Genomic DNA, 72,089 nt, shown 5'->3' on the forward strand with positions numbered 1-72,089 from the left:
TGGGCAATTTGAATGCACAAACTTCACCTTTTCTAGAGAATTTTGTTACCTCGCTGATTGAAAATTATTCGCAAAGAGATTCTTTCAAATGTATCAATTTGTAGATAAACAAGTAGTTAATTCTTTGTTTTGGAAATTATTTTTTGATGGGTCTAAATCTAATGATGGGGTAGGGGCAAGTTGCATATTAGTTAGCCATGAAGGAGAGAAAAATATGTTGGCATGCAGACTTGAATTTGAATGCACACCGCTGAGTATGAGGCATTAATTCAAGAATTGTACAAAGCCATAGGCCTTGATATCAAATACCTCCAAGTCTTTGGAGGCTTTCAAATTGTGATCAAACAGGGAATGAACACTATTCACTGCCTTTATGGACATTTAAATCATTATCAATCATTAGTCCACGACCTTACCTTGCATTTTTGGCATTTAATATCTCTCCAATACCAAGACTTCAGAATGCAAGTGTTGATCTCTTGGCTAACATTGCTTCCAAACTCATACCATCAAAGGATTATAGTCCTGATCGATTTTCTATAGAGTTAATTTTTAGACCTTCTATTCCCGATAATATCACCAATTGGCGGGTTTTTAATGACGATCAGGATATCATAAACTTCTTAACATCCAAGGGCTCATATGATGACCAAATAATAGATGAAGACTAACATGATAGTGAGCTTAAACAAAAGACAAATGAAAATCCCATACCCAAATTTGTAGTTAAGCTGGAGGATCTGTATGATCTTTAAGATACATTCAAGAAACCAACTAATTCAAAACTTTAAAGTTCAACATGGAGGTTTGAATTAGTAAATCTTGGAATTGATCTAAAGCCACAAAATATTAATCTAGGTCTTGGTCTTGCACCTGACGAAAGGTTAGCTTTCATTCATTTGTTGAGAAGATATAAAAACGTTTTTGCTTGGAATTATGATGATCTTAAAACGTATGATACATCTATCATACATCACACTATTCATATGATATCCGACGAAAAACCTATACAATAGAAGTTGAGAAAGATTCATCCAAATTTAGAGAATCAAATCAACTCTGAATTAAACAAACTTCTTAAAGCCAAAATCATTTTTCCTGTTAGACATTCAAGATGGGTTTCTAACCTAGTACGAGTCAGGAAAAATAATGGTGATATTCGTATTTGCATAGACTTCCGCAATCTCAACAAGGATTGTCAGAAGGACAACTTTCCACTGCCTCCTATGGGATAGGTACTGCAGTGAGTCGCAGGTTCATAATTAATGTCTTTTCTGGATGGATTGTCAGATTATAATCAAATTCTTGTACATCCAGATGATTGACTGAAAACCACATTCATAACCAAATTGGGAACACACGCCTATCAAAAGATGTTATTTGGATTAATCAATGGTGGTGCGACTTTCCAGAGAGCCATGGATATAGCTTTCAAAGGTACGGTAAATAAAATTGTGGTCATTTATTTAGATGATATAACAATATATTCAAAGAAATGCGGTAATCATTTAAAAGACTTAAAACAGATCTTTGAACATTGTAAAACGTATGGAATTTCTCTATACCCAAAGGAGTCTTACTTTGCTTTAAGCGAAGGTGAACTTCTCGGATTTATTATATCCAAAGATGGAATTCACATAGATCCTAATAGGATAAAAGAAATTTCTGAAATCTTTTTGCCTCGCAACAAAAAATCCATGCAATCCTTCCTAGGTCAGATGAATCTTGTTAAAAGATTTGTTCCTCACTTTTCACAAATTGTTTTACCCTTGCAATCCATGATAAAGAAAAAATCGGTTTTTAAATGGGGGCATAGTGAGCGAGAAGCTTTCAATCTTCTCAAACAGGAAATTATAAATGCTCCCTCTTTAGCAACCCCAAACTTTTTTAATCATTTTTGTTTATATACTTTTTCCTCAGAAACATCATATGCAGCCATTTTGACACAAATCAGTGATGAGAAAATTGAAGCACCAATCTCTTTCTTTAGCTCCAATTTGCAAGGCACTGAATTTAATACTCAGATGTTGAAAAACAAGCTCTTGTTGTTTTCAAATCTATAAATCATTTCAGACCTTTTCTTCTTAAAACACACACTAAAGTAATAGTCCCATTTTCATCTGTGAGAAATTTACTAGGGAAAAAAGAATTAGGAGAGAAAAGGGAAAATTGGGTAACAACATTGCAGGAATATGACATTGAAATTAAACCAACTAAAATTGTCCAAGGACAAGGGTTTTGCAAGATGTTAGCAGGAGCTTCCAACATATCAGTAGACAAAGATTCAAGTAATATTGTGCAAATATCTTAGCTAAATCTAAAGGAGTCTAAATCCCAATATGTTGATTTAGCTTTCTATTTGAGAAATGGATTTGCTCCTCCTGAACTTAGTTATAAAGGGAAAAGAGATTTAAGGCTAAAATCTAATCAATATCAAATCATTGATAATGTCTTATTTTGAAAAAATTATGATTCCATTTTATTAAGATGCCTCCAAAAATTTGAAGCATAAAAAGTTTTGCAGGAACTCCATGATGGCCCTGCTGGTAGACATTTTCGAGGAGATACAACAACAAATAAAATTCTTCATGCTCGTTATTATTGGCCAACACTCTTCAAGGACACTCATGAATAAGTCCGAAAATGCAAAGTATGTCAAACAACTGCTGCAAGACAAAGGAAACCAACATTTCTTTTACAGCCAGTCAACATTGAACATCCTTTTGAACAATGGGGATTGGATGTTATAGGTGAGATCGTTCCTAACTCTTCAAAACAACACAAATATATTCTTACTATTAGAAATTATTTTACCAAGTGGGTGGAAGCAATTCCACTAAGTGTAGTCAATTCTAATGCAATCATTGAATTTATAGATCAATTTATAATAACCAGATTTGGCTTACCCAATGCACTCATGTTCGACAACACATGTTATTTTTCTGGAAACAGTATGACTGGATTTGCACTAAAAAGAGGTTTTAAAGTGAAGTATTCTTCCGATTAGTATCCTCAACTGAATAGGTTAGCATAATCAACTAACAAAAATCTCATTAGAATCATTAAACGACCGTCGATCAAAGCCAAAAGAATTGGCACAAATCTTTGACATTTGCTCTGTGGGTAGACAAAATCAGTGAGAAGGCCTCAATAGGCACTTCTCCATTTAATTTGGTTTATCGGAACGAAGTTGTCATTCCATCAAATCTAGCTATTCCCTCTATGGCCCTAGTGCAATTCATTGAAGAAACTCCTTCTTCTTCATTACAATTAAGGCAAGATCAAATTCTCAAATTAGAAGAGGAAAGAGAGAAAGCAAAGATCACACATGTCCATCATCAACAGTTAATTAAAACTTCTTTTGATGCAAGTTTAATTTCCACCAAGTCATTTCAAATCGGAGATCTTGTCTTGAAATGGGACAAAGCGCATGAGGAAAAGGGCAAACACACCAAATTCCGAAGATTATGGCTCAGACCATTTCAAATTTTTGAACAAGTAGTCCCATCGAACTTCATACTAAAAGATTATCAGGAAGAAGAGATTCTCTTCCTGTTAACAGGCTTATCTTGAAGAAATTATTTTCTTAGGAGATAACCTCTCCTAATTGTAACATTATTGCATTTATCTTCTTTCATTGTTTTATGTTTTCTAGGAAAATAAATGTTGAATAATATTTACTTTTGGCTTCACAATAAATCTTTTGGAACTATTTTTGATTTTTCACATTTAAAAGTAGAGATTGTTAAGGAAACAATTATAATATTTGAAAATTAGCTAAGTTCCATGAAGCTCTGAAATTTTCTTTTCCACCAAAATTATTTATTCTTTGAGAAACCCCCAACTTTATAAAAAAAAACTTTTGTTCTACTACGAGTCAAGAAAAGTATCTTTAACAAAGTAAAGACCATTTGCAGATAAGCATCTTCAACTCTATAATTGTCATCCAAAACTCTTAAGGAGTCAATGGTTCTCCCATCCAGTAAAATTTTCTCTTTTTAGAGTGTAATTCTAAAATATACTAAAACTTAAAAGATAAGAGGTCTCATCAAGAGCCTGCTTACCATGTTCATAGGGAAGTAATAGATTGACATTGTCAATGATGCATATCAAAATAGGGTAATGGCTTGAGATTATTTGAATCTTAAGACAAGGGGTCTCATCACAAGTGAGCTTGTTCACTTGAATTACAACCATTGAATGGCATTGTCATTATTTGGCCACCATACAAAGACGATGACTTTTGAGTAATAAAAACAATTTTTTTGCAAAAAATAAACTCTTTAGAAAAGAAAAAAAGAGAATAAGTATATGATTTTGGATTTATCTCTAAAAACTACACTCTTATCTCGATGGGACATTGAATCATTGCTCGTTAAAAGGTAACCCTGTCGTGGCTATGGACGCTTGCTAGCAACAGAGGCTCTACCTTTGACAAATGAGTATATTAAAAATCTGATCTGCCAAAGCCCCCTACTTTATTTTTAAACTGGGTAAAGACTAATATAGACAAAGGAATTTTCATCTTTAAGAGGATATTACATGAATTATAATTAGGTGAGTTTGTTTTTATTCAAAGAAATGTTACTTATCTAAAATTTCATTCAATTCCTATTTCCTGATCTATCTTTACTTTGGAAGTTTTAGAAACTTCAAAATTATGAGAGATAACTCATTCTCCCAGTGAATCGCCAATTGTTGTGTTGCACAACAACACCCCCCCCGAATTTGGTAAATTCATTTAGATAATAAATGGGGACCCTTTAGAAAATATTTTGATTTAAAATCATTAAAAATCCAAATAAAAAGTCACAACCTCAATCCCAAGTTAAATTGCATTTTGCATTTCTTAAAGTCTTGTGTGCGACACTTAACGTTACTATTTGAAACATCACCGATTTGCGATATGCAGAGAATACAGAAATATTCCTTTCCGGTCAAATCATGTGACACTTTTCGCATTGCAAAAAAGCAACAAAACATGTTAAACCTTCGTTTACGTATTGTGATATGACAATGGACACAACAAACGAATCAACTATAATATTAAAACACATTCGCATCCATGAGATCGCAATCTCGCAAATCACAAAATCACAAAACTAGCAATCAAACTATTATGTGGCATTGTAAAGAGCCGATTTGTGAGAGAATTCAAACCCACTCACACATCATTAAATTACATTTCACGTATTAAGGATGGTACGTTAACAAGTTTTAATGATATGCTTCGAAAAGATTGTTTGCAATAGACTTCATTAATGTGAGTTAATATAAATCTTACGCAGATACTGTTGAATATTGTGGATGTTTATGACTCCACAGTTCGAAAAAATCGATGTCTTCTCACCATTACGGGTGCATTTAAGTTTTTCAGTTTCATTAATTTGAATAAGGTTTTCATATTTGCATGTCGTCATATTTCTATTTTTCATCCTCCGCACTATCATTCTTGTCTTCTTTGTGGTGACGGGACTATAACAGAGATTCGATTACTCGGCTTGATGGTCAAGATGAATAAGGGAAAGGTTACACAGTCCACGGCTAAAGATGTACTGGAATCATTACATTTATTTTCTCATACAACTTGTCTACCAGAGCGTGGTGTCGGCTCCTCGGAGAATGTTTATGATATATTCAAAAAGGAAATACATAAGTGATGATAGATGAAATTCAATCCTCAGACGCTTCTTATCTTAAGGTCACATGCTTTGTTTTGCATAAGGTAGCATCTAGGCCAAAATTATTACCCTGCACTGATATGGTGAAATGGGTTATTGAAAATGTGAACATTGAAGACAGAGAATTTGTAACCTCAAGTCAAGTGGTCATTGACTCTTTTAAACCAGAGGATATCAGAAGAATGTATCATTTACCTCAATCGCACAGGGTTTATGATAAAGCATTTGTTGAGAAATTTGCTGCTGAAAATGAAGAACCATCCGAAGTTATAAAGAAACGGAAGTCGAATCCTAGCAAACACGAGATGGATAGAACTGGTATGTATTCGATAACCTCTCTTTCGGCTCCTTATTTATACATTTCCACATTGCTATGTAGATTATTTGGATATATAGACGGTACCAAATTTTCAGTTGAATGGGTACCTCTAATTGATGTTACTTATATTCTCTAATAATGGATTGGGCCACAATTTTGTCAAATAACTTAGCCCACTGTATCACAGAATATAGGAAGAACCATTTTGTCACTACAATTTTATGTGTACCTACATCATTGATGTTGTGTTTCATTTTTCCTTTTCCAATTATGGGATGGAAGTGGACTCCTTAGGATCCCACACCAATTCATGTATATCATAAAGCTCTTTGGAAATATTGTTTCAATGAACATTTCTATCAGATTTGTCACGGGGTTATGCTCCCTATTCATCAGGCTATCTTTGACAAGAAATCCCCAAGGTTATCCAAGAAGCCAAGGTTGATATTCAACCTGTGGCGAGATGGTTTGGAGAGGAATTATTTACATATATTATATCTTTTCGAAGTACTCCTCCACCACATGTACTTCCGTTGTATGTCCCTAATAAATTATTAGCTAGAGAAATTGGGTACCCGACAGTTAGCAAGGGTGTGGTGTTTATTGTTTAAACGACTCCACACATGCACGGGTTGAATTCAAACACATTCACAATTTAAATCTTGTTGAGTTTCGGGAAAGGCATTATGACCCTATTAAGGCCGTGTATGATTTTACCTCCACTGTTAAAGTTAAGGTGTTTATTCATGAGAATGATAGGTTGGACGATCTTTTTGAGGCAACTAGACAATTTTCACATGCACTGAGTTTAACTGCCCTAATACTTTTTTTTTGCTTGAGCAAGAGTTGAACTTTCATAATCATTAAATCAGAAAATTATTTGCATAGCTTACAACTACCCATGAGGAAACAAGGGTCTCTCACCAACACTACAATCAAGAGAAAAAGGGTCAAGTGTTAAGTGAAAGACTTCCCATAACCCTTCACACCCCAAAAAGGCACCTAATATGTGGACCCCAAAAACCATATATATTATGCTTTACTAATTCATACAAATAGATAAAAATAAAATAAACACAATTATCATATATATTATTCATTTATTTTTATTTTTTTAAAACAATCATCATTTTAACATATACAAATTATTTAAATTAAAAAAATAATAAAAATACATATATATATTGGTAGGTACACCCACGGGGATTTGAATATGTGACCTATAACAAAGAGTGCCTTAAGAGTGCACCCATTCACCATCAATCCAAAACACCATGGGCATAAAAACATATTATATGTTATATAATCATACTTTATAACATAAATACTAATATATATAAAGCAAGATAATATGAACTTGTTAAAAATCAAATTTTAAAATGAGAAATTTTTAACTATATACATTTATATAAATAAAAAACACAAATACTAATATATATATAAAGCAAGATAATATGAACTTGTTAAAAATCAAATTTTAAAATCAGAAATTTTTAACTATATACATTTATATAAATAAAAAACACAAATTTCATTATTTTAAATACAAGTTAAAAAATAATAAAAAAATAAGCATATTATTCATTTATAATTTTAAAAAACATAAAATTCATCTTTTCAACATATACAAATTTGTAAAATAATAAAAATAACATATTTATCAAATATATTATTTGTTTATATTTTAAAAAAACATAAAACTCATTATTTTAACATATACAAATTAATTAAATTAAAAATAATAAAAATAAACATATTTATCAAATATATTAATCATTTATAATTTTAAAAAACATAAAATTCATCATTTTAACATATACAAATTAATTTAAATAAGAAAATAATAAAAATAAAAATTTGTAATATTACAATATACAAATTCTTAAAAAGAAATATTTTATTAAACATCATTTTTTAATAACCTCCAATTTACTTAAAATAAAACACATTACTCCAATACATCACAACATCACATTACAAATTAATTAAATTAAAAATAATAAACAAACATAAATACAATCATATATACACACAAACATATATCACATCAATTTTTATTAAATAATATAATTAATTTTAAATGTGAGAGTTATAATTTTTAAATATATCTTTATCAATTCATTTTTAATAACACATCAATTTTTTATTAAATAATACAATTTTAAATGTCAAAGTCATAATTTTTAAAAATATCTTTACAACCTCATTTTTAATAAATTACTCAACTATATATCACTTAAATCAAAAACCATTTCTACTATAAATTTATTATTTGGAAAACTCTAAAGTTAAAAATTAAAAATAAAATTATTAATTTAATTAAAAATAAAAATTTCTAATAAAAAATTTAGTTTAACTAAAAAATAGTAAACTCTAACTAACAAGATAGTTTTAATCTTTTATATATCATGGGAAGAAACAACACAATTGCATTTATATCAAATCACTTATGTTTGGTACTAAAGGTATCATATGAAAATACAATAGACTAAGAATCATACTTTAATAGCATAAAGAGTGATTGATATAGAGATAAAATAATGAGAATGGGTTAAAAATAAAAATTTTGTAATGATAAGTTAAAAATCATATATATTCATATACTTTACTAACTTATACAAATAAATAAAATTAAAATAAACATATTTTGTTATATATATTATTGATTTATATATTTTTAATAAATAAAACTAATCAATTTAATTTATACAAATTTGTAAAATGGAGTTCCACACATTTTTAAAAAATAATATTTTATTAAACATTAAATTTTAATAACCTTCAATTTCCTTGAAACACATCATATTATTCACAATGTTACACAGGTACAATGATTTTTTTAAATAATATAACTTTAAATGAGAAAATTATAATTTTTAAATATAACTTTATAAGTTCAATTTTAATGAATCACTCAACTATATATCACTTAATCAAAAATAGTTTTTATTGTAAATTTATTATTTGCAAAACACCAAAATTAGAATTAATATTAAAATTATTAATTTAAATAAAAAATAATAATACTTGGAAAATCATTTTTAAATATCATTTTTCCTATAAAATTATTATTTGCAAAACCAAAAAATTAATACTAATATTGAAATCATCAATTTAATTAAAACTTAATAATTGATAATAAAATTATTAATTTAATTGAAAAATAGAAGAGTTTTAGCCATGTTTACATGTTATAAGAAATAATCACTCAAGTATCAACTCACTTTAGGTAAGAAAGGAATCATATGAAAGAAATACCATAGGTTAATAATCATACTTTATAACATAAAGAGTGATTGATATAATTAAAGATAATGTGAACTTGTTAAAAGTCAAATTTTAAAATGAAAAGTTAAAGAATATATATATTATTATTTCAAGTAATTCACACAAATAAAATAAAATAAACATATTTATCAAATATATTATTCATTTATATTTTTAAAAGAGGTAAAATTCATCAATTTAACATATACCAATTAATCAAATTCAAAAATAATAAAAATAAACATATTTATCAAATATATTATTAATTTATATTTTTAGAAGACATAAAATTCTTCATTTAAACATATACAATTTAATTAAATTAAAAACTAATAGAAATACAAATACAAATTTCTAATATTACAATGTACAAATTTAAAATGAAAAGTTAAAGAATATATATATTATTATTTCAAGTAATTCACACAAATAAAATAAAATAAACATATTTATCAAATATATTATTCATTTATATTTTTAAAAGAGGTAAAATTCATCAATTTAACATATACCAATTAATCAAATTCAAAAATAATAAAAATAAACATATTTATCAAATATATTATTAATTTATATTTTTAGAAGACATAAAATTCTTCATTTAAACATATACAATTTAATTAAATTAAAAACTAATAGAAATACAAATACAAATTTCTAATATTACAATGTACAAATTTGTAAAAAATAGTATTTTATTTAAGATCAAATTTTAATAACCTAATCACATCATCCCATACATCACAATAAGTTCATTTTAATGAATCACTCAACTATATATCACTAAATTTATTATTTGCCAAACTACAAAATTAAAATTAATATTACAATTATTAATTTAAATAATAATAAAAAAAATACTTGCCACAAATTCATATCCCTTTTACCATAACTTTATTATTTGCAAAACCAGAAAATTAATATTAATATTGAAATTGTCAATTTAATTAAAACTTAATAGTTAGTAATAAAATTATTAATTTAATTAAAAAATAGACTTTACCATGATAGTTTTAGCAATGTGTTTACATGTTCTAAGAAATAACCACTCTAGTATCTAAAAGTATCATAGGAAAGAAATACCATAGGTTAATAGTCATAATACCATAGGTTAATAGTTATACTCTTTATTATAAAATTAATATTACAATTATTAATTTAAATAATAATATAAAAAATACTTGCCACAAATTCATATTGCTTTTACCCTAACTTTATTATTTGCAAAACCAGTGCAAAATTAATATTAATATTGAAATTGTCAATTTAATTAAAAGTTAATAGTTAGTAATAAAATTATTAATTTAATTAAAAAATAAACTTTACCATGATAGTTTTAGCAATGTGTTTACATGTTGTAAGAAATAACCACTCTAGTATCTAAAAGTATCTTACCATAGGTTAATAGTCATAATACCATAGGTTAATAGTCATACTTTATAACATAAAGAGTGATTGATATAAATAAAGAAAATGTCAACTTGTTAAAAGTCAAATTTTAAAATGAGTAGTTAGAGACAATATGCATTTATATACATTATTATTTCAAGTAATTCATACAAATAAAATAAAATAAAATAAACATATTTATCAAATATATTATTCATTTAAGAATATTTATATTCTTAAAAGACATAAAATTCATCAATTTAACACCAACAAATTAATTAAATTAACAAAAAAAAAATTATTAAACATCAATTTTTAATAATCTGATCACATTACTCACATAAATCACAATATCACATTAGAAATTAATTAAATTAAAAAAAAAAAAAAAACATATTCATCAAACATATCTCTAATAAAATTAAAAAATAATAAAAATAATCATATTTATCAAATATATTATTAATTTATATTTTTTTAAGACATAAAATTCTTCATTTAAACATATACAAATTTCTAATATTACAATGTTCAATTTACCTAAAACAAATTACATGGGTCAGAAAAAAAAATAAAAAAAAAAAATATTATTCATTTATATTTTTTAAAGACATAAAATTCATCATTTTAACATATACAAATTAAATAAATTAAAAAATAACATAAAATTTGACTACTCCCACACATAACTATTTTTGTTAAGAGTTTTTTAAGAGTAACAAAATTTTATAAATGATGTGTATGTGGTGATATAAATTATGACCTTTGAATATATATTTATTTTTAATGATTTAATTGTTGTTATTGTTGCAATAAATATGATATTATATGAGAACTATGTATAATGAAATGTAAAATTAAATTTAACCACTATTTTTATTCATAAAAATTTAACAAACATATTCATAACCAATGCATGTTAACCATGTCATAATGTATAAATGTTTTTAAAACCAATATTTTTACTTTTAACCATTAAATCTTTCACCTTTCACAACTTTAAATTAATTTAAAATACATCATATGGATCACAACTTTAAATTAATTTAAAATACATCATATAGATCACAACTTTAAATTAATTTAAAATACATCATATGGAACACAACGTCATGTGTATAATATATACACAAACAACACTTAACACATTACACAACACAACAACACAGCACATTACAACTCAACATTAATAACTATAAAAGAAATTAATAACTATAAAAGAAATTAGTGTGATATCTTAAAAATTTGGTGTCTTTATTTGTATAAACTTTAAATAATAATTTTTATTAAATAACAAAATTTTTAAAATAATATTTTTATTAAATAACAAAATTTTTAAAATTATTTTAAATGTGAAAGTTAATATTGAATCAAAATTTTTAGATATAATTTATGAGTTCATTTTTTCAAAATCATTAGTGGTTTTTATACAAGGGTATCATATGAGTTAGTTTTGCTAAATTATTTGTGCTTGTTATATAGTATCATGTGAAAAGAAAAAGTGAATGTAAAAAAATTGTGAATAATGTAATATTATAATTTTATTATGATCATTTGTAGTTGTAAAATTTGTAAATGTGAAAAATTTGTGAATAATGTAAGTTTATGAGCTTATTTTCACTAAATCATGGGTGGCCATTTGTAGGTGTTATATAAGAATATCATGTGAAAACAATGGTTTGCCTGGAAAAAATGTGAATATGATCAATCAAATTTTGAAATGTGAAGTTATCATTAAAAGTCATCTGAATAAATATAATTAAAATTTTACAAATAAACACTACCTTTGCAAAAAATGAAAATACACCAAAACATAAAAATAAAAATAAAAAAACAAACAAACAAAAATGACACTCCTCCAAGATAGCTTTGGCCATGCTATCTTTGAAGGTTGTGAGAAGAGTCAACCCCTTCTCAAAAAAAAATCTGATTATGTATTAAAGGTATAGTTTGTGAGTGAGTACATCAAAAAATATACTACAATTTACAATTACAAAATGTAATACCATCTTCAATAACACTTGATATGTGATTCTTCCACAAAGAGTTTGAGCCTCTATGCAATTTTACCTTCTTGATCTCTGTTTCATACCAGAAGGAAATTAGAGTTTTAATAATATTTCTATTTTAAAATAATAAATAAATAACAAAAACAATTATTATTTGTTTAAGATGACATTCAAAATATTATGCAATACAAAATAATTTTTCACTCCCACATAAAATTGTGAGAAGAATTTAATTTACCTTTTCACATATGACTTTCTGTCACAGCACTCTGCATCAAAGCTCTGCTTTGAGTCTAAACACTTCCAATTTCTTCTAATCTACTTTCTTGATACCTGTTTCAAGAGCCCCCCTCTCCCCTTTCCGTCAATTTACACCTGTTTCGTAAGATAGAAAATAAATAAATTTTCAATCACAAATTTACTATTAAATATTAAAAACAAAACACAATAATTAACTTTCACCATTACAAAAACAATATCAGCAACTGAATCAAGGTAAGCAACTGATTCAAGGTAAGCAACTGTTAAAGATTAACTGAACTGAATCAACTGAATCCACGCGAACAGCAACTAGGCATCTATATCGAAAAGAAAATAGGACGCTACTTGCAGAGAACGACTGAAGGATTTCCTTCTGGTTTCCCTATTGGACTGGAAACCTTATTGGAGAGATAACGACATACCATAAGAAATATGCTTTAAGCCTGCCTAGATTGGGTGTTCAGCCTGGGTGGGGAAAGAGCCGAGACAGGCTGAGCGCTACGGAACTATCTCTTGATTTTCACATGCATGGGTGTGTTACCTCTTGATTTAATTTTTGATTGCGAGCGGGTCGCTGCTTGCTGGATTTTTTATTTCATAATGAATTGGTTATAAAAACATAAACTATCAAAAGGTGTGCCAGACTCTCCGATGGGAGGTCATTGCGCTCACAGAAGTCACTCAGGGAAGTAACTCTTGGAATCATTAGGTAAGTAATTTAGTAACTTGATGGGACAGTGATCGAAGCCCAAATCGCAAGACATACTGAATTCAGTCCTTTTTGAATTAATAGCGATGTACACCCATTATAAATTACAAAACCCATTGTAACATTCAGTATGTTTTACATATGGTACAACAACTGACCTGTTTTTATTTTATCAGGGTCAAATACTGTTTCTCAACTAACTGATACTGGCCATGACAGAATATTCCCCTTACAGGATGACAAAAATTTTCGACCTGTAACATATAGTGCCGAGTAAAAGCCCCTTTGTCTATCCAGTAGTGTGACAACTCAGTTTGGAGAGCATTAGACTGAAGATGTGAAGGTTGCATGTTCAATTCACACTCACCACATTGCATTTTTGTAATTCATTATTCAAAAAGTTTGTCCAACTGAATAGGTAAAGGAAATACAAGGAATTAATATTACAAAAGAAAAGCTCATTCTACATGGCAAACTGTAACGCTCAAGATCTGTCAAATACTTTTAACAGAAGGTGAAACTAAATGATTTCATTAGTAACTTAAACTTGTCTACGAGTGATTCTCTACGTGTATTTCTATTTATCCCAACATCATTCTGGCCAAGAACACAAGAAACCTGAAGCCTGACAAATTGCTTCTAATCAAATTGTGATCAAGGAACTTGAAGCCTGCCAATTTTCTGTCATCTGCCTCTGTGTTTCACTCTTTATTTCCTGAATTTTACTCCTTACTGGACTGGCCAACTCCCAAGAATATGACTCAGTCGAGAGAACTTCAATATGCAACTTATATAGCAAGTTTGTCAAGGGTTTCGGACACATCATGGCACACCTCACTGATCTTACCAATAAGGATCAATCATGGCAGCCTCACTGATCTTACCAATAAGGATCAGTTAATGGAGATGGAGGCTGCAAAGGGACTACCTTCTTATGTATGCAAACAGTAACACTCAAGCAGGCAAGCAGGCATCTGTCAAAAACTTGTAACAGAAAGTTAAACTTAATGACTTCATTAGTAACTTAAGTTTGTCTAAAATTGATTCTCTCGGTACCTTTTCATTTATCCCAACATCATTGTGGCAGAAGACACGTGATACTTAAAATGAAAAATACTTTCCGCTCCCTATATCAAATTGTGATCAAGGAATGGGAAGCCTGACGATTTTCTCAATCATCCAGGGCTTGCTCTATTTCACTCTTTCTTTCACGTTATGCTTCCTATCAAATTGTGATCAAGGAATCTGAAGCCTGGCAATTTTCTCAATCATTCAGAGCTTGCTCTTTTTCACTCTCTATTTCTTTAATTTTTACTCCTTGTTCCTTTACTGGCCAACTCCCAAGAATGTGACTAAGTTGAGAGAACTTAATAGAATATGCATTTTATATAGAAAGTTTGTCAAGAGTTTTGGAAGCATCATAGCAAACCTCACTGATTTTACCAACGAGGATCAATTTAAATCAGTGGACACTGCAAAGCAGGCACCTTTCAACTACTTGTATCAGAATGAAACTGAGTGACTTCATTAGTAACTTCAGTTAGTCTACAACTGATTATCTCACTATATTTCAATTTATCCCAACATTATTGTGGCAGAAACACACATGATACTTCAAATGAAAAATAGTTAGTTATGCTTCCTTCCTATCAAATTGTGATCAAGGAATTTGAAGCCTGACGATTTTTCTCAATCATTACAATTTTTCTCAATCATCCAGGGCTTGTTCTGTTTCACTCTTTCTTTTTGAATTTTTACTCCTTATTCCTCGACTGCCCAACTCCCAACAATGTGACTTAGTTGAGAGAAATTAATGGAATATGCAATTTATATAGGAAGTTTATCAAGGGGGGTTTTGGATGCATCATGGCACACCTCACTGATCTTATCAATAAGGATGGATTTAAATGGATGCAGGCTGCAAAGGGGCTACAGTCTTGTCTATGCAAACTATAACACTCAAGCAGAAATCTGTCAAAAACTTGCAACAGCAAATGAAACCGAATGACTTCATTAGTAATTTAAGTTTGTCTACAATTGATTTTCTCACTATATTTCCATTTAATCCACTGGCATTATTGTGGGAAAGGAGACAAAATACTTAAAATGAAAAACCATTAGTTTTGCTTCCTATCAGCAGCTTGTGATCAGTAAATCTGAGGCTTAACAATTTTCTCAATCATCTAGAGAGCTAGCTTTGTTTCACGCTTTATTTCTTGAATTTCACTTCTTCATCCTGGATTAGCCAACTCCCACGAATGTGACTAGCATAGCCAATTTACATAGCCTGTCAACGGTTTTGGAAGCATCATAGCACACATCACCAATCTTACCAATAAGGATCGATTCAAACGGATGAGGATTGATTCAAATGGATGGAGGCTGCAAAAGGGCTCCCTTATGCAAAAGGGCTCCCTTATTACCTATGAAAACTGTAACACTCAAGCAAGCATCTGTCATATACTTGTACATAAGGTGAAACTAAATAACTTCATTAGTTCCATTTATCCCAACATTATTGTGGCAAATAACACACCATATTTAGAATGAAAAACGGTTTAGTTTTGCTTCCTATCCAATTGTGATGATCAAGGAACCTGAAGCCTGACAATTTTCTCAGTCATCTAGGGCTTACTCCACTTCATTCTTTATTATTTGAATTTCACACCTACTTCCTTGATTGGCCAACTCCCAAACATGTGACTCAATTGAGAGAACTTAATAGAATATGCAATTTACATAGGAATTTTTTCTAGGTTTTGGAAGCGAGGGCACATCTCAATTGTCTTACTAATAAGGATCGAGTTAACTGGTTGGAGGCTACAGAGGGGCTACCTTCTTATCTATGAAAACTCTAACACTCAAGCATCTGTCAAATACTTATAACAGAAGATGAACCTGAATGACTTTATTAGTAACTAAAGTTTTTCTACAATTGATTCCCTCACTATTTTTCCGTATAAAGGACAATATATTTAGAATGAAAAACTGCTAGTTTTGCTTCCCATCAAATCGTGATCAAGGAGCCTAAAGCCTGATAATTTTCTCAATCATCCAAGGTGAGCTCTATTTCAGTCTTTTTTTTCTTGAATTTCACTCCTTATTTCTTGACGGACCAACTCCCAGGAGTGTGGATAATTTATATAGGAAGTTATGTTTTTGGAAGCAACATGGTGCAGCTCACAGATCTTACCAATAAGGATTAATAGAAGGTAGGGGGGCTACCTTCTGACAAATGAAAAAGACCCAGCCATATTTCTCATAGACGTTTGAAGTGAAATATGATGCTTTAGGAACTGGCATGAACACAGTGGCCAATGGATGGAGGTTGCAGGGGGGCTACCTTCTGACAAATGAAAAAGGCCCAGCCATATTTCTCATAGACTTTTGAAGTGAAATATGATGTATTAGGAACTGGCATAAACATTTATGTTACAGAAAAATTCAAGCCATATTTATTCGGACAGCACCTCCAAATCCAAATGGAGCATGAAGCTTTGAAGTATTTATTTTCCCACTGGAATTTTAGTGAAGTAGCAAAGTAAACTACAAGTTTTTTACTTTGAAATTCAATACAAGAAGGGCATAAATAATGTTTCAGTCGATTCCTTATCTATGTTATCTGAGCTGCTTACCATATCTTTGGTAGAAATAGAAATAGGATGGAAAACACATTGTCAACTGAAAAGCAAAAGATGAGGGGTTTTTTTGATATGCTACAAAACTCAAAAAGGATCCAAAGACTAGGGCAATGGGTATACATTTTCAGGCAATCTGATTTTTTAATAAGAATTGCACATATATCTATGGTAGAAATGGGATGGAAAAAACATTATCAACTGAATATGCAAAAGATGAGAGGTCTGTTGATATGCTACAAAAACTCAAAAAGGCAATCTGATTTTTTAATAAGATTTGCACATATATCTATGGTAGAAATGGGATGAAAAAATCATTATCAACTGAACATGCAAAAGATGAGAGGTCTGTTGATATGTAAAAAAACTCAAAAAGGATCCAAAGACTAAGGCAATGGGTATACATTTTCAGGCAATCTGATTTTTTAATAAGAATTGCACATATATCTATGGTAGAAATGGGATGGAGAAAACATTATCAACTGAATATGCAAAAGATGAGAGGTCTGTTGATATGCTACAAAAACTCAAAAAGGCAATCTGATTTTTTAATAAGAATTGCACATATATCTATGGTAGAAATGGGATGGAAAAAACATTATCAACTGAATATGCAAAAGATGAGAGGTCTGTTGATATGCTACAAAAACTCAAAAAGGACCTAAGAGACTAGGGTATACATTTTCAGGCCATCTGATTTTTATTAAGAATTGCACATATATAATACCAAATTCTATATTTTAAGAAAACAGCGATAGAAGAATGCCATTCTCCACCTGTTGTTGGTCAATTATTGTAAGCTGTGAATTGGTCTGTTCTTGGTTAAGAGTGATGTATCAGCCCACCATTCCCAATTATTGGGTGCACAGTAGGTGATCATCTCAATAAAAAGCTTTTCAGCATTGGCATCCAACTAACAAGAATGCCTAGGTTCATCTGAATGTTTACTAGCCTGATGTTCTTGCACCCCATCCAGAATACCCCTCTTGCTCATAGCTTCATGGGCATATTCTTTTCATCGACATCATTATGAATCAACAATTACAATCATTGCTTCTAATGAGTGAATTCTAGAGGGATATTCCATTCTTACTCTCCAATACTAGCAGTCATTGGCATAAATAAACACACTAGAAACACAAGGAGGGTGTTGGGTTCTCTCCATTTAAGATCAATATGCAAGGGAATGCAATGCTTAAAGACTAGTGTAGTACTCTTTTAAATTGAAAAATATAAAAGGCATTTTTATGGGCCTGGGCTACAGAAATGTTTGCAGTAGACTGAATAGGAAGGAAGATGTCCGAACTACACTCCTTATTAACCTTTTCCAAACCATTAAAATGTAGGTATTGATTTTTTACAAAGATAGGTGAATCTGTTTAAAGTTTATATTATGTAGAATAAAAAGGAAGCTACTCATTAGAAAAAATCACATACCTACGATTTTCCTGGCCTTAGACTAAACAAATGTGCTAACCACTGCCAAGTACCTAGGTCACCCCTAGCACACCTATTGTTGGTTCATCCCAAGAAACTTGGTTACACTTAGATAGTACTAGGTACATAAATAAACACACTAAAACATAAGCAAGGAGTTGGGCTCTATCCCTCTAAGATCCATATGCAAGGGAATGCAATGCTTATAGACAAGTGTAGTAATCTCTTAAAATTGAAAAATATAAAAGGCATTTTTATGGGCATGGTCTACAAAAATGTTTGCAATAGACTGAATAGGAAATAAAATGTAGGAACTACACTCCTTTTCAACCTTTTCCAAAACATTAATGTAGGTATTGATTTTGGAAAAAGATAGGTCAAAGATAAGTATTTGAACCCTCTTTCCTTAACTATGCTAGGTCACCCCTAGCACACTTATTGTGAGTTGATCCCAAGCAACTTGCTTACACTTAGATATAGGTAAGAACAAATCCATGAAACCATAATTTTCTAAATAGGACTTAATTCAAAGTGTCTGCTTGCATAATGAGATGTTGTCAAATCTAAATGTCTTCATACAAGTCTTGCTTTAAGTGTGCTTTTGCCTACCTGATGTGTTTCCATCTAATGCAGGTGCCTGGGAGGTCTCATTCCATCCATCTTAGATCGCATACCAGGAGGTCTCATTCCATCCATCTTAGATGGCATACCAGCACTGTTTCTCTAGGACTAGTAAGTCTATCGATGCTCCCTAAAAGTACTTTGCTCAAGCTGGTTGAGAAAACCAATAAATGGAGATTGATGAATATGATTGGTTAATAATCTCACCCCAAATGTGTGCTATACTTTATAAGCTCAGCATGGCCTCAATTGTGGTTCACTCAGCTAAATAGGGACAATGACCAAATTCAGTTTGCAAAATGCAGAAGCTAAGAGAATTATAATAGAATGGGAATAAAATTCAACTTACTTATTGAACTCCTACAAATAGTGTCTAAAAAACTTCTGGAAACTCAAACAGTCTAAAAAGAAAATTCTGGAAACCCAAAATTTTCTTTGGGCTTAGGATGGTTTTATGTTCACACCAATTAACTGCTACAGGTCACTGAATGTTTAATAATCTCACCAGGAAATAAGTATTAGTTTATAAGCTCAGCTCATTAGTTTATAAGCTCAACATGGCTTTGACTGGGTCACTAGCCTAAATAAAATACTGCCAATGACCAAAATATGGAGAAAAAGAATTATAATAAAATTGAAATAAAAATTTACTCACATATTGAACATCTACAAAACAGTTTCTAAAAGAAAATTTCTAGAAACCCCAAATTCTTCTTCAGATTTAAGCATTAAATGGTTTTATGTTGTGAGTGACCGACATAAATAACCCTATTGAAGATAACCAGTACCTAAAAATAAAACCCAAAGACATTGAATAACCACCAAAAACATCAAAGATTATGAAATTTTCCCAACATTTGGCCTGTATAGTACAAGTGTATCTAAACCCTAAATAAAGAAAGGCCAATGACTGAAATATGTTTGCAAAAAGCAGGGAGAAAAAGAATTATAATAAAATTCAAATAAAATTTTACTCACAAACAGTTTCTAGTTCTTTCTAATTCTTTTTATAGATAGACCAAATTCCTTCATAAGATATAAGGATTAGAAGTTTAGAAGGTTTTATGCTAGCACTAATCAGCATCAATAACCCTTTTGAAAATAACCAGTACCAAAAAATAAAACCCAAAGACATTGAATAACCAAGAAAAACACCAAATATTATGAAATTTTTCCCCACCTTTCTGTATCGTACAGGTATATTTAAACCCTTATCTTATTAAACACACCTACCATATACCCAATAAAAAATAATTAGATATAAGAGAAACCACAAGTTAATGCTAACAAAAATTAATTAGATAAGAGAGAAACCAAAAATTAATACTCACCTGCAACCAAAAAAATGCAGAGCATATGTGGTGTAATTCTTCCTTCCTGATTGTATCATTCTTCCTTCCTCTGCACTTGATCTGCAATTGAAGAGTAATCAGGACAGATAAAATCAACCCAAAAAAATCAAGATAAAATATTCTACAAAATAATAATATATCCATAAGACAGTAAAATTACCATCAAAATATTAAATAACAAATAAAATAATATATACCTTCTCAATCTTCACCATTAAATCAGCGATCCCATCTTCACCATTTAATTAATTGCAGCATCACTCTCCCTCTTAACCCTCTTGACCCCGACCTCGTCACTCTCCCTCTTAACCAGAACCAAACAAACACCAGACAAACCAAATCTAAACCAACACACCATTTCAAAACAGAAACAAATTAAATAAAAAAACCAAAAAAAATGCACAGGCGGAATTCAAGGTATAAACAAGTAAGCATGGCCATGCTCCAAAAAGAAAACACAGTATAAAAATACACAGAGTTCTAAAGCACAAAGTTCTACTCCAATTTCTAATTTCTTTGCTCTTCTCCAACAAACCCGAAATCTGTTCTCCTCTACTCCATGGAAGGCCGATACTCTCCACTCTTCCCCTTGCCCACCATCTCCCAGCCATGGAAGGCCGATACTTTTTACTCTTCCGCTTGCCCACCATCTCCCAGCCATGAAAGGCCGATACTCTCTGCTCTTCCTCTGTTTGTCGGCCAAGCTTGCAAGTGCGGTTTCCCTGTTCATTTTTCGTTTATTGTGTAAATGTGATAATGATATATCGGAGCTTAGGGATTTCAAATGCATTCGAATTTTACCTCTTTCAAATCCGCCACGCACAGAGCCCAATGTAGCCGTAGAGATTATTAAATTTTGAAATACACCCGCTGCCCAATGTAACCGTCGATTGTGGATTTGGAAGGACGTCGTTTTCTTTGGATTTGAAAGACATTGTTTTATTTTGACTTAAGGTTTGCTCTTTATATGTTTCAAGTTGGGCATTTAAAAAAAATTTAATGATAATAAAAAATGTTTATAACATAATCTTATTATCATAAAATCTAACAATAAATTAATAATTAAAACATGCACACATTTCTAGGCAGATGCATGCTCTTAATTCAGGCAGTGAACATGAGTAAGATTCTTCTAGACTTGATAATAATTTGTGAAGTGCTTTTACAATTTATTTTAGCTTGATTTTCTTCTTATTAGTGTGTGTGTGTTTACTTCATCAAACTTCTACAAAAAACAAAGAGACAAGAACACAAGATGTTGGCATTTTGCGAAGGCCAAGAACCTCTCTTTCTTTGAAAGGAAAACCCGCATGGAATTCTTCTTATGGAGATTCAATTGATGAACACTAAGATCATAACCTTTGACCTACTAGGTCACTCCAAGACCGAGTCACCAATCCTCTTCTTGTTGTTGAGGTCATCATCAACACTGCTACTTCAGTGAATTCTTCATTACTGCTGCACTATCAAGGTCATCGTTGAGGTCACTAATGTTGCAACACTACTGCATCTTCATAGAGATCATAACAATGAGATCTTATACTGAGACATGTACATATAAGAGTGTTGCATCTAGATGGTCTTCCATCAAGATCATGATTATATTTAGTAGTATGTCGAGATAGTAGATATCCTTGTCACAAATATATTAAGACTTATCACAACATCTAGAAGTATGCTGAAAGAGTATCACTTAGATCTTCATCATAATAATTAAGTCAAGAACGTGACTGTGTTTTTCTTCCCTACACTGAGATCCTTATTGTTACAACTATGTCGAGATTGTCGCCACCAAGAAGGTTACACTGTAATTACATATTGTAATCACCACCGAGATTTCAGAAGTATTTGAGATTTTTTTCTTACTCACTCTACCCATCGAAAATCACAATGGAACTGAGTTCCTGCACACTGTTGTACCCATCCGAATTTTTGTACCTTTGTACCCATCCAAAATTTTGTACCTCTGTACTCATCTGAAGTTGTAGAGATGTCTGAATTTTCCTGTGTTTCGCAGATACCCCAGCTGGGTATATATAATGGTTTGTCTTCCATATTAGCCGACGTGTCATTGTGAACCTATTTACTAAGCCGACATGTCATCTCTATATATTATTTAATATATATTTGCAAGCCAACATGATGTATTTTGTTTGTAGGCTTCTTCTTTGAAGGATGGTGCTTGTCTTTGAGGGTTGCTTGACACTAGGTTGACTTATGTTCATTACATAAATGCTCAAGAAGAGCTCTTCAATATAATTTTGACTCTTTGACTTTCCTATACCTATAGAATGAGCAAGAAACTCATCCATATAATTTATAAAAATAATAATTTTTTTTCTTGGCAAGTACAAAGATCGAAAAATATCGAACCTAGTTACCCTTTTTCTTCAACAATCCCTCTTAACTAGGCAGGTATTTACAATGGTACTTGGTTATTCTCAATCTAAAGAATGTCTCATAAGAAGAATCAAATTGGTAATCCCATATGTATAGCATCATATCAATCAACATTCTCATAGTGCAAGGGCTTGACTAACAGCTCCATCTCTCCATGAGATCATGAGCTACAATCTCGCGAGACCAATGATTTATAGACACCTTCATCATTGTCTCTCAAGGTACATACCCACCCGGGTGTTCACTGAGTATGACATTCTAGGACTATTCTTATCTTGGGTTCCCAACCCTCAAAGAATATCGATCCTCTTGCCTACTATTATCTTGGATGCCCTACACATCCTCAAAGAGTATCGGATGCTAGATGATTACCCAATCCTCCCATTCTTTCTTCCCAAGTGAAGACAAGAATATTGTGTCTATAATGTGTCTACATTTCCATTCATGGCCTTCATCTAGACTTAAGGTTGTTAGTCCTAGTCTAGTGCATGACACATGAAATGGAAAAACACAATTGTCACTCCTTTGTAATCAGGGGTGATCTAATTCAAACTCCCTCTTGATCAGGGACCTGTCAAAGCTCCCTCTTATCTAGGGACTCTTTTATACATCAGCAACTTCTTCTTTGTGGGTTCGTCAGCAGCGTGATCAACTTCTCTCCTCGATGTCTTGAAATTTAGTTGAGCTTCTTTTGTGTAGGGCAACAACCATTGATCACTTTCCTTCTTATTTTGTCATGTCATTCATTTCTTCGTGGAAAGTAGCCTTCTTGATACATATTTGTAACCTTCATCATGTAGCTACTTCTTTCCCTTCATGCTTCTTTCAGGAATTTCCATCCACCACATGAATGCCAGTTGTACTTGTATTTACAATTCTTGTTCCAGTAGCCCTGCATGCACTCATCCACATATTATTCAAGAAATCAAATCATAACATTAATTTAAATCATACGTTACTAGGTGGCTCTTCATCATGACATCTTCCTGTAGGTATCAAAATCCTTCGTTCATGTTAACACATCTCCCAAAGATGTCCATTATCAAGGGTCTTCATCTTTTCCATCAGAGTCTTCATATCTTTCCGGGAGATTTCCTAGTCAAGTCTTCTTGGTCTTTGGATGTTGATTGCCTTCATTGGGGTAGCATATCTCACTATCTCTTCCTTCCTTACATGTTTCCTTCCCAGGTGCTTACAATCTGAGTTTCTTAATTGTAGTCAACCACCTCATACTTCATATGAGGACATATTATGTTGATTTAATCTAGTGTGACTTGTGCCTTCCTGCATCTTTTTAGAGGAGGAGATCCTTTGTCTCTTGATCATGCTTCTCAAGATAGAAGTAATGATCCATTTTACCTGAAACCATGTGACATGTCATTATAATATTAAACACAAGCATACATACCTTATTTTACCTTCAGGTCATCGAAGCTTCTTCCAGCTACTTCCTTGATTGAAGAGACCTCCAATCCCTTGATCTACTTCATGTCATCACATCATTATCTCATGGATTCCATAAGTTGGAGTTCTTGTTGAAAGACTTGCTTCCTCTCTAGATTAGTGAACCTTACGATGAGGATTCCATTAGATAATTTTGAGAATCTTGTTTATCCCCAACTGGCAGATGTTTCCTTTTGACTTGATGTATGATAAACCTTAGATGACTCCTTTCTTTCCTTCAATGTCCACTAAGGTTCTCAAGAGCTGTATATCCTACATGTTGTCTGCCATGGATTTTTGTCCTTCACGATCCTTATGGAGATGTTACGAGCTCTTGTTTCTCATGCTTCCACAATGCCATGATGCATCTTATTATTGTCATATCTTATAACACAATATTTAGGAGCTTATGATAGGACTCTTTTGCGAGGAATATTATCTTACTCATAGGAGAGATTTGTTACTCCCTCTTTCTTTGGCCCTTTTCTTCAGCTGCCTCCATCTTTCAATGATATGAGCTTCCAAAATCTTTCTATATCATTGAATCTTAACTATAGTTATTTTTGTCTTTGCTTGAGGACCAACCTTGCCTTTCCTTTCTGCACATGGTTGAATTATTTTATCCTTTAATACTATAGACTACAACTTGTCTTTCTCTATCTAGCATAGAGACCACAAATTGTTGGGTGAGGCAACCTTCTTTGTTCATTGATATTTTTTACCTTGCTCATCAATGGTGACTACCTTATTATCATCTTTGCTAGATCTTCATGAAGTTATTCCTTCATTCTTTGATACATTTACTATTGTGTTGGTCTAAGTGACTTTTTTTTTAATTTAATTTTCGAGCGTATATCTTGCATTTCATATATCTCTCTTTATGTCCCTTCTTCTGCTATTTAGGTATGAGAGGACTTTTGAGTGATATCATATGAATCCTATGAATCTCTTGATGGATTCAAACAATGCTTAACCTTCATAGACCTTTTCATAGATATCAATGATTACTCTTTGCTACGAGGATTATGACAATCCTCCTTATTCTATGCAAGGACTTTCTATTATCTAACAGATTTATAAATCCCCTTGCAATCATGAAATCATTTAACCAAATCTGATTATAAAACTGAAAAATACTTACTTGTTGTGTGAAGAGGAGATCTTCACCTTGATGCTTCTTATACTTGAGTTGCCCATCATTAGTATCCTTTCATCACGACTTCCTTAGAGGCCTTCTAGCACCATTACATTAGTGGTCTTGACATCACCGAGACTGCTTCGCGACCTTCCCAAATCATTTAAGGTACTTTTGACTTCAACATATTGTTGACATGTTAGTGATACTATGTTCTGATCCGAGCAGCATGCTATTGAGATCATATTCATAGACATAATTTGAGACTGTGACAAGTATATTGATATGGTACTATACTGAGACACTGATGTCTATGTGCATTGTGTAGAAAGGAAATGTATTGAGAGCCCAAACTTGTCAATGAATAACATAACTAAATTGTGGGTGGCACTATATAGATAGACTGTCTCATCACCAAAATTGCGTTGATGTAATAACTATACTGATACGGTGATGTAATCATGGATTGTGAGAGGTATTCTTTAGATTACTTCTGGCGTGGAGTAAGTTCAGTGATCAAGAAGTGAGGATCACTCATATACTCCATCAAATTGAACATGAGCTGAGTGCATGACTGTAATTACTGAATTTGATACTCCATCACTGTTGTAGACCTGCTTGTTGTATACTTTCTCCTTTAATCCTTTCAACCTGCTTTGATGTCCTTGAAGACAGATCATTGTATGTCTCTTTTGTTGCCCTTCATTTAACTTCAGCACCTTACCTCTGATGCCATGTTGAAGAATCTAGGGTAGTTAGGATTAGTAAGATTCTTCTATACTTGATAATAATTTGTGAAGTTCTTTTACACTTTATCTTAGCTTGATCTTCTTCTTATTATTAGTGTGTGCGTTTACTTCATCAAACTATTACCAAAAACAAAGAGACAAGAACACAAGATGTTGGCATTTGCCAGGGCCAAAACCTCTCCCTCTTGGAGAGGAAAACCTGCACAAAATTCTTCTTATGGAGATTCAATTGATGAACACAAAGACCACAACCCTTAACCTACTAGGCCACTCCAAGACCAAGTCACCAATCCTCTTCTTGTTGTTGAGGTCATCATCAAGACTGTTGCCTCACTAAATTCTTCATTACTGCTGCACTATCAAGGTCATCGTTGAGATCACTAATGTTGCAACACTGTTGCATCTTCATAGAGATCATAACAATAATATCTTATACTGAGACATGTACATATAAGAGTGTTGCATCTAGATGGTCTTCCATCAAGATCATGATTATATTTAGAAGTATATCGAGATATTAGATATCCTTATCACAAATATACCAAGACTTATGACAACATCTAGAAGTTTACCAAGAGAGTATAGTTGAGATCCTCATCATAATAATTAAGCCAAGAACATGACTGTGGTTTTCTTTCCTACACTGAGATCCTTATTGTTACAGCTATGTCGAGACTGTCACCACCGAGAAGGTTACACTGTAATTACATACTGTAATCACCATCGAGACTTCAGAAGTATCCGAGATCCTGTATGCATTGTGCCCATCGAAAATTACAATGAATCTGAGTTCCTGCACCCTAATGTACCCATCCGAAATTTTGTCCATTTGTACTCATCCGAAGTTGCAGAGATGTTTGAACTTTACTATGTTTTGCAGATACCCCAATGGGTATATATAGTGGTTCATCTTCCATATTAGCCGACGTGTCATTGTTAACAATGATGTCTATTTATTGAGCCAACATGTCATCTCTATATATTATTTAATATATATTTTGAGGCCGACATGATGTCTTTTGTTTGCAGGCTTCTTCTTTGAAGGACGGTGCTTGTCTTGGAGGGTTACTTAACATTAGCTTGACTTATGTTCATTACATAAATGCTCAAGAAGAGCTCTTCAATATAATTTTGACTCTTTGAATTTCTTAGACCTATAGAATGAGCAAGAAACTCATTCATATAATTTATAAAAATAATAATTCTTTTTCTTCACAAGCACAAAGATCAAAATTACATTTGACAAATACTGAACCTAGTTAACCTTTTTCTTCAACGCTAAACACATGTTCTTTTCTAAGCATTTGCATGCTTGTAAGTTCATGTGTGTTCATTTGTATTTTATTTGGAAAATAGCTCATGGTCAGTTCCATTATTACCTAATCACGTGACTAATCCGAATGGGATCCATAAAAGGTTGTCAAAGAACCACGACTATATTAGGTCGGGACAAATCTCTGAAGAGTTTAGAACCGCGATAAAAAAACACCCTTGAACCAGTGGCAATGGCAGCCAGCGTGGAACAACGAGGACCTCGGTCAAAGTGCGCTGACCGAGGCCCATGGAGACTGCGTGGGAGGTCAAAGTAGCGCCTCAGAGCCTCGGAACGGGAAAAGGAGGTGGATTTTGATGCGCGATTAGCGCTTAGCTGGGCAAACAGAGCCAAAATGGAGGAGCCTTGAGCACTCGGTCATGTCGGGAGCCAGAGAACAACGGGCAAAAATGCGAAAAGCACTAAAAGTAAAAAGGTGGGACCCGTGCTTTGGAAAAACTAGCGGTATTGATCGGGGTGCCCTCAAATGATAATTGGTTTTGGACGAGAGCGGAGCGAATCCATTCATCGATCTACGCGTTACAAGAGGGGGTGAGAGAAAACTGTTGTTGATTGCGTGCTAACGGTCGAGCAAGTCAACCGCGTGAAACATGCATATGGCATCGGATTTGGAGGCCCTAGATCGGACGACCGAGATTGCGCCTGATGGAGGAAGTGGAATCGACGAGGGAATACTCCGCGATTTGTAAATATTTGGAATCCATTTGATCGCCACGGTGGAGGAAAGACTTCATCCACAACGTAACTGAAGAAACAAACCAACGAAGCAGGCTGGCACCGTTTAGAGGAGGACATGTGGCCACTCCCTGAACGTTGATGATGACCCGAATAGGGAACACCAAGCATAGCTGCAGAAGACGAATTGATAAAGGCGGAAAGGGAACCGAACAAGCATGGGTTCGAATGGCTTCAAAGCCATGAACAACGAAAAAATACGCAGTCAAGTCGGAGAACAGTTCGAGAGACGAATAAAGAAGACAGAAAGACCAGAATCCCGAGAGGAGGATGGAATACATAGATAAAGAAGACTAGAGTAGAAAGAGGATAGAGGGCCGAGCTTACCAGAGGCAGCGTCGAGCACCAGAGGCTTGAGAGATCGGAGCCATACCATAGAGGATCTGTCCGGTATGAGCACGACATTGGGCTCTCCACTGTAGACCAGAAGGTCACAGAGCTGGTAGGAAGAAGAAGTATGTGTACTCAATGTTATAGACATTTTTGTGCCTATCAGCATGGAGCATGAAATGTCAATAATCTGAGGGATCCAAAGTCCCTAAACATGTTGTTCTTACCCTTAGAGGAACAAGGTCTGCAAACCACAGCACTGAAAATCAGTTCTCCACTCAAAAACAGGCCATTTCTGGATCATGTCAGCTGCTCCACTGAGCATCTGCGCTGAATGTCAACTGCTCCTCCTTGTACCTGCGCTGAAGGTCAAAATCAATGAAGGCTACCTGCGCTGGGCGAGATTGGCCAAGTGGCACAGTCATTCTGCAAGGTTTCAACTGCCCAGGAAGCTTCCACTGACACTTGGTTCAAGGAATTCACCCTATGATGAGTAAGAGGGTCTTGATCTCCAAGTGGAAGCAGGATTCTCCAAGTGGACTCAAGAACTGAAGATTAACTAAAGTGGGAGAGGACACAAGTCAGCTTCAGGCCAGTCTCAAGATGACTCATCCTTTCTCCAAATCTCCTATATATAGAGCTCTCTCATGAGGTCTAAGGAGGCGGGAATTTTGTGCAAGTAAGGAAGTGTTGTTGGTTTGTGATTAGAGCTATTGGGTGTTTGCTTGAAGGAGGTGAAGAGGAGATGCTAAAGTGCATTAGCGAGTGCTCTTTGATCTGTGTGAAAAGGATTTTATCTCTCTTTTCCCTCAGTAGTTAAGATTTTCATAAGTCAAAAAGATTAGAAAAGCTTGCTTCTCATCTTAGACTGCATTTAGGAATTTGTATCAATACATCTCGTGGTGAACCTTGAAAGGCAAACTTTAAAAAGATCAACTTAAAATATATTGAATGAACCTAACAATGCTTTGAAACATAACACAAACATCTAGAGGTCTAAGCTAGAGACGTGTTCCGGCGTCGTTAAACATAGTGACTGTCGATCTCGACGAAGGTGGGTGATTCCTCCTGAGAGTCGGTGGCACTAATACGGATTGTGCTCCCACGTACCGTCGCGTATATATTGGGAGACCCCTATAGGATCAAAGCCTTTATCCAATAGGAAACCGTGTCGGCCGCCCTACTGATCACAATGCAGTGAACACAGGATTCACGAAGATCGACCACCCGTACCGTAAAACGTATTCTGTGGTTTTGCGAAAGGTTTGGCACACCCTCTGCCTAGATCTTCAGAGCAGTTTCTTTTGGCCTTTTTCAAACTCTATAACTGAAAAAGTCCAACCGAGCATTTGTCACTTCGGGCTCGTTAATACATCGAAGGAGACTAGAGTCATCTTTAGCTTTTTCTCGACTCTTAAAAAGTGAAAAAGCAAGTTGTGTCTAAAAGCGTCTAATAAAATTCATTCAATTCGAAACACAAATTCCCCCCTTAATATTTTGGTTGATCGAGTAATCCGCAATCGTGGAAGAAAGTCAATTGAAAATCCGTTGTTCGTGGAGGCTTGCGAGTCAACCGTCTTTGTCCGCGGAATCGAACGGTACGGGCAAAGCGAACTCGTTTAACCGGGTCAAAATCTCCTTTGAAAGTTAGAACAAGTGTTCCTACTACATCCGAGGTTCTGGTTACTCCTAACATTTCTGGAAACCCTGCCTCTATAGAAGAAGTTCAACAGCCACAGAAGGACAGTAATACTGATCCTAGTATGGGGGCAAATACTTGTGTAACTGAACCAGTTCCATCTGTAACCGGTCCAGAAAGTTTTGTTCCCCAAACAACTGTCGCTGTCGAAACAACCACTTCTTCGGCACCAGAAATATTTTACGGACCTGACGGTCTGCCTCTTCCATCGGGTTTGATTGCGATAGAGGAAATTGCAGAGGATCCGCAAGCAAGTACTCCAACTCATTTTGGAGTCGGGGTCACTCTATTTCCTTCATCAGAAGTTAATCCACCACAAGTGGAAGTTCCTGTAGAATCGCTAGGCAATCTATTGGATAGACTTAAAATGTCTGAACAACCGTCATCATCTAGGACTGTGTCAAATGACACAGCGACAGCAGAAGCCCCTGCCGTCACTCCGACGATGTTTGCCGGCATACCAGCTGTCCCAACTAGCTCTCAACAGCTAGAAGGAGTCCACCAAGGGACTATGTCGACAGTATGGTCTGTTCCAGTTTGTTCATCCGGAGTAATACCCGGTAATTCTTATGTTGAAACTCGACAGATTGATCCTCATGGGGGTCAATTTGGGCCATCTAGTCCTCAAGGATTGACAATCCCTCTGAGTTCCGGATTGCTACCATATGGGGGGCAGTATGCCCTTTCATTACCTCCTCCGGGAGGATATCCATATGGCAGTTCTCAACAGTATTCAGGTTATAGTGGAATTGCGTCAAGTAGTTGGGTACCTATGCTACCTCAACAACCAAGGATTGTATATTCTATGCAACAATGTGTACCTGTGACGAACATCCCAACCACCCCGGCTATTGTAACCGTGTCGCAAGTTCAAGCAGTACCTGTTACATGTCAACCTCAGGTTGTAATGCAACAGTCGCTTGACCATGGGTCACAACCACAATCACCGACTGGTGGGACGACACAAATACAAACGGGTACAATTACCCCACACCTTGGTCCAATGGTTAGCATGGCACAACAAAACGTGGCGTCACAACCATGGCTTGTACAATACCAACAACCGCAGTTCCAGCGAGTGTACCAAGGGTCTGAGCAGCAGATCTTTGCGAATAGTGGACAACCGTATATCCAAAATGGTCAAAACCAACCACTTTATAGTGGTCAAGTCCACCAACCGTATCAATCATACCAACATCAATTACATTATGATGGTATGCAAAGACCCACTGCTCAGGCGATTCCATCATACCCTGGTTACGCTTCACCTAACCTGAATCAACAGTTACCATTCGTGGCAACTTTAGAATTACCTGACTTACACCGTTTAACCAACGATCCGATTGCTTATGCCCCTTGGTGGCCAGCGATTCCTCATAAACTTCCATCTGACATTCCTAAATTCAATGGAAATCCAAGTGAAGACCCGTCGAATCACGTGATGACTTTTCATCTGTGGTGTTCGTCGAACACCCTTAACGACGATTCGATAAGACTTCGCCTTTTTCAGAGGACATTGACAGGTCCAGTGGCTAAATGGTATATTGAATTGCCAAGAGCCTCTTTCGACAACTTTAGTTCCCTAGCCACGACTTTCTTAACCCACTTTCAATTACCGATAAGGTATGAAACGGGGACAGAAATATTAACCAACTTCAAACAGACAACTGCTACCCATATATCTGATCATATACATGAGTGGCGTCGTCGTCGTAGGATGGTGAAAACATATGTCCCCGATCAGCTATTAGCTGAATGGTTTATAAAGTCGTTACTTCCGGCTATTACGGAAGATGTGGCCAAGGGGGGAGTCGTAACAGAGGAGCAAGTTATTGCTCGTGCACAGTATTTGGACTTGGTGTATACTCAGTCCGGCACACTCTATGACAAAATACCTGACGCCCCTAGACCGGAATTTTCAATTCCTCCCCCTCCTAAATCAAATAGTGACTCTCATGCCGGTGATGGCGTGATTGGCACCGCAAACACGAAATCGATAAAGGCTTCTGCAAAGAAAGCCCGTAAGAATTCGGATCAAAATGCAAAAGCAGAAATTCTTGCTTCGGAAGTAAATGCCGTATCGGAAGATAAGGGCAAAGAAACCAATCAACCAGGAAGCAAGAAGAAAAAGCAAAACAAAGGGAAGAAGAAGAAACAGGGGGAGTCATCCCCTGGAAAAAATTCTTCAAACCCTCCTGGCAAAGGGAAACCAAATTATCCATGTTTGATATGTGATGATGAGGATCATTACACAAAGAATTGCCCATTCAAAGCTGAGTTGAAAAGGTTCTTTAAAAGTTCCCAAACATCAGCTGTGTTAACTGATCCATTTCCCAACCCAGGTCAAAATCTGGTTGATAGTGGAAATGCTTCCCCGTCGCAAGTCCTTATGTTGTCGGTTTCGAAACAGCAAAATGATGCTCTGATTTCGACAAGGAACAAAGATTATGGGAACCCTCAGGTGTCGAACGAAAAAGGTAAAGATCAACCAAGTAGTTCGACAACGACTTCGACAGAAGTTGTAACGCCTACCATCCCTGAATTAACAATAAAACCGCCAAAGGGTGTAGTGCACAAGTCGACATTTAATCCTCGCGCCAGAGCGGCGCAGCATTATAATATAGTAGAAGATTTGGCCCAATCGCCATCCGCTATGTCGACTCTTGAAGTGCTACAAAATTGTCCAACCCAAAGGCAGGCATTGTTATTGGCAATTGGTGGAGTAGATCCTAAGGATTCAAATCTGGTATCCTTTGATCACAAGGGATATGATCCTCAATTACCGGCTCAATTAGCTTTCCTTATTCAAGTGAAAGCCCTCAACAAAACTGTTCACAGAACGATAATTGATGAGGGGGCATCGACATGTATTATGTCGATGAGCTGCTGGAAGACATTAGGATCTCCAACCTTGTCGCGATCTTCGACGACATTAAAAGCTTTCGACGGAAGGACTTATACCCCTTACGGTATCCTTAATAACTTGAAAGTTGAACTAGGAGGAAAGACAGTAGAAATTGATGTAGAAGTCATTGATGGAAATCTTGACTATAACATCCTACTGGGTAGACCATGGATTTATGCCATGGCTGCTGTCGTGTCGACTTATTTTAGGAAGATCGCATTCCCGTTTGAAGGAGGGATTACGATCGTCGACCAACAAAATTTCCTCCCAAATGGTTCACAAGTTACAGGAAGCATTCCCATGATCCATGAGAGTAACCATTCAATTCAAGATATCGGAGTAGGATTATTGAAAGATCCCACATTGATGGGAACTTTCGCGCTACCACCTCCTTTTTATACCGGAAGTGTACCATTTGTAGCGACCTGCAACATGATATCTTCCACAAAGGTCAACATGGATCATTCAATGGTTTTGCCCCCAAGCCCTTTAGAAATATTGTAGCAATCAATGTTTCAGGCATGGGAGGCGAGCCCCAATCAACGCTCGTCAAGCGTTTGGGTAGATAGATCTAGAGAATATGGAACCCCATTAGATCCTTGGTCGAAAGTACATGGGACTGACGAAGGAATCTTACAATCAATGATGATTGAGGGGACACCATGGAATGATCACCACCATCGTTCCCTTCTTCCGGAATATGAAGAAGATACTCGAAGTGACCTTTATCACCCTTCAGTATTTGAATTCCTAACTAATACTGTAAATACGGTGGATTCCGAGCGAAACCTATCCAATATTGAAGAGACCACAGCCATAAATATCTCGACCAAAGAAGATGTTGTAGAGAATATTCATGTCGGCAAAGGTTGTTCCCCTTCAGAACTGGAAATATATAACGCTCTTTTTCGCGAATTTAGAGATGTCTTTGCTTGGTCATATGATGAAATGCCAGGCATTGACTCGAGTATAGTTGAACATGAAATTAAAATGTATCCTGATGTCAAACCAGTAAGACAACGGCTTCGGCAGGTGCACCCGAAGAAAGCCGCTGCCATTAAGGCGGAAGTTGAAAAACTCCTCCACGCTGGATTCATCTACCCGGTTCCTCTGACCGATTGGGTATCGAATATTGTCCCTGTTATGAAGAAACAAGGGACGATTAGAGTGTGTGTTGATTATAGGGATGTAAACCATGCTTGTCCAAAGGACAACTACCCTACACCCTTCATCGACCAGATAATTGATGAATGCGCCGGATGTGAAATCTTTTCATTTATGGATGGATTCTCCGGGTATAATCAAATAAATATCCGCCCACAGGACCAGTCAAAGACTGCATTTATTTGTCCGTGGGGCACATTCGCTTATCGAAAATTACCCTTTGGTTTAAAGAACGCAGGGGCGACGTTTCAGAGGGCGATGAATTATGCCTTCCATGACATCAAGAACATTGTTCAACCTTATCTCGACGACCTTCCGGCTCATTCACGAAAGCGGACTGATCATCCGCAGCATTTAAGAGCGATATTTCTACGTTGCCGACACTACAAGATAAGACTCAATCCACACAAATGTGTGTTTTGCGTCAGTTCTGGTCGTTTACTTGGCTTTGTAGTCTCTAAAGATGGGATTCATCTCAACCCGTGTAAGGTTCAGGCAATCATTAATTTGCCTCCACCTTCAAATTTGCTTCAGATTCAGAAACTCCAAGGGAAAGCGAACTTTCTGAGGAGGTTCATTCCAAATTATGCAGAACTTGCTAAAGGTTATACTCGTCTTTTGAAAAAGGATGTACCTTTTGTCTGGGACCAGGTAGCGCAAGATTCCTTTGATGCTCTGAAAGAATGTCTAGTAAAAGCATCATTAATGTACGCCCCAGACTATCAAAGAGATTTTAACCTGTATCTGGCTGCAGCGGATACGACCATTGCAATGGTTTTAGTACAAGAAGTCGATGGAATTGAACATCCTATTTATTATTTAAGTAAAAACTTAAACGATACAGAAAGTAAATACTCTTATGTTGAAAAACTAGCGCTTGCAGCTGTTCAAGCGATTCAAAGGTTTCGACATTATGTCCTCTTTCGGAAAATTACCATCCTGTCAGATTGCAACCCCATGACTTATATACTGTCGCGACAGTTGCTTGGGGGCAAATATTCAAAATGGATAGCGATCCTTCAAGAGTTTGATCTGGAATTTGTAAAATCCAAATCAAAGAAAGCTCTAGTTTTCGCGGAATTGTTATGCGATCTCCCATCGTCGTCCAACGATGAAACATCGGAAGAGTCAATCGTGGACGAAAGTTTGTTTCTGATATCTGTAAGCGATGAATGGTATGGAGATATCATAGTTTATCTCCAAACCCAAAAGTTCAGGCCTAACACCTCTCGCTCCGAACAAAAACGTATACGATACCAAGCAAAAGACTACATGATCGTCGGTGATACACTTTACCGTCGTGGTGTCGATACAGTTCTGAGGAGGTGCCTTACCCATGAGGAGGCCGAGAAAGCCCTGAATGATTGTCATTCAGGCACGTGTGGGGGGCATCAGTCTGGATATGCAACAGCACAAAGAATCTTACGAGCAGGGTACTTCTGGCTAACCATGTTCAAAGATTGCATAACCGCAGTCAGAAGTTGCCATGCTTGTCAAATCTTTGATAGCAAAACCAGACGACCACCCGCTCTTTTACAGCCAATAGTTGCTGTTGGGCCCTTCGCCAAGTGGGGCATCGATTTCATGCAATGTAACCCCACCTCGACCGGGGGGCATGGGTATATTATAGTCGTTGTTGACTATTTTACCAAATGGGCCGAGGCGATGCCTACATTGGATAACACTGGTGAAACAGCTGCCCTTTTCTTTTTCAATCATGTAGTCACCAGGTTCGGCGTACCACAGGCTATAGTTACAGATCATGGATCGCATTTTCGCAATCACATGATGGTTGAATTAGCTGCCAAGCAAGGGCTATCTCACGACAGCTCTACTCCATATTATCCGCAAGCCAACGGACAAGTTGAGGCAATCAACAAAGTCCTGAAGCGTATGTTGCAAAGGATGATCGGGGTTCATAAAAGAAGATGGCACCTAATCCTGTACTCAGCTTTGTGGGCTTACCGAACCTCGGTAAAGAGCGCAACCGGGTTCACACCTTTTCAATTGGTGTATGGCCTGGAAGAGGTCTTGCCAATCCAGTGCGAAATTTCGTCGCTTAAACTCGCGATCGACCTCCTCCCCGGAACTTCAGAGGAAGAGGCTCGTTTCTTGGAATTAATCCAGTTGGATGAAACCCGTCGTGATGCCGCTTTGGCTAACGAGGCCCATAAGAAACGAGTCAAGGCTCAGTTCGACAAAAATGTCAAACCCCGTGTCTTCTCAGAAGGTGATTTGGTCTTGCTTTATGATCAAGAATCCGATAAATTGGGAGCAGGTAAATTCAAGTCCTTATGGATGGGCCCCTATATTGTTAAAAGGGTGTTAGCAAAAGGAGCCTACGAGTTAATGGATTACGATGGAATTCCACTGGCGCAGCCCCGCAACAGGTTGTATCTCAAGCATTACTATGCTTAAATAGTAACCTGTATGCTTTTGTTGTATTTTGTTTTCGCTTAAACATTTGTTCTGGTCGAGTGATCCACCTTTTTCATTGATGGCAGATGTCAAACCTTATGGAGACATGTGTTGGATATGCCGACGGGGCGAGTCGTAGTTCGCGGAACCTGTCCTCCGCAGCCTGGGCCATTTTTGATCCAAGCGGCGAGTTAGTAAGTTTCAGAGGTGTATGTATTGGGCAATCAACGAATAACATCGCTGAGTATAGCGCGTTGATAGAACTACTCTCTGATGCCATCACACGTGGCATACGCCGACTAATTGTCAGGCTAGACTCACAGCTCGTCATACTACAACTCAATGGTATATATTTTGTTCGCAATCCAGTTATTTATCGCATGTTCCTAAGGGTTAAGATCTTGGAAAGGCGATTTGATTCAATTCAATATCAACATATTTCAAGAAATTTAAACACATTAACCGACTCATTAGCAAACTATGTGTTAGATAGACATTTGCAACATTTATAAAAAGGACACATCATCAAAGATTGTACATATGGATCACGTAAATCAACCAGAATAAAATCCGAAAATCAAAATATATAAGCTGTTTATATAAGTTCATACATAATGTTCTGTAACCAAGACAAAATTGGTCATATGACCTAAAAACTCAAAAAGGTGCTAGGGGGCACCCTAGCCTAGTGGTGCTCATGATAGTACGTCACGGCCTGTGCAATCATGCGCAAGAGACGAGTCCATCGTCTAGGCACACCAATGGTGTGACGCTGCATCTGTAAAGGTAACTCGTCAATCTGTACATCCGGAAGGCCACGAGTAAGGCTCTCAACCTGCTCCTGCACAGCTGTAAGAGTCTCAGTGTCGTCAAGATCGCGGATAACAACTCTCCTAGCAGGCTCCCCTGCTGGGGCAGCCACTGGCGATCTCGGACGAACTGCTGGACGAACATGACCAATGTCTGCATGCACCCAAGAGTACAATTAAAAGTCTTGATAGAATAAAGCACAGCAACGTTATGGACAAGAACAATAAACAGTAATGTGGTCAAAGAGTTTACCAATGGCACCCCATTGCTCGCCATCTGGTAAAACCAAATCCGGATCACCTCGGAAATCCATACCCACATATGGATACTCAGAAAACGCCATCTCCTGACGCTCGAACCACCTAAAGAAGGCCTCAGTGAAAGTAATCTGAGGTTGACCTGCATGCCTAGACATGTGGTCAACCCACCTCTGCATGCGTGGCTCGGTCGGAGAAGGCAAGTCAAGTATGATATACTGAGGCTGCATCAGTGGGATTTTCTCCAAGGCAAAGGCAGTCAGAATAGAACCAAATCCAAAGTTCTTCAGCTTCCCGTCCTTTATCTTGGTCAATTGACTTTTCATCTGAACAAGTACTGCATCACACCAGTTGAATACTTTCGGTTGGAGACACTCCAAGGCGTGCTGCATATAAGACCCGTTGGCAACATGTAAAGTTGCGCTACCGGCCATCCTACCAATAGTAAACAGAATGGACCTGAGAGCTCGATCAGTGATCTCACGGATAACAATCTTGCCATCTCTGCTCGGCTGAGAACCTTCCCTGCAATACTGACGGACATAATCTCTGGTGGAATCAGTCCCTCGGGCCGTACCTGATAAGGAACCGGAGGCACCACGTCTTGACAACCCAGTCAAGAAATACATGTCCTCTATGGTCAAGGGGATGGTCTTCCCCCTAATCTGGAACACTTGGTTAACAGGATCCCAAGCATCAAGCATATACTGCAGTAAAGAAATCTGTGCTCTCATACTAGAGATCCGGAAGAACTTCAGCAGGCCACAGTTCCGCAGCGCGTTCACCGTGACCGGGTCATGGAGGGCAATCATGTCCTCCTCTTCATGTTCTCGTTCTCGCCATGTAAGGGACATTTTGCTCAAGTCACCCTGCAAAACAAACAAGAGAGAGAATGAGTTCCTGTTTTGATGAAAAACTCGCGAAAAAATCATCAAAATTACCTTAAAACTCAGTCCTTTTGAGCCCAGCGCAGGCAGGCAGTCTCCCATTTGTGCTGAGGGTCAGACTGCCTTAAGGCAGCTTGACCTTCAGCGCAGGTTTCGAAAGGGAAACCTGCGCTGATCCTAGGGCGCCCTGGCAAAACCCCAGGGGCTCAGAAAGACTTGAAAAAGGGCAAAAAACAGGAAAAAGAAACCATGGAAAGAAAGAGCTAGGGTTTAGCTCCTACCTGATCCAGACGGCGCCGAAAATCGTTCGCAGAATCTCCCGGAATCAGCTGGTGAAAATCAAGGGGGAAGAGGCACCTCCAGAGCTCCAACAAACCAAATGCAAATGAAATGGTAAATGAGAGGTAAAAACGCCTTTTTATGGCTTTTTACATAGTACAAAGTAAAATATTAGGGTTATATTCTCATTTTCATGCAAATATTATCCATTTCTAACATAGTTTGTTGCAGCAATTGAAAATACAGTACTATATTTGAAAAGAGAAAAGCTAGTAATGGTAAAAAATCAAAAAATTGACCACAAATCGAGCAGTTTTAGCATAAAGTTCATGCTCGTTAAAAAATAAACGCAAGATCCGAGCAGTTTTAACGCGGTCTTCATGCTCGTTAAAAAATAAATATAAGCAGTGAGCAATGTTTCCTCCAGAGTTTAAGCTCATTTTTATCTAAAAAAAGAACCTATTCCGATAAATAACCATTGTGATCGTAAATTTATTAGCCATAAAAGCCTTGGTCGTGTTTGCACCCGCCACCTCCATTTCATTTGGCCTATCGTTCACCTCCATATGATTGTTTACCCATTTTGAGGAACAACTGCGAAGAGTGATTTCACTTAGCCATCCCTGTGACACTGCCGTGATTGGAAAATTCCAACTTGTACCTGGAATCTGCAGCTATCCCTGTTTATCACTCGTTCCTCAAAAGACGAGTCTTCTTTGAGCTCTTTTCATCTGACTCGTAAAATATGAAAAGTTTGCCGAGTTTTAGCCTTCCAGCTCGTTAAAAGGACCGGAAGAGCTATCCCTCCTCTAGATTTTAATCTTTTTGGACCTGAGGGATTATTGCACAAAAAGATCGAGCGCTTGTTTTATTCGGCTCGTTAAAGTTATCGAAAATTCATCCCTTCTGTATTGTTTTATACTTTTTCGGACTTAAGGGATTAGATGACGAAAAAGGAAATTTGGAGTTAACTTTCTGTACCTTTTCAGACTCTCTAAAAATGAAAAGGACCGAGTTGTCTTTGTCGCTAGACTCGTTAAAATGATTAAATAGCGACAAACTTGTCTTTAGACGAGAACGCGTTTCCCTATCGCTAGGCTCGTTAAAATATAGCGATGGGCTTGCCCGAAGGGCAGGTTATAGAACAAGCATATGTTATCCTCCTCAAGCTTGACAAAAATAAATAGGTACTGGTCAGAAATGACTGGGGAAAAATTGGGAGAATCTCGAAAAGCTTTGATGGTAGCAAGTCGCTCTTGAACATGACACTTTGTCCTCCGTACCACATCGGGTTGGGTTGTTTCATTCACCGGTCTCATCACCATGGTCCTCGCCAAACCATCCGTATTTGGGGTAATGCTACCGATCCATCACATTAGTGTCGTTATATGTTCAAGAGATGTGTTCAGAAAGAGTCAACCGTGTCCCATCCACTGCCATACATTATCCTTCATCCACCCATGATCGCCACCCTGAATCATATCTCACAGTTTGTTTTCACCTCCACTAAAGTCATTAGCTCCGTTCCGTGTCACTGATGTGGGATTCATTAAGGCCCTCCTTTGACGGATCGCTTCTTGTCGACTTCAGCTCATTATCCAAGAAGTGGATCTAGGAACAACCCCCCCAGTACTTTGAAGCTTGCATGCCTCAATGGCAAGTTTCTCACTTCCGACGACAGGTATACATCAATGACCTTCGACCAGAAGATTTTGCGTGGTGTTCGACGCCAAGTCCTTTATTCACACCACGTGAATTGTACTGTAGTACCTTGAGGGTCATTGTCATTATTGGTGATTCCTCTCGCGCTTGTTAACGGTTTACATTATTGACCGGTAATCAAGCGATGTCTTTCCATGTTCGACTTCAGCGTAATTCTCACATGGATCGACTTGTACTTAGAGTGAAGATCGAACGAGATTGAAGACCCCGGATCTAGTTTCATCCATCCGGGCTGCGATATATATTCAGGATATAAAGACATTTAATATGTACATTATTGCAGCAGATGATCATCCTACTCAAAGGATGATAATTTCAGCAGAGAATTATCAGTCTATCATCAGACGGTCGTCTGTTATATGTACCAAAATGAATTTATAAAGCTGAGCATGGGAATGCCCGCCTCAGCTAGATCATGAAAGCAGAATGGAAAATAATGTATTGTATTGTATTTTATTGCAGGGCACCTCTCAACCGATTGAATGAACTTCGGATCCTCCTAATAAAGCATTTCACCCGATAAACGACCTCATACTTTAGGGGGCAACTGTTATAGACATTTTTGTGCCTATCAGCATGGAGCATGAAATGTCAATAATCTGAGGGATCCAAAGTCCCTAAACATGTTGTTCTTACCCTTAGAGGAACAAGGTCTGCAAACCACAGCACTGAAAATCAGTTCTCCACTCAAAAACAGGCCATTTCTGGATCATGTCAGCTGCTCCACTGAGCATCTGCGCTGAATGTCAACTGCTCCTCCTTGTACCTGCGCTGAAGGTCAAAATCAATGAAGGCTACCTGCGCTGGGCGAGATTGGCCAAGTGGCACAGTCATTCTGCAAGGTGTCAACTGCCCAGGAAGCTTCCAAACTGACACTTGGTTCAAGGAATTCGCCCTATGATGAGTAAGAGGGTCTTGATCTCCAAGTGGAAGCAGGATTCTCCAAGTGGACTCAAGAACTGAAGATTAACTAAAGTGGGAGAGGACACAAGTCAGCTTCAGGCCAGTCTCAAGATGATTCATCCTTTATCCAAATCTCCTATATATAGAGCTCTCTCATGAGGTCTAAGGAGGCGGGAATTTTGTGCAAGTAAGGAAGTGTTGTTGGTTTGTGATTAGAGCTATTGGGTGTTTGCTTGAAGGAGGTGAAGAGGAGATCTCATTCAGCTGGGAGGTGTTGCTGGATTGGGCCCATTGTGGTTGTAACTCTCTCAGAACTTTACTTCTATTATCAATAAAGTATTCAAGATTCTTCTATGTGCATGTATCTTTATGATGAATAGATGTTTGTACATTTGATTTATGCTAATCCTATAATCGATTATGGATGTATGCTTCTTGTAGTTTCCTTTTCTTGTGCTTTTACAGGATCTGTGTGTAGCTGGGCCGGTGAAAGGGCAAGGAGCTAGGAGCAAGCAGCAAGGAGTGAAGACTGGATCGACTATAAGCGCAAGATAACGGTTAGTAGATCATCCTTTTCTTCCCTCTCTCATCCCATAAAGAAGAAACTTTGAATAGCTTTGCATTCAGTTGTTGCTGGAGTACTATCACCTTCAGAGTAGGGATAGAGGCATTCTGCATTAGATACTTTTCCCCCCAACACTCAAGTGGCTTGGGAAATCCAAGAACCACCCTGCCAAGCAAACCTGCTTCTGGAGAACTCACATTGAGTCAAAGCGCGCTGACTGAGGCCCATGGAGACTGCGCAGGAGGTTAAAGTAGCCCCTAGGAGCCCCGGATTGGGAAAAGGAGGTGGATTTTGATGCGTGATTAGCGCTCGTTGGGGGAACAAGGCCAAAATGGAGGAGCCTCGAGCACTCAGTCGCGTCGGGAGCCGGAGAACCGCAAGCGAAAAAGCGAAAAGCATTAAAAGTACAAAGGCGGGACCCATGCTTTGTAAAAACCGGCGATATTAATTGGGGTGCCCTCAAACAATAAGTGGTTTTGGACGAGACCGGAGCGAATTCATTCATCGATCGACACGTGGCAAGTGGGGGTGAGAGAAAACCGTCGTTGATCGCGTGCTAACGGTCGAGCAAGTCAACCACATGAAACATGCGTATGGCATCGGATCTGGAGGCCCGAGATCGGAGGGTCGAGATTCCGCCCGATGGAGGAAGTGGAATCAATGAAGGAATATGCCGCGATTTGTAAAGATTTGGAATCCGTTTGACCGCCATGGTGGAGGAAAGACTTCATCCACGACGTAACTGAAGAAACGAACCGATGAAGCAGGCTGGCGCCATTTAGAGGAGGACATGTGGCCACTCCCTGAGCACTGATGATGACGCCAAACAGGGAACTCCAAGCACAGCTACAGAAGGCGAATCGACAGAGGCGGAAGGGGAACCAAACAGGCATGGGTTCGAATGGCTTGAAAGCCATGAATAACGAAAAAATACACAGTCAAGTCGGAGAACAGTCCGAGAGACGAAGAAAGAAGACAGAGAGACTAGAATCCTAAGAGGAGGATGGAATACACAGATAAAGAAGACACTGAAGCAAGAGCAGAAAGAGGTCAGAGGGCTGAGCTCACTAGAGGCAGCGTCAAGCAGCAAAGGTTTGAGAGATCGAAGCCATCCCATAGAGGATCTATCCGAGCTGAGCACCACATTGGGCTCTCCACTGGAGACCAGAATGTCACAAAGCTGGTAGGAAGAAGAAGTCTGTGTACTCAAGTGGCTTGGGAAATCCAAGAACCACCCTGCCAAGAAACCCTGCTAGAGGAGAACTCACATTGAGTCCCTGCATTGTAATTCTCTGTTTAAAGACACAATAAAACAAGGCCACCACAGAAAGCTGGACTGAAGATGTAGCCCTGGAGAATAGGGTGAACTCCTTATTAAAATTCTTGTGTCTTTGTGTTTGCTTACTGTATTTCTCTGTTGTCTTTCCATTTAAATGTCTGTGTGTTGGTAATATGATCGGTCCGTTGCTTAAATAACATAGAACACACACCAGCACATGAATCTGTAATACCTTTGTTTAATAAATCTTCAACTGATGTCACTCATAGGGTGATTATCAGATCAGTGACACATTTTGCAAGTTGTTTAAAGTGATTGGACAAGGCATTGTAGGATTGTTTGAGTGCTTTGAATGCACCAAATCTTTCTTTATGACTTAAGGCATGATCTTCTTCCATAAAACATTTCCAAGGCCTTTGTGCATATACCTATCATTAAAAACCACCTAGTAGCAGCGATGCATAGGTGTGTCCTACTAGCCAAAAAGTCTTCGAGATCCAAAAAAATAGGTGTGAAATAAATCAATAAGAAAGCTTCAAAGCTACACATTCGAAGCTATGCATAAATTTTCCATTTTTATGCATAAAATGGGGCCCAAAATTCTCTAAATAGGGTGCCCTTGTACAACAAACATTATAGGAAAAAATGTCCCAACACTCAATAGGTTAAGGACAATCTTGTGTGTAAATTTTGAAACCTAAAAAACCAGGCAAGTGGACACACTAAAACTTGCACCAAGGATAGAAGATAGCATCTCTCGGGTAGTACTCTCCTTAGAAAGGAAACAATGTGCTAGTATAAGTGCATTGGAGAGAGAAATTAGCCTAAAACATATTCAAGTTGCAGTTTCATTTCACATGTGAGGTTTACAAATTCTAAAAAACCAACATGAAATTCATAGAAAGATTCCTAACCAACAGTGAAAAAGGTCAAGAAGGATCACGTTGGTTCTCATATCATATTGAGATCATGAAAGACAAGTGAGGATTGAATGGTGTTGGAGAATGTAACTAATGCCAATCTTCATAATACTTGAGTCGTGATGTAATATATTTGTCAAAAGAAAGAAGAATGAAATTTATTTTTAAAACAAAATTCATTTATTAACATGGGTTTCATGCTTTATTTATTTATTTTTAGGTCAAAGACTCCATTGTAGGCTTCTATGGTTTATGTCATGAGTCCTAGTTCTTTTCATCGTGTAATAGACCCTTCTTGGGCTTTATCTATCAAGGGAGAAAATTATTTTGATGTAAAATAAGTCAATTAGGCCTCCTCCACCAATTCGGCCTCAAAGAAGACAAGTCTCCTTATTTGGGAGCCATAAACCACTATATATAGGCAACAACTCAACCTCATTTGGGCCACAAGAAAAGCAAGTTTAATCTGCAGTTGCTGGAGAAGAAAAAGAAGAGCGAAATACCTAAGGAGAAGGAGAAAACCTTAGCAAAGGAGAAGGAGACACTTGCCAAGTAAGAAGAAATTGAATTTCTCTTTTTTCTTCCACATGTGCAATTTTTTGGGTTGTTGCAAGAGGGTCGAAATTTCAAAGTTGCAATAGGGCTGAAATTCTAGAAGCTTGAGGGACGAAATTCTAAGTTGAAGTTGGTTAGAAGTTGTTTGACTAAGGTTAACTATTGAATATTTTCTAATCATCTTGAAGGGTTGAATTGGTGGAGTGAGGAGAGGCTTTTGGATTGGTCTAAGGTCTTGGATTGTCTCAAGTTTTATGTGTATCTACTCGTGGAAGGGTTTGACTAGGTTTTTCCCTTCATAGGGGTTTTAGCCTTGGTTTAGTGCCTATATCTGGTGTTGGATATATTCATGTTTTTGTTTTGATTATTCTTGATGCAAAGAAGATAAAAGAAGAACATAAAGAAAGTTAATAATAATACAAGAATATCACAAGTAATTATCAAAACAAGAGAATCTTTCTTCCTTTCTGTTTTTATAACAAATGGAACCACTAAAAAACCCTCCAACCTACAGTAACACACACACACACACAGAAAGATTAAGCAACAACATTGATTATACCCTTAAACTAGAGCACTATGGTTGTAGTGTGAGATATTCCAAACACAACTGAAATGTTGAGGTTGAAAAGAGAAGACAATATGACCCTTGAACAAGGTGTAAGTGACTAGAAGATAAATAATCAATCACCAAATGAATGAATATGGTGTTGCAAATGACTCATGAGGTGTTCATTTATGCATAACTTATATGGTGGTTCCCTTCCCCCACAAGGGGGTTATAGGCCCACATAAATGCTTAGGCCAACCTTAGCCAACTAGCGTAATATAAAATAAAGTTGACTAGGTCAGTTATTAAACCTTATCTTGGTAATACAATAATGAAGGCAATTAGTCATAATAACAAGTAATCACAATTGAAGATTTTTACCATTTCAACAAATATTACTACCTTAATTTCATCGTCTTCTTTTCATTTGAATTGGAGAACATGGAGAGAAGAGAATACATTATAAGAGTGACATACAACCTTAGTTTCAATGTCTCCCCTTAATTTGAATTAGGGTCCATGAAGAGAAGACGATACATCTTAAGAGGATACCCCTCCATAATGTTGATCAAGGGTTGCAATAAATATGGCATTGCATATCATCCCTTGTTGAACACCATATCTCAACCTTAGTAACCCAACATGATCATTGGTAGTAGATAATGTGCTCCACAGGGACAAAGGTGAATGAATAGGAAAGTTGGTGGGCATGTCATGGAACATGGAAATGAGGGCCTATGGTGGAGGAGATACCTAAGGGGCTTGTAAGAAAATTGGTAGCATATAAATGTGTGGAAATGGCCCACTTGAGCATAGTCCTTGAACAATGTAAGAGTAGTTCAAGGAGATGGATTGCTTAAAGAAATTTGCATCATTATCATTTAATCGCTCATATGTGGAAGGAGTGACATAACAAGTTGTTGCTATGGTTCTTTTTCTAGATCACTAGGAGATAAAATATTTGTGGTGAAGACTTCAACAAACTGTGACCCAAAATAGAAAACACAATAGGTTTATAACAACATCACAAGAGAAGATCACACCATAATTGAATATAAGAACTCTTAGCCCCTTGGGGATGCTTCATGAAGTCATGAATGTCTTAGTTTGGGTGGATTATGGAACTTGGTTAGTGTGTTGAAATGACACCCTTATCTAGGAGGTCGTTACTCTAATTGACATCATCACTAGCTCATTGAATTCACATAATGGAGGAGTAGATTGCGTGATTAAGAGAGGTACCTATCTAGGAGGAGGACTATTGGATACTTGGAGGAGGGCACTTGGCCCTTGGAGCTTAGGTCCATGTGTCCTCGAAGATGGTTGGGTTAAGGAACATACTAATGGAGGTTGGTGATGGACTTAAGCACATATGTTAGGGGTGAGCATTGGATCTTAGTGGCCACATTGGAACACATGTTGAGGAGCATTATGCATGGGGGGGAATTTGGCACATTGTTAGAGAAGTGTCTTACATGTGGACACTTGGATAACGAAAATCAGTGGAAGAGGGAGTGTTGGGATAACAACTTGTTGGAGAGAACATTAGCTTGGAGGAGGGGCATTTAGCCCAATGCGAATTATGTATGAGGGGATTTTATTGTAGGAGTTGGATAAACCATTGCATGACATTTGTATATTATTTTATTGTAGGGTGCTTCATTTTTGGTTGCCTTGTTGGTTACTCGCATGGACACGCATCCTTATTTTATATTAAACTCCCTCTCATATTGTATATATAAGGGAGAAGAGAGCTCTTATGATGTCATCACCATTCCATCTCCATTATATATTTATCATTGTCTTAAAGAGAAGTCTTCTAGTGAGAAAGACATTAGGGTATTGTTGCCTTAAAATCTAGCAAGCCTTACAAAGGGAAGAACCAAACTAAGACACAATAATAAGGTGGTTGTCACTATCACCTTAGCACTCCATTTCCCGCTCTTTAATGGAATTTCACCACGTGGGAGGCTTCCCATTATATGTCACCTAAGAGGTATTCTAGGTAAATAGGTTTAAGGTGATGCAAATGAAAGGCTTAATAAAGGGAATTCTTAATTGGATTAGGGTAGAATTTTTTATGTCAAGGAGCATCGTACCATAAAATAAGCCTACAAAAGTGCACCTAAGTTATAGGGTTTCACGATATGACTCAATAAGGGTGCCTTTAGTCATACAAGCACAATGAAAATGTTTAGTTCAAATATTTAATCAACAAAAGGGAATGGTAAACCTTTAATAAGCCCTAGGTAGAAGCCTTATGTAGAAGTAGGGTTTACTAAGGCACTAACTTACCCAAGGTTGATGATGTCAGACCTAATAAGGAAAATTTCACTAAGAAAACTACTAAATTTTAAGTTTGTGAGGTTGAACAAAATGAAAAGATGCCAAATTAGCTCCAATTCTCTAGTGGCTCACTCCTAATTAAATTTGGCCCCTGCCCTAGCCCTAGCAACTTGCCTTGAAGGAATTAAAACGAAAGAGAGAGAAAGGGACGATAAAAGTTTTTCAATTTTTATTTATATTTTAATCTTCAAAGGCATCCTAATGCCTTTTCCCAACTTGGGTGATGGAGTGTTTAGGATTCACACCATGGAGATATCAACTTTTTGCAAGGAGCAAGGGGGAAAACCCTCGTTTTCACTTTCTAACCTTAGTTATATTTTTATGGGGGGGAAATTAACTAGAAAAATTCTCGCCAAGAGTTTTTCTAGGGAGTTCAAGGAATATAGATTAAGCATACAACAATTTACCAAGATTTTCCATTAAAATTTGTTAGACAAGGAATCAATAAAAATCCTAGCAATATTTCATTGTATAAAACCATAAAAGATATGTAATAAACACTCACCAATTATCTGAATATGCTATTTCAATCCCAAAAGATGTCTCCAACACAAAAACTAGTCTCCATTTAACAAAAATCCATAGAAGATCACATCTCCTCAAGAAGTGAAGTATAATAGGCTAAGTCAAGCTCTTTTAGAGAGTCTCAAATTCACAAGTGTGATGATCATAAACGAAAAGAGGTGATTCTTCTTTTATAGGAGTTTAATCACCTCTAACAATCCACTAAAAGTCTCTAAAACAAGTTTAATTTTGAGTAGACACAAAGTAAATGGGTTACAAGCCAACCCAACAGTTGAACAACTAAAATATTCCAATAAATGCCCACATGTGTGAGTGGTAAGCCCTTAATAAGCATGATGCCATGATATTTTAGGGCTCAAAATGTTCTGAAGGTGCACTGGAAGGGCTAAATGAGTTTCCAAATATCCTGATCAACCATCAATTTGAGGAAGGGTCCTCAAATCAAGCCTTATAGCATCTTCATGTGTCCAAATCCTACCTTTGGGTGCCCCACGTAGTCTTTATGGGTGCCATGTAAACAATGTGATGTATATATTATCCCCCTCTTAATCCTCACTATAACACTAATTAAGAGGGGGTGGTTACTATACTCACCCAAGATCCAAGGTGTCGTTATGGAAATGGGATCTAAAAATGTGTCGTTATGGAAATGGGATCTAAAAATTTCAGTCTCTTCAAAATACTTAAAACCTTAGTTCAACATCACCATTGTGTTCGCCTTGTCAAGATGATTATGGTGATATAAAATTTATACTTCAATCTGACCTCCGGATTAAAAGTCGTGACCATTCAGATTTCTAACACATCAGAAAATGTCATGTCATCAACTTGCCCAAGTGGCAACCATGTGGCTATACCCATCTGGCTAGTCTCTTGACACCATTGGGCAATTGTTTATTGGATGCTAACCCGTTCATGGGTTTAAGTTCCGCAACCCCACACTATCCATTAAAATGCAAATCATATGCATTTGTGTACATATATATATATATATATGGCCCACTTATGTTGGAAGTGGTTCCACTTACAACGGGTTGTTATCTGCCGCTAATCTTCCCGTCACTCGGGATCTATTACTCAACTTATTACGATCTCATGCTTAACATTAGTGCCAGGGTCACCCTATGGGCATAATGTATGTCGGTCCACAGATACTCCATGCTCAAATGAATGGGTTTCCAGGAATGCATGTATGCCATCGTAGCTCAGTCTCACATCATCCTGCTCCCCTCCACTTGCATCTCACTTGCCCTCTTAGGGAAGAACCTTCAAGCTTATGTTCCCTGGAGGGTCCACACTATTGTGCTGACAGTGCTTTTGATTGGTCCTCATTTTTGTCGTAGTAGGTCGGTGCTTAGTCATCCCAGTTCCCCCTTAAACATTATGCAAATCTCCTCTAGGAAATAGATTCTGGGACATGAAAGTTCCTATCGATAGCCATTGAAATTCCCATCCATGTGAGTCCATTTTTAAACCTCCTAATGGTACGATAAGCCCACTTACATGGGAAGTGGTTCCTCTGCTGGTCTATGCATAACCTCCATGTCATCCTAATGTTCCTTGCATTGTAATCCTTGCCACACCATCCTAGTCCTCATCAGCCCGAGTGTTTGCCTTGAGAGATCTCCTACAGTTTTCAAGGTTCGGGCTTATTTCATCTCAAATTCCTTGGAAGCCATCAATCTTCACGTTCTCAATCTTAGCCAACCATTATTGTTGTAGGGGTTAATGCATAGGTAGATAAGTAAGAAACCATCACAGTTTTCCCGGAACCTAAGGAAGATGGATCAAGGGATCTAAGGTTGTCAAAGCAAGAAACACTCAAACATACTAATGGTAGATAAGAATTGACAAAGCAACAATTAGTGTAGACCTATTTATCCTTCACACAATTTTGTTGGAGAAATTAGTTTAGTAGAGAAAGATCGCTTAGCCAACTCCAAGAATGAGACCTACACACAGAACACACAACAAGTGATCTACATAGCATATATAAACCTTAACAATTTAATATACTACCATATAACTACATATAAACATTAAATGCATCAATACCAAAGCATCAATCTAGATCATAGAAGCATAAACACGTGAAAATGTGAGCATTAAAACCAATACTAATTTGATGAATGCCCATTGCACACCAGGTGTATTCAAAGTTAGTAACAAAATTCCAATCAAATGAGTGAGAGAAAGGCCATTGAGGTTGATCCTTTGTATGATAGTTTTATTGGTAGGGGCGAAGAGTCAACATGTAGCAAAAAAATCCCAGATGCTTCTAGCGTTGGATTGCCTGCAGCAACAGGTATTTGATTCGTGTGAGAGTTTTCTCATCCGGGTGAAAGCAGAATTGTCAGCGTGAAAGACTCTAGCCCAAAGAGAGTTTGGGTATGGTACACTAATGGTTTCCTTCATGCTAGAGAGAGTTCCCATTCTCAAACCATGAGTGAGTCTGGTGATAGAAGGTCCAAGGGAGCCCAGGCTAAAGAGATGGGTAGCCTTGATACATTGGATAAGCGAAGGACCTATCAAACACTATTTTGATACAGAATTCTTTGAGCTGTTGCAATGCGAGATTCCGATGATCGAGGACTTCCCATATTCCAGGATGAACTACTCAGGGGATCCGAAGTTGATTTTGCCACCCAATAGTCAATGGGGACCAGTAGGTAAGAAGGAAAATTAGTGACAAAAGTATTGTTTTTTTGAATTTTGAATTTTATGCATTTTTTTTTGATATGGTGAAACATTTTGACATGAGTGATGTCACGACACAGATGTTGCACCTGTTCGTCCTACAGGTGTGCTTCGACAGGAGAGGCATAATGAGAAGCTACCTGGGGTTGGATTAGCAGTAAGGGTTTTGACAAATGCCAAAGGGGGAGATGCCACTGAGAATATTTGCAAGGTTGCTAGGAACCTCTAGGGTCTTACTGTGGGTGTTCCACCTCTTCCCATGAGGGAGATATCAATACACTTACAGCGGCACACAGTGGGTGTCCAAAAAAGGTTTTTGGTACATCTTATGAGGATACTTTGGGGATACCATGAGCAGTAGGCTTAATAGGAGAAGAGGATAGGTGATAGCTGTAGGGTGTTAGTGACAAGCTCAATGAAGCCATTTTATATAAAAAACCCAAGTTTTGGGAATTTTTGGATGTACAAGACTTGGGAGCGAGCCGCTTGTGGTTTTTAATTGGAGCTTCGGTGATGGGGCTATGTTGGTGGGGTTGACCATGGTCACAGCCCTGGCACTCTTGTTGACAAGGGTTATGGGAACGATCTTGAACGCTGTTGCAATGGGTTTTGCGATCGTTTCCATGGAGCGTTGTGCACCTCCGATGATTTGTTTTTGGATGAAGAGGAGGCCACTCGCGAGGGCATAGTCTCCTTCGCTAGCTTCACCTCCTAATAATAGTGGTCCTCCACTGGCTTCACTTCCTAATAATAGTGGCCGGAGGTTCCGATGATCTTGGGTTTCTTGCAGATTAAAAGGCTTACTAAGACTCTGCGGTTGGGTTCTAGATCTAATCTTCTGCGGCTAGATCTAGATCTAATCTTCTGCCTTATTTCTCTGCAGCTGGGTCTCGGCTCCTAATTTGTGCTTCAACACTCTCCGCTGACTCACGCTGTGGGGTTATCAAATGAAACAACCAATTTCATAGATGAACCACCCGTTCAATCTTTTGTGTCTAGATCTAGATCTAATCTTCTGCCTTATTTCTCTGCGGTTGGGTTCTACAGGCAAGTAAAATATGGCTCCGAGCTTTGCGAAAATAGTTGCTAGCTCAATTCCGTCTGCTTCTGGAGGGCAAGCTCCTGCCCATATCGTTAGTGAAGCCCCAACTCCCACTGTCCAGGTGGTCTAGGCCTCACTCGATGAGGCTTTGAAGATTTCCGAAAGTTCCCTAATCTGTCAGTTCAATGGTTTTTGGCCGCGGCTGACAGCTCTCCACAATTGGATCTCGGACGTATGGAAGCCTGTCATTTCTGATGAAATTAATATCTACCCCTGTGCTAGGGGTTTCTTTATAGTAGATTTTGAAAATCCTGAAAGCAGACAATGTATTCTAGATTCCGGCCCTTGGTTTTGGGAAAACTCAGGCCTATTCGTGAAGCCATGGAACCCATCATTCAATCCCTCAACAACATTCATAACCTCAGCACTAGTTTGGGTGAGATTGCCAAGCCTATCCTCTCATCTCTGGATCTCTTCTCGCTAAAATCCATTGGAAATGCAATTGGGAAATTTTACTACAGGTGTCCAGAAACAGAGGAATATGCCAGAACCACCTATGCACGCATCTGTGTGGAAATGGACTTCAGCCTCGGATTCCCAACATAGATAAACCTAAAAAGTAAAGACTATGTGTGGAACCAGAAACTCGATTATGAAAGTATCCTCTTCAGGTGTCGATCCTACTTTGAGACAGGCCATCTAGCCAAAAATTGCCCAAAAGCCTCTAGAAAAATTTTGTTAGAAAAAACCACCACAGATCTACATGGTGGGAAGGAGCACAAAAAGAACACTACACTGTCATCAAAGAAGAATACTCTAGAGAAAACCCTGAATCACAAGAAATCGGGCAAGAAAGAAACAACTCTCAAGACAAGCAGGGAGAAATCCCTGCCCAACAACAAAAAAGTGAACTCGACAACCCCTCAAGCAACAACAGTTATGAGGATTTGAATACCACATAAAATAAATCTTCATCTAACAGCAAAGCAGATCTCCTAGACCAAACTTCTTCTCTGACTATCTTCAAAAGGACAAACACAATAGATCGTGAAGTTAAGACACCAATGTCTCAAGAACCAAAAGAGATGAAGGAGATGCAAGATAAAGGAAGTTTGAAGACCGTAGAGGGAAAAAAAGAAAGCTACAACACCAATCTCGCCAAGAAAGACAAGGAGCCAGACAATTAAAAACAATGAAAATTGTAGGTCTAATAGACCAATTTGGTCTCAGTGGACTTTAACCACTATCATCATCATCATCGTCATTCATATATATATATATATATCTTTTGGCGTTATTTTTTGTATTTGATATTTTTAATATAAATTTTGCAATGAAAATGTACACATATGCATGAAACTAAACTAAATGTGAAAGATTGAAATTACGTTCCAAAAGCCTTGCTCTTTAAAAATGATTCAACAAGATCGGATTACGAATATGATAATGATTGTTCAAATGCATAACAATGAGTTGGGAGTCTAATCTGACCACTAAATTTGAAATGTCAAGAGATATAAACTTCATAAGGAGTTCGATGACAAACCTATACTAAGCAATATTGTTGGTAGAACAACCAAGGAAGACCCCTCCAAAACTAAGTATCTCTAATTCATGTGTATAAAGTACCCAAGCAACTGATGCAATGTGTCATGTGTGACGATTGGAACCATCTGCATATTATCCGATATATGGCGAGAGTGAGGTTGACATCTGTGAAAAATAGAAACATGCATCGGAAAAATAACCAAAAGTAAGCCAAAGCAACAAGCATGCCAAAAGAAACAAAACTTATATACATAAAATTACAAAGCATATGCCTAATGAAACACTAGGCATAATTATTTTTTAGATAAAGCCCTTTGCGGGGCCCAGCGAACAAGATTCCATCATAGTCCTGAAGTTTATAGGCTCCTTTCAAAAGAACCTTAGTGAAAATATAAGGACCAATTCACAATGGTTGAAGTGTTCATGCCTGCAAAGAGGTTGTGCTTTTGATCATAAACTAAAACAAGGTCTCCCTCTTGGTAAGAGCGAGGCTTAGCATGTTTGTCATATTGAGTTTTAACTCATAATTATGGGCTTCGAGAGCTAGTGTAGTGTCTCGACGAGTATCATCCAGGTGATGCATTGATAACAAACATTCCTCTTCTGCAGTGGTGTCAAACTCCTCTTCTGCAGAGGTGTCAGATATAAGTTCAACAATTACTTTTAGCGATGGGATCTAACACTCAATTGACATAATTTCTTCTAGGCAGAGCATCTGAATGCGTTTAATACTGTGGTAAGTTAGTTATTATCTGTTGATATTAAAATTTCTGATGAAGATAAGTGCATCAGTCTGTTGTGTTCTCTACCAGATTCGTGGGATAGTCTGGTTATTGCAATAGGTAGCAATGCAACTGCTTTGCAGTTTGATGAAATAGTCTCAGCCTTGCTGACGGAGGAGATGAGACGGAAAAATATGGACAACCAGAATGGTGATGCCTTGTCTGTACGAGGACGGTCCCATAACAGAAACAAAAATAAGTCATCGAGTGGGAGATCTAAATCTCCAGGAAAACCTACAAAGGTGGTGTGCTAGAAATGCGGAAAGGAAGGGCACTTCAGAAGGGATTGTAAATCTAAAGCTCCTGATAAAGGAAAGGGATCTGATGATGCTCCTTCTGCAGAGGTGAAAACCACCTCAGATGAAGGTGGGGATGTGTACTTGGCTTCTTCAAGTACACATGTAGATCATGAGGCATGGTTGATTAACTCAGGTGCATCCTTTCACTTCACTCCCCATAGAGAGTGGTTCTGCGAGTATGAGAAATACGATGGTGGTGATGTCTTCTTAGGAGATGATAGGAAGGCTAGAATCATTGGCCGTGGAAAAGTAAAGTTGAAGTTGCAAGGTGGAAGGGTTAGAACACTTCCGGGTGTTCTACATATTCCTGCATTGGCCAAAAATCTGATTTTTGTAAGCAAGTTGGATGATGCAGGTGTAAATACGGTGTTCGAGAAAGATACCTGCAAGATGGTTCGAGGAGCACTGATATTAATGCGGGGAGTTCGGATTGGAACTTTGTACAAGTTGCAAGGTAGCACTATTGTTGATGGGTGCAATAGTTCTATGGTTCCTGAAAATGGAGTAGAGAATCTAGTGGTCTCTGGAGAGAAGACCATGTTGTGGCATCAAAGGCTTGGCATATTGGAGAGAAGGGCCTTCGAATACTTCATGGTAAAGGTATGGTAGAAGGTATGAATAATAGCTCTCTGGATTTTGATTTCTGTGAAAATTGTGTATATGGGAAGCAGAATCGGGTGAGTTTCCCCTCTGGTGGTAAGAGGACGAAAGAGATATTAGAGCTTGTGCACAGTGATGTGTTTGGATCTGTGAAGGTTCCATCACTGGGTAAGTCTGTGTACTATGTATCATTCATAGATGACTTCTCAAGAAATACATGGATATATTTTCTTAAGAAGAAATCTGAAGTCTTTGACAGGTTTAAAGAATTTAAGGCTCTGGTGGAAAATCAGACAGAGAAGAAGATAAAGGTGCCGAGGACAGATAATGGTGGAGAATTTTGCAGCAAGGAATTTGAAGAATTTTGTAAGAAGTGTGGTATAGCACAACAGAAGACTACTCCATATACACCTCAGCAAAATGGAGTCACAGAAAGAATGAACAAGACGTTGATGGAAAGGGAAAGAAGCATGCTCAGTGGTGCCGGGTTAGGACAGGAATTTTGGGCAGAGGCGGTGGATACTGCATGTTACCTGATCAACAGATCACCTTCATCAGCGTTGGAGGATAAGACTCCACAAGAAGTATGGACTGGTAAGAAACCCTCTCTTTCACATCTAAGGGTATTTAGATGTGATGCATATGTACATGTTCCAAAGGAGAAACGAACCAAGTTGGATAGTAAATCTGAAAAGTGCATCTTTATTGGGTATAAGGATGGTTTAAAGGGTTATGAGCTTTGGAACCCAGTCACACGGAAGGTTGTGTACAACCGAGATGTGTTGTTCAGAGAGGTAAAAGATGTTATTCAACATGAAGTCCAACCAAAGGAACCTGAGAAGATAGAGTTTGAGCCAAAGGAGGAAGAATCAGACTCTGCAGATGAAGAGCCACAAACTCCGGCTGTGAGAAGATCAGTTCGAGAAAGAAGGCTGCCAGAAAGGTATAGTCCATCTGCTTTCAGTTCAAATTTTGCTTTGTCTGTTACTGATAATGATCCCAGAACTGTGAAGGAAGCAGTGGATTCAAAGGATGGAAAACTCTGGAAAGAGGCCATGGTCGATGAAATGGCATCTTTGCACAAAAATGAGGCTTGGGATCTGGTGGAGTTTCCGGCTGGAAGGAAACCCATTGGCAGCAAATGGGTGTTCAAGAAGAAGACAAACGAAGAAGGAAAGGTGGAGAAATACAAAGCTCGGTTGGTAGCAAAAGGTTATTCCCAGGTGCCGGGAATTGATTTTGGTGATATTTTTTCTCCTGTTGCCAAGGTAACTTCTATTAGATTACTTTTATCTGTTGCTGCTGCTTTTGATTTTGAGGTAGAACAGATGGATGTGAAGACAACATTTCTTCACGGGGATTTGGAAGAGGAAATCTACATGAAGCAACCTGAAGGATTTGCGGTGAAGGGTAAGAAAGAACTGATATGCAAGTTAAAGAAGTCTCTGTATGGGTTAAAATAGTCACCAAGGATGTGGTATCATAAATTTGATACATTTATACAGGGACTTGGCTTCACCAGAAGCAAAGCAGATCATTGTGTGTATTTTAAATTAATTGGTGACCGTATTATTTGTCTGGTCTCGTATGTGGATGATATGTTGCTGGTTGGAAATGACAAAGAAATTATCCAGGATTTGAAGACCCAATTGTCCTCCAAATTCGACATGAAAGATATTGGTGCTGCAAACTATATTTTGGGCATGGAAATTAAAAGAGATTGGTCAAAGAGGAAGCTCTGGTTAAACCAGAGGAAGTATGTCGAGACAATACTCCAGAGGTTTAATATGCAGGATAGTAAACCGGTGAAGGTTCCTATTCCTGTAGGTGTGAGGTTATCTGCTGAATAGTGTCCCAAGACACAAGAAGAGGAAGAGGAAATGTCCCGTGTTCCATATGCAAGTGCAGTGGGTAGCCTGATGTATGAAATGGTCTGTACTAGACCAGACATTGCACATGCAGTGGGAGTATTGAGCAGGTTTATGTCAAAACCTGGGAAGGAGCACTGGATAGTAGTGAAGCGGGTTTTCAGGTATTTGTGTGGCACTAGTGATTATGGTTTGTGCTACCAAGGAAGACTAGGATTGGACAAAGTGTTGGATATTCATGGCTTTGTTGATGCAGACTGGGCTGGAGATCTGGATCAGAGAAGATCTACAAGTGGGTATGTGTTTAACCTATTTGGAGGTGCAGTTAGTTGGATGAGTAAGAAACAATCTGTAGTGGCACTATCAACTACAGAGGCAGAATACATGGCAGCCACTCATGCAAGCAAGGAAGCAGTTTGGTTGCTGAGATTGTGTTCAAGTATGGGGTTAGTACAAGGAGCTATAAGAATAGACTGTGACAACAACTTTCTTGGCAAAGAACCCTGCTTATCATTCAAAGACAAAGCACATTGATGTTCAATATCACTTTGTGAGGGATATGATAGAAGACAGAAAGGTGTTGCTGGTAAAGGTGGACACTTTGAAGAATACTGCTGATGCATTGAAAAAATCTGTGAGCTCTGAGAAGTTCTCTTGGTGTAGAGAAGCAATGGGAATCTCAGGGCTGGAAAAATGACTAAGCTCTCCTGTGGCCCCCTGTGGAAAGAAAACAACAAGTGGGAGATTGTTGGGTTGTGTTATATTCTTTCCACGTAGTTAATAGGGGGTTTGAAGGGCACCCGTAACCCCACTTTATGGGGTCTGGGGCGGCGCCCCGGAAAATTTTGGTTTTGGACCATATGTTAGGTTGGGCGGACCCACCTATGGTTTTGTGCATGATTTTCGCACATGTTTTTTGGACGCGATGGTTTTTCGGTCCATGGTATTCGACGCGATGGTTTTCGATCCATGGTATTGGATGCTTCGGCATGTATAAATATGTATTGTAACATTGAAAGGAACATAATGAAAAATCAAGCTGGTAGTCCCGGTTTTGGGATCCAGGGAAAAATCTCTGTGCATATGTGTTTTATGGGTTATGCTCTCGCATTGTTTATTTTTTTTTGTTTAAGAATTCGTATGCAGGTAATTTCTCTACAGGGTTAAAACCTACAAGCCACTCAACAACACTGGATTGCCACTTGCAAACAAGACTTGATTCAATAGTAGATCCTCCTGGAAGAAACGGGGAACAGTGCGGTGAGCGTGGATTGAACACGCAACAGTCTTTTGCAATATACATAGGTATATTGGTTCCGTTGCCTATGGAGGCGTTTATCTGGTTCAACTATACGTGACCAAATTATTAGAGCATTTTTGGTCGAAGAACAAAAGATTGTCAAGAAGGTTTTGAAGATGCAAAAGTCCAGAAGCTGAGTTTGAAAACTCGCTCAAAAAAATCCAGAAGCTGAGTTTGAAGACTTATATAATAACTTATTATTATATCTCTTGAATTGCAACCATACTGTAATACAACAAAAAAAATAAAAATAATGTAATAGTCTATATGCATAGAACATAGTGTTGATCTTTGTATATTAAATGAAGAAGGAAAATAAGGCTGTAGTATTTTGAAGCACATTTTCCCAGCATAAGTATTTTTACAGTACACAGATTTTTTGCCAGCAGAAGTAATTTTTTTTTACAGAATGCATTCAATCATATCCATGGTGGGAATAATTCTCACTAGCAAGGAGAACTATCCTGAATGTTCTAGGATGATAAAACACACCCTCATTTTCAATGAGTTGTGGAAAGGAGTGTGTGTCGGAGACGGAGACAATGAACCAGTATAGCCTACCTCAGACAAAGAGCTCGTCATTTGGGAAAACAAGAATAGCAAAGCTTATGCATTAATCGCAGCATCTGTAAATGAAGAGGTGAGTCGCCATATTTCGTCATATTCAACTGCCTTTGAAGCCTTACAAAAGCTGAAAGAACTCTATGACTCACATTCTGCACTTGAAGTTGTTCAACTCATGATTAAACTCTTCACTCTTGAACTGCAAAATAATGATCCTCTTGCTCTTGCATCTGAAGTAAAGTCTATAATGCATGATATCAAATCCACTAAGGTTGAATTGGATATTCCTCTTATCGCTTTTCTCAAGGCACTTTATCCTACTTACTCCAATTATATTGAGTCATTGCAAGCAAATGGAAATCTCAAAGATATCACCTTTGACTCTCTTGTGAAAAAGTTTGCTGAAAGAGAGAAAGCTTTTGGAAAGAAGACAGCCCTTGAATCTTCTGAAGAGGTTGTGTGCCTTGCGCATAAAGAAAAGCATCCTACTCAAGATTCTTCAAGAGGAAGAATTGGTCAAAGAGGAAGAGGAAGATATTTCAGACGCGGGGGGGGGCAGACATTCTCAAGGAGAAAAGGCAGATTTGCATTGCATTCGCTGCAAAAGAAATGGATCACATGATGCCTCTACATGCAAGCTACCATGGGACAAAATTGAGCAGAAAAGAAACAAAAAAAAAAGGTAAAATTGATGATACAGGCAAAGGTAGAGCACCTAAATCCGCTCACTATGTTGTGGCACAATGTAATATTGGAGTAAATGAATATTTATTTAATGCTTCACTTGCTTCTTGGAAAAATGATTGGTTGCTTAATTCAGGAGCAACCTGCGACATGACTCATAGAAAATATTTTTTTGAAGATTTCACTGACAATGTTGATGGAGCAGTATACTTTGCAGACCAATCAAAAATCAAGCCATCAGAGCTTGACACAATCAGAGCTTGACACAATCAGGTTTAAACTGCCTGGTCTTCCAGACTTTCTTCTGCATCATGTTCTATATCTCCCACATCTCAAGAGAAACTTGTTGTCCTTGGTCCACATCCACTAGCAAGGTCACTCCATTCATATGTTTGATGGCAAGCTTGAGGTAAGAAAAGCATCTGACCACTCACTTGTCATGAGGGGAATAGAAGAAGAAAGGCTTCTCAAGCTGTAAGGAACCTCTGCTCATGCACAAAATTTCTCATACAATTCTCATCATGAAGAAGGTACACTTCCATCAAGTTTATTATGGCATGCTAGATTTGGACATTTGAACTATGACAACCTCCGCTTGTTGAAGAAAAATGGTGTTGTTGGTTTGCCTACAATTCCTAGGAAACTTAACCCATGTGATGCTTGCATTCTAGGAAAGCATAGCAAACAGTGTTTTCATGATTCACATTCAAGAGCATATAGAAAACTTGAACTCATTCATTCAGATTTATGTGGTCCAATGGTTGTTCCTTCTGCAAATGGAAATAAATATATCGTGACATTTATTGATGACTACACCAGAATGTGTTGGGTTTATTTATTGAAGAACAAATCTGATGCTTTTCAAACATTCAAGAGTTTTCATAAATGGATTGAAAATGATGCACAATCTCATATTGGGTCTATTCGCACTGATAATGGAAAAAAATACATATCAAATGAATTTGAAAACTATCTTCGCCAACATGGGATCAAACATCAAACAATTGTGCCTTATAAGCCCCAACAGAATGGTGTAGCTAAAAGAATGAATAGGACAATCTTAAATATGGTACAATCCATGCTCTTCTTCAAAAATGTAAAGATACTGTTTTGGGCTGATGTTTTTTTATGTGTTGCATATATAAAGAATAGATGTCCATCTAATGCTATAAGAAACAAGACTCCATATGAAATGTGGTATGGACATGTTCCTTCGGTAAAGCATCTCAAGGTCTTTGGTTCCACCTGTTATGCCTTGATACCAAAGGTACATAGAAACAAACTTGGTGCTAGAAGTCGTAAGTATATCTTTCTGGGGTATTCAAACACCTCCAAAGCATATTGTCTCTATGATGAAGTAAATAAGAAGTTTGTTGTATCTATAGATGTAATTTTTCTTGAATCATCCAAAACTAACAATGTTGTTGAGCGGCAACTTGATTGCTTGGATAGATTCGCAAAAGCAAAATCATTTCAAGAATTTGATAATCATATTCCACATCTTGAAGGGGGAATTCCTATACTAGATCAACATGTGGAATCTTCTTCTGAGGAACACTCTCCCCCGCACGAAACTCCAACAACAGATGATGCTTTAAGTGATGTGATTGATAGAATTGGGAGACTCAACCTTGATGGAGTCCCAACTCAATCAATGGAGCAGCCTAGACCATCTAAGAAAGGTCCCACAAAGTGGCTGACAAAGACACTTGAAAGTGTTCATCCTGATGAAGTTGGAAAGACAGGAACTAGAAATTCAAACCGGCAAAATGGAGGTGATGTAGATGACTCTAATTCACCTGTTGATATGGATGTTTCTTATGATTGTGAATTGAACTTGTCTACAGATTTTGAACCAACTTCCTTCAAAGAAGATGCTTCTCATGATGAATGGAAAGAAGCGATGCAAAAGGAGTATGATTCCCTCATAAAGAACGACACTTGGAAACTGGTTGATCCTCCATTAGGAACCAAACCAATTGGATGCAAGTGGGTCTACAAGAACAAGTATAAAGCTGATGGCTCACTTGACAAGCACAAAGCTAGGCTTGTGGCAAAAGGTTTTGCACAGAAGGAAGGGGTCGATTATGAGGAGACTTTTGCCCCCACAGCAAAATGGGCTACCAATCAGACACTATTTGCACTACCAGCTCAGAACGGTTGAAAAGTCCATCAAATGGATGTAAAAACTGCTTTCTTAAATGGAGATCTAAACGAGAATGTTTTTATGTCTCAACTTGAAGGATTTGCTGTGAAAGGACATGAAAATAAAGTATGCAAACTTGTGAAGTCCTTGTATGGCCTCAAACAAGCACCACGAGCTTGGTGACCTATATTTTACATGTTCATTATATGTTTGATGAAATGATTGTCATGGTTGGGCATACTTAGGTTAGATTCTTGCTCAATATTTGTAAGTATAACATTGTCTCAAGGAGAAAAGGCAGATTTGCATTGCATTCGCTGCAAAAGAAATGGATCACATGATGCCTCTACATGCAAGCTACCATGGGACAAAATTGAGCAGAAAAGAAACCAACAAAAAGGTAAAACTGATGATACAGGAAAAGGTAAAGCACCTCAATCCGCTCACTATGTTGTGGCACAATGTAATATTGGAGTAAATGAATATTTATTTAATGCTTCACTTGCTTCTTGGAAAAATTATTGGTTGCTTAATTCAGGAGCAAACTGCGACATGACTCATAGAAAATATTTTTTTGAAGATTTCACTGACAATGTTGATGTAGCAGTATACTTTGCAGACCAATCAAAAATCAAGCCATCAGAGCTTGACACAATCAGGTTTAAACTGCCTGGTCTTCCAGACTTTCTTCTGCATCATGTTCTATATCTCCCACATCTCAAGAGAAACTTGTTGTCCTTGGTCCACATCCACTAGCAAGGTCACTCCATTCATATGTTTGATGGCAAGCTTGAGGTAAGAAAAGCATCTGACCACTCACTTGTCATGAGGGGAATAGAAGAAGAAAGGCTTCTCAAGCTGCAAGGAACCTCTGCTCATGCACAACATTTCTCATACAATTCTCATCATGAAGAAGGTACACTTCCATCAAGTTTATTATGGCATGCTAGATTTGGACATTTGAACTATGACAGCCTCCGCTTGTTGAAGAAAAATGGTGTTGCTGGTTTGCCTACAATTCCTAGGAAACTTAAGCCATGTGATGCTTGCATTCTAGGAAAGCATAGCAAACAATGTTTTCATGATTCACAATCAAGAGCATATAGAAAACTTGAACTCATTCATTCAGATTTATGTGGTCCAATGGTTGTTCCTTTTGCAAATGGAAATAAATATATCATGACATTTATTGATGACTACACCAGAATGTGTTGGGTTTATTTATTGAAGAACAAATCTGATGCTTTTCAAACATTCAAGAGTTTTCATAAATGGATTGAAAATGATGCACAATCTCATATTGGGTCTATTCGCACTGATAATGGAAAAGAATACGCATCAAATGAATTTGAAAACTATCTTCGCCAACATGGGATCAAACATCAAACAACTGTGCCTTATAAGCCCCAACAGAATGGTGTAGCTGAAAGAATGAATAGGACAATCTTAAATATGGTACAATCTATGCTCTTCTTCAAAATTGTAAAGATAATGTTTTGGGCTGATGTTGTTTTATGTGTTGCATATATAAAGAATAGATGTCCATCTAATGCTATAAGAAACAAGACTCCATATGAAATGTGGTATGGACATGTTCCTTCGGTAAAGCATCTCAAGGTCTTTGGTTCCACCTGTTATGCCTTGATACCAAAGGTACATAGAAACAAACTTGGTGCTAGAAGTCGTAAGTATATCTTTATGGGGTATTTAAACACCTCCAAAGCATATTGTCTCTATGATGAAGTAAATAAGAAGTTTGTTGTATCTATAGATGTAATTTTTTTTGAATCATCCAAAACTAACAATGTTGTTGAGCGGCAACTTGATCGCTTGGATAGATTCGCAAAAGCAAAATCATTTCAAGAATTTGATAATCATATTCCACATCTTGAAGGGGGAATTCCTATACTAGATCAACATGTGGAATCTTCTTCTGAGGAACACTCTCCCCCGCACGAAACTCCAACAACAGATGATGCTTTAAGTGATGTGATTGATAGAATTGGGAGACTCAATCTTGATTCAGTCCCAACTCAATCAATGGAGCAGCCTAGACCATCTAAGAAAGGTCCCGCAAAGTGGATGACAAAGACACTTGAAAGTGTTCATCCTGATGAAGTTGGAAAGACAGGAACTAGAAATTCAAACCGGCAAAATGGAGGTGATGTAGATGACTCTAATTCACCTGTTGATATGGATGTTTCTTATGATTGTGAATTGAACTTGTCTACAGATTTTGAACCAACTTCCTTCAAAGAAGTTGCTTCTCATGATGAATGGAAAGAAGCGATGCAAAAGGAGTATGATGCCCTCATAAAGAACAACACTTGGAAACTGGTTGATCCTCCATTAGGAACCAAACCAATTGGCTGCAAGTGGGTCTACAAGAACAAGTATAAAGATGAGGCTCACTTGACAAGCACAAAGCTAGGCTTGTGGCAAAAGGTTTTGCACAAAAGGAAGGGGTCGATTATGAGGAGACTTTTGCCCCCACAGCAAAATGGGCTACCAATCAGACACTATTTGCACTAGCAGCTCAGAATGGTTGGAAAGTCCATCAAATGGATGTAAAAACTGCTATCTTAAATGGAGATCTAAACGAGAATGTTTTTATGTCTCAGCCTGAAGGATTTGTTGTGAAAGGACATGAAAATAAAGTATGCAAACTTGTGAAGTCCTTGTATGGCCTCAAACAAGCACCACGGGCTTGGTGACCTATATTTTACATGTTCATTATATGTTTGATGAAATGATTGTCATGGTTGGGCATACTTAGGTTAGATTCTTGTTCAATATTTGTATGAATAACATTGTCATCAAGTAATTTATCATTACGAGAAGTCTAAGGCAGTTATGGGTATGGGTCGGAGGCTGGCCTGGAATTATGGCTCAAATCTGAGGACCGTAGGCATTGAACTGAGCAACTTAGGTCACAGCCACATGGAACAAGGCTTGTGAGTGTGGTTGGCGGCCTTCAACCGCATGCAGGTAAATAGGTTGGGAGTCTAGGTCACTGAAACAAAGTTCCAAATTTAGGATTGACCACTTGGGGTCACAACTGAACTGAGAAATTGAGGTCATAACCACATGGATCAAGGCTTGTGAGTGTGGTTGGAGGCCTTCAACCGCATGCAGGAAGTGTCAAGGATGCGATTGGGAGTCTAGGTCACTGAAACAAAGTTCCAACTCTAGGATTGACAACCATGGTGTGATGGGATTCTTTTCTAGTTGAGCTTTGGATTGTTGGAAGGTTTTGGAACCAAGTGAGGTGGTCTCATGAAAGTTCCTAAGGGTTGGGGGTGGAGGTGCTTTAATCTACAGGAAGCCCTCGATAGGTAGGTGGAGACAGGAAAATTCCTCAAGGTAATGGTGAGGAAACTCCGAGGCATCCAAACTTGTTTGGGTTTCGTGATCTCTTGACCGGTTTTGGCAAGATCACGATAGCTTGAGGGTGGAGGTGGTTTAATCTCTGAGAACCCTAGTTGTTTATGTCTTTAGATCCCACATTCATGCTTGGAATATGGCACATGGGTGATTGGCTGAAAGAAAGATTGGGTTCAACTCAATTTATGGTCAGGTGGTACTTGGAAGTCCCCGATTCGGCTGGCTTTTCCATTAGTTAATAAGAGTTATTTTCCTATTGTATTCTATGAGCACTTATACTTGATATTATGATGATTTGATGGATTTTATGTCATGGTTATAAATCTAGTTATATGTTGGTTATAAGCATGGATATGTAATGTACTTTAGCTATGGCTTTGTTCACGATTTGATAGGTATATGAAGGTTAATGAATGCATGGGATAACAAGTGTTATTGAAGCTATTACGAGAAGGCATTAAACCTTCTTGGTGATTCTTAGATAAGTTTCAGACTCCTATGATCAGATATGCAATCGTGACCTATATTTTACATGTTCACTATCTGTTTGACAAAATGACTATCGTGGTTGGGCCTAGTTAGGTTAAGTTCTTGTTCAAGATTTGTATGAATAACATTGTCATCATATAATTTATCATTATGAGAAGTCTCAGGCAGCTATGGGTATGGGTCTGGAGGCTGGCATGGAATTGTGGCTCAAATCTCAGGACCGCAGGCACTGAACTAAGCAATTTAGGTTATAACCACATGGATCAATGCTTGTGAGTGTGGTTGGAGGCCTTCAACCGCATGCAGGCAGTGTCAAGGATGCGGTTGGGAGTCTAGGTCATTGAAACAAAGTTTAAACTCTAGGATTGACCACCTGGGGTGTTTCTTCAACTCCTAGGTGATATGTAGTCTCTTTAGGGTGTCAGTTTGTGGTCATGCTATGTTGTAAAACAACTCCCCCCCCCCACCATTTGGTAAATCCTTTAGATAATAAATGGGGATCCTTTAGAAAATAATTTGATTTAAAATCATTAAAAATCCAAATAAAAAATCCAAGAACCCCGCTCCAAAATTAAATTTCATTTTTCATTTCGTAAAGTTTGTGTGCAACACTTAACGTTACCATTTGAAGCATCATCGATTTGTGATATGCAGAGAATATAGGGATATTCCTTTCCGGTCAAATCATGTCAGACCTTTCACGTCGCAGAAAATAAACAAAACATGTTAAACCTTCATTTATGTATTGCGATATGACAATGGACTCCACAAACGAATTAACTATAATATTAAAAAACATTCGCATCAGTTAGATCCCAATCTCGCAAATCACAAAACTGGCAATCAAACTATTATGTGACATTGCGAAAAGCCGAGTTGCGAGAGAATTCGGACCCACTGACACATCATTAAATTACATTTCACGTATTAAGGACGGTATGTTAACAAGTTTTAATGATATGCTTTGAAAAGATCGTTTGCAATAGACTACATTAATGTGAGTTAATATGAATCTTACGTAGATATGGATATTTATGACTCCGCAACTCGAAAAATTTGATGTCTTCTCACCATTACGGGTGCATTTAAGTTTTTTAGTTTCATTAATTTGAATAAGGTTTTCATATTTGCATGTCGTTATATTTCTATTTTTCATCTTCCGCACTATCATTCTCGTCTTATTTGTGGTGACAAGACTATAACAGAGATTCGATTACTCGGCTTGATGGTCAAGATGAATAAGGAAAAGGTTGCACAGTCCACGGCTGAAGATGTACTCGAGTCATCACCTTTATTTTCTGATACAACTTGTCTACCACAGTGTGACACTGGCTCCTGGGAGAATGTTTATGATATATTCGAGAATGAAATACATAAGGAAGCGATGATAGATGATATTCAATCCTCAGACACTTCTTATCCTGAGGTCGCATGCTCTGTTTTGCATAAGGTAGCAACTGGGCCAAAATTATTACCCTACATTGTTATGGTGAAATGGGTTATTGAAAATGTGAACATTGAAGGCAGAGAATTCGTAACCTCAACACAAGTGGTCATCAACTCTTTTAACTAAGGATATCATAATAATGTATCATTTACCTCAACTGCACAAGGTTTAAGATAAAACATTTGTTGAGAAATTTGCTGTTGAAGATGAAGAACCATCTGAAGTTATAAAGAAATGGATCTCAAATCCTAGAAAACACAAGATGGATAGAACTGGTATGTATTTGATAGCCTCTCTTGCCACTCCTTATTTATACATTGACACAATGCTATGTAGATTATTTGGATATGCAGACACTACCAAATTTTGAGTTGAATGGGTGCCTCTAATTGATGCTGCTTCTAATTCTATAATAATGGATTGGGCCACAATTCTGTCAAATAACTTAGCCCACCATATCATAGAATATAGGAATTTTGTCACTACAAGAACCATTCCTCCATTTTATATGTGTGCCTACATCATGGATGCTGTGTGTTGCATTTTTCCCATTCCAATTATGGGATGGAAGTGGACTCCTCAGGATCCCACAATAATTCATGTATATCATAAACCTATTTGGAAATATTGTTTCAATGAACTTTTCTATCATATTTGTGAGGGGGTTATGCTCCCTATTCATCAGGTTGTTATGACAAGAAAGCCCCAAGGTTATCTGAAGAAACCAAGGTCGATATTCAACCTATTGCGAGATGGTTTAGAGAGGAATTATTTAAATATATTAGAATTTTTGGAAGCACCGCTCGAGCACATGTACTTCTATGGTATGTACCTAATAAATTATTAGCCAGAGAAATTGAATACTAGACAGTTACAAAGGGTGTAACCAGGTCTCTCAAAGAGTCTAAAAAATCTCTCTGGCCCACTTTTCCACTTCGGTGTGTTGTTTATTGTTTAAACGACTTCAGACATGCACATGTTGAAGTCAAACACATTCATTGTTTAAATATTTTTGAGTTTCACAAACGCAGCATGACCACGCTATTACGGTCGTGTATGATTTTACCTTGGTTGTTAAAGTTAAGGCGTTTATTCATGAGAATGATTGTTTTGACGATCTTTTTGAAGCAGATGAACGATTTTCACAAGTACAGAGTTTCGCTGCCCTAAGACTAAATCCAACTGAATTAGCATAATTTAAGGAGTACAAAAACCAAAGGTTAATGCATGTGCCTTTAAATATATTTCAAATAATCCTACAGGAATCTCAGGAAGAAAGAGTTTCTACTAATGTCTCAGGGAAGGATGCAAAGAAAGTATCCAAAGATGTTGAATCACCAAAGGAGTCTGCTATAGAGAAAGACATAGAAGAACCTTCCAACAAAAAGAATACCGAGAAGGGACTTGATTAGGAGAAAATGCAGAAAGAATGGGGGCAGTTTGAATAGATAATCAATGAACCACAAGGGGGTACAAGTCAAACACAAACTTTGCTTGAAACATCAAAACCTCCCAAGGAATATTCAAAAAAATCTCTCACTACTTCAGAAGATATCGAAGTTATTCCTGCTTTTCCTTCTTCAGAGATTGTTTTGAAAGAGGAGGAAATTACTCCTTTATATATTTTCTATAGTCCCAAACATTGGGCAGTCATGAAGAGACAAAGGAAAAAGAGAAAGATTTACGATGTTGCTATTATCTTGCCAGAAAACAAGCCAATGGACGTTTTCTGGAAAGATACACCTATAGATCCATCCGAAAATTTGACCAAAATATCCCAGTTTGTAGGAGCTTATGCTTCTCCAATAATTAACAAGGCAGAAGAAGTGAGAAAATTGATCAAAGAAATGGAGGAAAGAATAAAGCAGCTGGAAGATCAACTCACAAGAGAAAAGGTGAATACACAGGAACAGGTTAAATGCTAGCTTGAAAAAATGCAACAAAGTTTCAAGAGCCTAAGACTTCAAAGGTAAGCATAATTAAATGTCAAATATGTTGAAATCGCGCATCTGCAATTTACTGTAGATCAAATGAAGGATTACCCAAAAATTGATGAATTCATCAAAGAAGCTTTAGAACTCAATTCATTGCTATCAAAGCAATAATTAATCTGTTGTAAGCAATTAGTAGAGATTAGCCCATTGTGCCAAGAATTTGATGCATTAGTCAATGAATTCACAAATTCTAAAATCAACTTTGAGGAAATAGATGAAAAGATTTCAAACTTGATCACATGGTAGGACAATTCAAAGGGAAAAACAACAAAATTTCCAAAGATCAAAGAATCTCACAAGGGCATTCTCTTTACTGATTGGGAAATCCAAATAAAACAGGGTGAAAGGGTAGTTTCTAGCGCAAGTGAAAAATCAAACAATATGATAGAAACTGTTAATGATAATCTTTGGTATGCAGGCTTTATTAAGGGACAGTATTCAAGTCCCCAACCGGGTGATTATCCCCCATGTTGTCGAAGCGAATTTCGAGGCTTCAACATTTTGGCACTAGAAGGATGGCCAGGGCTATGAATGGCAAGTAAATCTAAATCAGAAAGCCATTCTAAGAGTCAAACTCCCTCACCATAACCTATAACTTCCCGGTCACATTCCAGATCTCCAAATCCCAGATGTGAAGTTGTGAAAAAATCTCTAAAATCCACTAGTGTTTCCCCAAATAAATCAGATCAACCTTCTTGTGCAGAAACTCCTGAAGTACAATATTTAATCTAGAAATTAGAAGGTATTTCTCAGTCTCAAGAAGAATTTGAATTATCTGAAGCCAACATTTCTTCATCTTTTCCTTCCTCTCAAAGATTAACTAGATCACAGAGTGAAAATTTTGGAATACCTCCATATGAATTTCCTCTACCTCATCCTCGGAGGAAAACCAAGAAATCTAAGTCTGAAACTTATAGTGATATTATCTCACCATCACCACAAACTCCTTCATTTATTCAATCATCTTCATCACAAACTCACTCTATCCAATCATCCACTTCACTATATAAAATAGTGATTTACACTGATACAGGAGCACAATCTTCCTCCACCCAATCACCTTCTACTACTGGTGCATATTCTTCCACACAGATACCCATAATGGCTCAAAGACCATGGAAAAATCCAAGAGCCTTTCAAATGGAAGGACCATTACATCCATTACCTTCCCATCCGAAAAAATGGTTGCTAAAATTTAACCCTGATGACGGTCTTCCTGTCGAAAAGCATATAAACAACTTCATGTTATCTATAAATCTAAATGGAGTTGTTCAAGAAGATGTTGTTGTACAATTATTTCCTTATACTTTCGAAGGATCAACAGGATCTTGGTACTTTTTGTTACCATCTGGTTCCATTGATAATTAGAACGTCTTCCAAGAACAATTCCTAAACAAGTTTGGAGATGATCGCTCAACTACTACTCTTCTTAATGATCTCTCCAACTTAAAAGTTGAATCAAAAGAGCTAATTAAGGATTTCAATTCATGTTTTAACAAATTGTTAAATAAAACCCTAGTTGCATCTAGACCAAGTGCCAAAGTACAAAATGAATGGTACATTTCTGCTCTCCCTTAAAATACAACTATTTTTGTTGATAAATCTGCTAAACCAACCTTGCTTGAAAATATGAAAGAAGCTATAGTTGTAGAGAAATGAATTTTAGCCTTAGAAAAGAAAAACGCATTAGGAGAAAGAAAATCCAAAAAGGTCACCTTCAAATATGAATCTAAGAATAAAACACCTAAAGACCCTTTCGATCTTGAAGGTCTGCAAAAAAGTACTTTAAAACATGTCTAATGAAATGATTGAGATAACGAAACAAGTAGCTGGAACTTCTTCTAGAAATCCTTTTAGACCTTTTAAAAGAAATCCAATCTTTGATCCTAAACCTCCAAATACCATATCAAATGTCGAATCAAATTTTGAAGAAGAAGAAGTATCAACAGTTGATGAAAAAACTGATGATGAAGAGTTGGTTGAAGTACATGGAATATGGGATTTCATTCTTCCTTTGTGAGACAATGAAGAAGAAGAAGCTTTACCTATTGCCACTAGAAGCAAGAGCGCTACTGATTCACCGCAATCAAGTCAAAAACAGAAACCATCAACTTCTGCTATCAAACAAAAAGCAATCGGTAAGAAATTTTCTTCCAAGTCTAGTCAAACATCATCGCCTCAATATTATCCTTTGCTTTCAGCCAAAACCTTGGTAATTTATGATGATATGGAATACAACATAGTTGAATACATGAAGAAGACCAGAGCTAATATTATGCTATATGAGCTTATCAAGCTGAAACATCAGTAGAAGCTATTGCTCAAGGAATTAAATGTAGTTCCTACTTCTCCTCTTCATGCTATTGTAATTTCTCAAGCTGCTCAAGGAATGGGTAAGCCTCCCACTAATTCATTAGATAAAGTCAAATCAACTGATGTTGTTTTAATTGGTGGTAGATCTAATTCTCATACTCCTTTTCTTTTGACTTTTGAAATATTTAATAAGAATTTGCACAATTGTTTAGTTTATTCAAGGGCTTCATCCAACATTATGCTAAAAGTAGTCTGCACAGAATTTTATGTTTTACCCCATAAATATGTTGATCACATTGTACAGTTAGATCAAACACAAGTCAAAGTCATAGGAGAAATT

At 37.1% G+C, this 72,089-nt stretch overlaps 1 long non-coding RNA gene across 1 annotated transcript; it reads right to left on the reverse strand.

The window, feature by feature from the left end:
• Positions 1–12,557: 12,557 nt before the first annotated feature.
• LOC149145605 (uncharacterized) lies at positions 12,558–21,425 on the reverse strand. Its single transcript, XR_016264407.1, has 4 exons — positions 20,881–21,425; positions 20,663–20,743; positions 12,904–13,040; positions 12,558–12,737 (listed from the first exon to the last, which is right to left on the reverse strand). It is a non-coding gene; the product is annotated as an uncharacterized LOC149145605 (long non-coding RNA).
• Between the last annotated feature and the right edge of the window lie 50,664 nt (positions 21,426–72,089).

Source organism: Pinus tabuliformis, chromosome X (genome assembly GCF_031772625.1).
Source record: "Pinus tabuliformis cultivar Carrire ecotype Pingquan chromosome X, CPIR1, whole genome shotgun sequence".
Lineage (NCBI taxonomy): Eukaryota > Viridiplantae > Streptophyta > Pinopsida > Pinales > Pinaceae > Pinus > Pinus tabuliformis.